This window comes from Opisthocomus hoazin, chromosome 36, assembly GCF_030867145.1.
Source record: "Opisthocomus hoazin isolate bOpiHoa1 chromosome 36, bOpiHoa1.hap1, whole genome shotgun sequence".
NCBI classification, from domain to species: domain Eukaryota; kingdom Metazoa; phylum Chordata; class Aves; order Opisthocomiformes; family Opisthocomidae; genus Opisthocomus; species Opisthocomus hoazin.
The window spans coordinates 2,744,068-2,811,593 of record NC_134449.1 but is presented as its reverse complement, the minus strand read 5'-3'; the positions used below and the strand labels follow the sequence as shown (position 1 = coordinate 2,811,593).

The window sequence follows — 67,526 nt, the reverse complement described above, 5'->3', positions numbered from 1 at the left end:
TGCAGAAGCAGCTCGGTAGAAAAGGACCTGGGGGTCCTTGGGGACAAGAGGCTGAACTGGATTCATCAGTAAGTGGAAGGGCAAGTGTCCTTGCAGCCGAGAAGGGCAGGAGCATCCCAGGTGGCACGAGTAGGACTGTGGGCAGCAGGGCCAGGGAAGGGACTCTTCAGCCTTCCTCAGACCACATCTGGCCGCTGTCCCCGGTGATGGTCTCTGGAGCAAGGGCAGCAAGGAGTCAGTGAAAGGACGAGGGAGCTGCCGTTGTTCTCCAGGGGCAGTCACAGCAGGAGATGTGCTCCTCAGGGAGGTTCCTGGGAACAAAAATGTCCCCAGCCCAGGCAGAGGGGACGTGGCGGCCTCTCCCTGCACGCCTCTGCCATGCTGGCCGTGCCACGAGCCCACCTCACCACCCCACCACAGCCCGCTCCCGGGAGGTTTCACGCAGCCTCCAAGGCTGTCGGAGCCGCGTCTGGCTCCGGGAGGATGCAGCATCCCCAGAGGCCCAGCAGCGCTGGGAGAAGGGGCAGGAGCCGGGGTATCGGGGTGGCACGGCAGGAGGAGCTGGGACAGCCCCAGCCCTCTGGCTCACGGCCACACTGGCCCGAGCAGAAGGTCAGATCCGAAGCTGCAAGGGTTGAACGGCAAATGTTCACCTGGCTGTGCCTAAGGGTGAGCCACACAGGAGCTATGGCCACGAAGAAGAATAAAGGGGCTTGATCAGCGTGGACTGGAGAGATGGAGAAGGCAGGCAGGCAAGAAAAGCCAGACCGAAGGTGGGGTTGTCCCTTTGCTCACCCCAGAAAGCCGCTCTCTGCCCTCAGCCGGTCACCCGCACTGGAAATCCCCGCAGGCTGTAACTGGGAATTGTTCCAGACACCAGGACAGCCCTTTCTGGGGGTGCTCCTGGGCTGACGGACCTGTTGGGTGGAACTGAGAGTCGCCAGGTCAGTAAAGTTTGCAAGTGGAAGAAAAGAAGGTTATCAGGAGTAGTCAGCATGGATTCACCAAGGGGAAATCATGCCTGACCAATCTGATAGCTTTCTACGATGACATGACTGGCTGGGTAGACGAAGGGAGAGCCGTGGATGTTGTCTACCTTGACTTCAGCAAGGCTTTCGACACAGTCTCCCATGATATCCTCCTAGGGAAGCTGAGGAAGTGTGGGCTGGATGAGTGGTCGGTGAAGTGGATAGAGAACTGGCTGAATGGCAGAACTCAGAGGGTTGTCATCAGCGGCGCTGAGTCTGGTTGGAGGCTGGTGACAAGTGGTGTCCCCCAGGGTTCAGTACTGGGCCCAGTCTTGTTTAGCTTCTTCATCAACGACCTGGATGAAGAGTTAGAGCGTACCCTCAGCAAGTTTGCTGATGACACCAAACTGGGAGGTGTGGTAGATACACCAGAAGGCTGTGCTGCCATTCAGCGTGACCTGGATAGGCTGGAAAGCTGGGCAGAGAGGAACCTGATGAGGTTCAACAAGGGCAAGTGCAGGGTCCTGCACCTGGGGAGGAACAACCTCATGCACCAGTACAGGCTTGGGGTGGACCTGCTGGAGAGCAGCTCTGCGGAGAGGGACCTGGGTGTCCTGGTGGACGACAGGTTAACCATGAGCCAGCAGTGTGCCCTGGCTGCCAAGAAGGCCAATGGGATCCTGGGGTGCATCACGAAGAGTGTGGCCAGCAGGACGAGGGAGGTTCTCCTCCCCCTCTACACTGCCCTGGTGAGGCCTCATCTGGAGTACTGTGTCCAGTTCTGGGCTCCCCAGTTCAAGAAAGATGAAGAGCTACTGGAGAGAGTCCAGCGGAGGGCTACGAGGATGAGGAGGGGACTGGAGCATCTCCCCTACGAGGAGAGGTTGAGGGAACTGGGCTTGTTCAGCCTGAAGAAGAGAAGGCTGAGAGGGGACTTTATAAATACTTACAAATATCTGCAGGGTGGGTGTCAGGAGGATGGGGCCAAGCTCTTTCCAGTGGTGCCCAGCGACAGGACAAGGGGCAACGGGCACAAACTGGAGCAGAGGAAGCTCCAGCTGAACCCGAGGAAGAACTTCTTCCCTGTGAGGGTGCCGGAGCCCTGGCCCAGGCTGCCCAGGGAGGCTGTGGAGTCTCCTTCTCTGGAGATATTCCAGCCCTGCCTGGACGCGGTGCTGTGCAGCCTGCTCTGGGTGACCCTGCCTGGGCAGGGGGTTGGGCTGGGGGACCCACAGAGGGCCCTGCCAACCCCGACCATTCTGTGATTCTGTGAAGGAACTGACTGAGGGCGCGATTCCTTGCCCGCGGGAGGAATCCTGGGTCGCCATTAAGTGTTTCTGAGGCACCCCACGATGAAACACCCGTGCTCGTACGTTCACGCTCCTGGATCTTATGGCTGTCAAACAGAGCTCTGAATTTATGAGCATTGTGACCTCCGTGCGCGTCTCATTGGGATCTTGGGCCCCAGCCTAGCCCAGGGGGTCGGGCTGGGTGACCCCAGAGGTCCCTTCCCACCCCACCATGCTGGGATTCTGTGACTCTGGGTCTGCATTTGTGCTGCAGGAAGGACACAGCGTGGGGAGAGGCGCCTGCGTGGCCTGGGCATCCTGGTGGACCCCCCCTCACGGGTGCCCTGGGCATCCTGGTGGACCCCCCCCCCCCAGCCCCTCCCCCCGTCCCCTCAGCCCTCGCACCCCCACAGCCAGGCCCTGTCCCCTCAGCCCCGCCCCCTCCCCATCCCGCCACCCGCCCACCAATGGGAGCGCGCCGAGGGCCTGATGGACGTCTTCCGCCCGCCCCCCCCGACGGGAGCGGCGGCGCATGCGCGCTGCCGGGGCACGGCGGGCAAAATGGCGGCGGCGGTTGCCTAGCAACGGGCCTGGGGGGCCTGGGGCCGGGGGGCCTGGGGCCTGGGGCCTGGGGCCTGGGGGCCTGGGGGCCTTGGGGCCGGGGCCGACCCTTCTGCCCTCCCCGCCCCCGCCGCGGCGAGCCCGGCCGCTCCCTGGGGCCGCGCCCGCTTCGCCCGGCCCTGCGGCCCGGCCCTGCTGGGGAAACCCCGGCCCTGGGCGGGGACGAACCCTGCACTGACGGGGGGCAAATGCAGCCCGGGGGGGGGTAAATCCAGCCGGGGGGGGGGGGGCAGATGGTGCCCTTGCGGAGCAGCTCCTGCCCCGGGGGGGGCCTCGGAGCCGGCGTAAATCCGAGCCCATGGGGCGGGCCCCGATGGGCTGGGCCCTGCCTGCCCGCGGGTCTGGGCCTGGGCAAAGGCTTTTCCGGGCTCTCCTGCCCCACGGCGAGGCGGTCTGCTGCCCCACGGTGAGGTCTCTGTTCTCCCCCCGCTTCCCCCAGCCCCGTGGCAAGCTCGGCCTGCCCCACGGCCAGCTTTGCCACCCCACGGCAGAGTCCCCGGGCGCCCCGCTCTGCGCTGAGCCCCTCTGCCCCACGGTGAGGTCATCTGCCCCTGTCCCGGGGACCCCCATCTGCCCCACGGCAAGGTTTCCCACCCTGTGGCAAGGTCTCCTGCCCCACCGTGAGCCCCATGGCGAGGTCTTGTGCTCGCCACCCCCCCCGCGATGAGCTCTTCTGCCCCACAGCAGTCTCTTCTGCCCCACAGCAGTCTCTTCTGCCCCACAGCAATCTCTTCTGCCCCACAGCAAGCTTTTCCACCCCGTGCCAAGGTCTCCCACTCCTCAGTGAGCCACAACAAGCTCCTCCGTCCCGCAGCAAGCTCGTCTACGCCCCAGGGAAGCCTCCTGCCCCACAGCGAAGTCTCCTGCCCCATGGAGGACCCCGTGATCCGCATACCCCCCTACCACTACGTCCACGTGCTGGACCTCAACAGCAACGTCACCCGCGTGGAGGTTGGGCCCCACACCTACATCCGGCAGGATCACGAGCGGTGGGTGCTGTGGGGCAGGGGGGCATCTGTGGGGTGGGGGGGGACGTGGGGGGGTCCGGTTCCTACGCCTGGCAGGACCGAAAAACGTGGGTGCTATAGGACAGGAGGGGATCTGCAGGGCGAGGGGTCCCACTCCTATGGCAGGACTACAAAATGTAGGTGCTGTGGTGCCAGAGGTGGCAATAGGGCAATCTAGATTTATAGATGTGGGGGGGGGGGGGTCTCTGTAGGGCTGTGGGGGGGGTCTCTAGGGCTGTGGGGGGGTCTCTGTAGGGCTGTGGGGGGGTCTCTGTAGGGCTGTGGGGGGTACTTGGGGGGCTCTGCAGGGCCACCAGGAGCTTGAGAGGATCTGTAGGACCATTGGTGCTCTTTAGGGCTGGGGGGGATGCTGGGGGGCTCCTTAGGACTATGGGGGCTCTATGGGCCCTGGGGGGGTTTGGGGTTGTATAGGGCCCTGGGGGGGGGGGGTCCTGCAGGGTCGTGGGGGTTCCAGACGGCTCTGGAGGGCTGGGGGGCTCTGTGGGACTGGGAGGCTCGACGGGCTCTAGAGGGCCTTGGGCGTCCCCCAGGGCCTTGTAGGGTCTGTGGGTTGGGGAAGGGCGGGGGGGGGGGCTCCGCAGGGCCGCGGGGAGCGATGGAGGGGCCGCCCGTAGGGTGGTGTTCCCCCCCAGGCGCATGGTGATGGTGCCCCCCCGGCACTACTGCGTGGTGCTCAACCCCGCGGCCCGGGACGCGGCGGGGGCCGTGCTGCTCGACGGAGCGGGGCAGGCCCGCCTGCGGCACGCCGACCTCGACATCCGCCTGGCCCAGGAGCCCTTCCCCCTCTACCCCGGCGAGGAGCTCCAGCAGGTGCCTGTAGCTCCCCGGAGCAGCCCCAGGGCTCCCTGTAGCTCCTCGAGCCCCCCCCCCCGAGACCCCCGGGGGCTCCATAGCCCCTCTGTAGCCCCACTGCTGTGGCCACCCGCAGCCCCCGGAGCCCCTCTGATCGTGCTGTCATCTCTTGGGGTTCCTGTAGCCCACAGAACGCGCTGTTCCCCCCCCCCAGCTCCCATGGCTGCCTCCCCACCCCTCCACTGCTCCCGTGGCCTCCCCCCAACCTCCTGGAGCCCCCAGGGCCTCCCCCAACCTCCTGGAGCCCCCAGGGCCTCCCCCCAACCTCCTGTAGTCCCCGTGGCCTCCCCCAACCTCTTGTAGCCCCCGTGGCCTCCCCCAACCTCCTGTAGCCCCCGTGGCCTCCCCCAACCTCCTGGAGCCCCCGTGGCCTCCCCCAACCTCCTGGAGCCCCCATGGCCTCCCCCCAACCTCCTGAATCCCCCGTGGCCTCCCCCCAACCTCCTGTAGCCCCCATGGCCTCCCCCAACCTCCTGTAGCCCCCATGGCCTCCCCCCACCTCCTGGAGCCCCCATGGCCTCCCCCAACCTCCTGTAGCCCCCGTGGCCTCCCCCAACCTCCTGTAGCCCCCATGGCCTCCCCCAACCTCCTGTAGCCCCCGTGGCCTCCCCCCACCTCCTGGAGCCCCCGTGGCCTCCCCCAACCTCCTGTAGCCCCCATGGCCTCCCCCCAACCTCCTGAAGCCCCCATGGCCTCCCCCAACCTCCTGTAGCCCCCATGGCCTCCCCCAACCTCCTGGAGCCCCCGTGGCCTCCCCCAACCTCCTGGAGCCCCCGTGGCCTCCCCCAACCTCCTGGAGCCCCGCAGCGGGGTGGGGGAGAAAAGTAAAACTCGGGGACCAAGGTAAAATCAGTTTAATAGGACAGAAAATGAATAGTAATAATAATAGTGATAAAACAATATACAAAACGAGCGGCCCCCGAGCTGCGGCGCTGAGCGTGACGTCCTGTGGCGTGGGACGTCCCTTTGGCCCCCGCTCGGGTCAGCTGTCCCGGCTGGGTCCCCTCCCAGCTTCTGCTGCTCCCCCCCAGTGCAGGAGGAGCTGAAAAGGCACAGAATCCCAGCATGGTGGGGGTTGGCAGGGCCCTCTGTGGGTCCCCCAGCCCAACCCCCTGCCCAAGCAGGGTCACCCAGAGCAGGGGGCACAGCACCGCGGCCAGGCGGGGCTGGAATATCTCCAGAGAAGGAGACTCCACAGCCTCCCTGGGCAGCCTGGGCCAGGGCTCCGTCACCCTCAGAGGGAAGAAGTTCTTCCTCGGGTTCAGCTGGAGCTTCCTCTGCTCCAGTTTGTGCCCGTTGCCCCTTGCCCTGTCGCTGGGCACCACTGGAAAGAGTCTGGCCCCGTCCTCCTGACCCCCACCCTGCAGATATTTAGAGGCATTTCTAAGGTCCCCTCTCAGCCTTCTCTTCTCCAGGCTGAACAAGCCCAGCTCCCTCAGCCTCTCCTCGCAGGAGAGATGCTCCAGTCCCCTCCTCATCCTCGTAGCCCTGCGCTGGACTCTCTCCAGCAGCTCCTCATCTTTCCTGAACTGGGGAGCCCAGCACTGGACCCAGCACTGCAGATGGGGCCTCCCCAGGGCAGAGCAGAGGGGGAGGAGAACCTCCCTCGCCCTGCTGCCCACACTCCTCCTGATGCACCCCAGGATCCCATTGGCCTTCTGGGCACCCAGGGCACGCTGCTGGCTCATGGTCACCCTGTCGTCCCCCAGCACTCCCAGTCCCTCTCCACAGAGCTGCTCTCCAGCAGGGCCGCCCCAGCCTGTGCTGGTGCCTGGGGTTGTTCCTCCCCAGGTGCAGGACCCTGCCCTTGCCCTGGTTGAACCTCATCAGGTTCCTCTCTGCCCAACTCTCCAGCCTGCCCAGGTCACGCTGGATGGCAGCACAGCCTGCCGGGGTGTCCACCACTCCTCCCAGTTTGGTGTCATCAGCAAACTGGCTGAGGGTACCCGACTGCTCAGCAACAACGAGAACGTCGTGGTGTTACCTGCGTTCCTCTCACCCAACACCCAGCACAGCGCTGTCCCAGCCGCTAGGAAGAACATCACCCCTGTCCCCGCTGAAAGCAGGACACCTCCCCACCCCCACGACGCTGCCACGACCCCCCCCCCCCCCGTGCTGACCCCCAGATGCATCCCCGCGTCTCCCCAAGTGCCCCCTGTGCCCTGCGTCCCCCGCGGTGACCCCGTCCCCCGCCGTGCCGCCCCGGGGGCTGTCCCTGAGCCCCGCACCCGTGTGTCCCCAGGGTGTCACCCCGCTGCAGGTGGTCCTGGCTGACACCGCCCTGCGCCTGCGGGCCCTGCTGGACTTCAAGGACGAGGACGGGAACCAGTTCGTAGCGGGGGACGAGTGGCTCTTCGAGGGTCCCGGTGAGCAGGGGGGGGGACACACACACAGCCCCTTTTGGGGACACTCCGGGGGACCCGTGGCGTGACGGTGCCGCCTGCCCGCAGGCACCTACATCCCTCGCAAGGAGGTGGAGGTGGCCGAGACGCTGCAGGCCACGGTCATCGGGCACAACCAGGCCATCCGCCTGCGAGCGCGCAAGGAGTGCCTGGACCGCGACGGCACCCGCCGCGTCACAGGTAGCGCCCGGGGACCCCCCCGGGGGGCTCAGCCCTCGCTCGGTGGTCCTGGTGCCCGCACCAGCCCTGCCGTTGCCTGAAGGCACCTCGGGACACCCTGTGCCACCCCACCCCGCACCCCTGGGGGTCCTTTGCTCACCCTCCAGCGCCTCTGGGACCCCTGTGTCACCCTCTGGCACCCATGGGAGCTCTGTGTCATCTGATAGCCCCCTCCCCAGGGCCCTCAGCACCCCCATCCCATCCCTTGGGATTCCTGGGACCCCCAGCACCCCATTCCCACCCCACAGCATTCCCGGGACCCCCGTCCCGTTCCTCAGTGCCCCTGGGATCCCCAGCACTCCCATCTCACCCTCCGTAGCTCCCCTCCCACCCCGCAGCACCCCCAAATCCCTGTCTGATCCCCTCCCCTCCCCTGGGTTCCCCAACACTCCCACTCCCCATAACCCCCCTCCCACCCCCCAGCACCCCCAAATCCCTGTCTGATTCCCCCCAGCACCCCTGAGATCCCCAACGCTCCCATCCCACTCCCCATAGCCACCCTTCCACCCCCCAGCACCCCCAAATCCCTGTCTGGTCCCCCCAGCACCCCTGGGATCCCCAACTCACCCGTTCCACTCCCCATAAACCCTGTCCTGCCCTGTAGCACCCCTGGGACCCCATCTTATCCCCCAGCACCCACAGGACTCAGAACCACCAGTACCTCCAGGACCCCCATCCCAGCAACCTTGGGGTCCTCCCATCCCACCCTTACAACCCCCCAGCACCCTCAGGGCTGCCATCCCACCCGTAGGACCCCTTACCCCCAGCACCCCTAGGATGCTTGAGATCCACAGGACCCTCAGCACCCCTAGGACCTCCGTGGCACACCTCCCCAGCACCCTCACCACTTCAGCACCCCTGCAAGTCCCAGTCCCCCTCCCTGCCCCAGCACCCCAGCGTCCTCAGCTCCCCCAGCACCCGTCACCCTGCTCCCAGGTGAGGAGTGGCTGGTGAAGCAGGTGGGCGCCTACCTGCCCGGCGTCTACGAGGAGGTGGTTGACGTTGTGGACGCCTACATCCTCACTGACAAGGTACTGGGTGTCCTAACCCTCGCCTGCTTGGTGCCCATGGGTGGTGAGGCCCCTCCGGCCTCTGCCTGTGGAGGTTCTGTGTCCCTGTGGGTGACTGGAACCCTCCAGGAGTGGGTGAAGGGCTCCGTCGCCCCCTGATCCGCTCCAACCTTACGGCCATGAGTGATGAGGACCCTCCAGGGAGACCTGGGGATCCCTCCAAGCCACCATGTTCCCGTGGCCCCTGTGCCCATGAGTGACCAGGACTCTCCAGGAAGTCCCATCCCCTTCACCCGTGGTGTTCTGGTGTCCTTGTCCCCCCTCAGCTCACCATGACCCCTTTCCCGCAGCACCCATGGGTGATGAACACCACCAGGGTAGGTTTGGGGGTTCCTGTTCTCTGTGCCCCCTGCGCTCACAGGTGATAAGGGTGCCCAGGATGGGTTTGAGGGTCCCATGTGTCACTTGTCTCACACTCATGCGTGACAGGAACCCTTGGGGGTTGGTTTGGGAGTCCCTTGTCACCATTCCCCTGCGCCCACGGGTGACAAGGATCCTCCAGTATGGGTGTGGGGTACCATCACCCCCCAACCCATCACACCCCTCTCCCACCTGCACCCATGGGTGCTGCGGTTCCTCAGGGGTCCCATCACCCTGTGTCACTGCACCCGTGGGTGATGAGGCCTGTTGGGGCCAGCGTTGCCTGTCCCATCACCCACCGTGTCCCCGCGTGTCCCCTCCCTGCAGAAAGCCCTGCACCTGCGGGCAACGCGGACCTTCGAGGATGAGCGGGGCCGGGTGCGGCGCACGGGCGAGGAGTGGCTGGTGACCCAGGCGCAGAGCGAGGCCTACATCCCGGAGGTGTTCGAAGAGGTGGTGGCCGAGGTGGCCGTGACGACGCTGGGCCCCCGGCAGTACTGCGTGGTGCTCGACCCGGTGGGCCCCAACGGGCAGCCCCAGCTGGGCCAGCAGCGTGTTGTCAAGGTGGGCACCCAAGGGTGGCCTCTGAGGACCTGCGTGTGGCCCCAGGGGAGGAGTGGTGGATACACCGGCAGGCTGTGCTGCCATCCAGCGTGACCTGGCCAGGCTGGAGAGTTGGGCAGAGAGGAACCTGATGAGGTTCAACCAGGGCAAGGGCAGGGTCCTGCACCTGGGGAGGAACAACCCCAGGCACCAGTACAGGCTTGGGCGGCCCTGCTGGAGAGCAGCTCTGTGGAGAGGGACTGGGAGTGCTGGGGGACGACAGGGTGACCATGAGCCAGCAGCGTGCCCTGGGTGCCCAGAAGGCCGATGGGATCCTGGGGTGCATGAGGAGGAGTGTGGGCAGCAGGTCAGGGAGGTTCTCCTCCCCCTCTGCTCTGCCCTGGGGAGGCCCCATCTGCAGTGCTGGGTCCAGTGCTGGGCTCCCCAGTTCAGGAAAGATGAGGAGCTGCTGGAGAGTCCAGCGCAGGGCTACGAGGATGAGGAGGGGACTGGAGCATCTCTCCTACGAGGAGAGGCTGAGGGAGCTGGGCTTGTTCAGCCTGGAGAAGAGAAGGCTGAGAGGGAACCTTAGAAATGCCTCTAAATATCTGCAGGGTGGGGGTCAGGAGGATGGGGCCAGACTCTTTCCAGTGGTGCCCAGCGACAGGACAAGGGGCAATGGGCACAAACTGGAGCAGAGGAAGCTCCAGCTGAACCCGAGGAAGAACTTCTTCCCTCTGAGGGTGACGGAGCCCTGGCCCAGGCTGCCCAGGGAGGCTGTGGAGTCTCCTTCTCTGGAGATATTCCAGCCCCGCCTGGACAAGGTCCTCTACAGCCTGCTGTGGGTGACCCTTCTTCAGCAGGAGGGTTGGGCTGGGTGACCCACAGAGGTCCCTTCCAACCCCGACCATTCTGTGATTCTGTGATGCTGTGATGTCGCCTTAGCTTGCCCATAGGTATCAAAGGTGGTCCCAAGGGACCCTGGGACACATGATGTACCACAGGTGTGTCATGGGAGGACCCTACGGTGCCCCGAAAGACCCAAGTGTGGCTCCCAGGACCTAAGGGTAGCCCCAAGGGACACCTGGGTGGCTCTGAGGGAGTCTCGTGTATGCATAGGTGTCCCCAGGTGTCTCCATGGTGGCCCCAAGGGACCCCGATGTACCCCTGAGGTGCCTCTGAAAGGCCCTAAGACATCCCTGAGGGATCCTGACATACCCTTGAGGTGTCCCCGAGGGTCCCTAAGGTGACCTGAGGGCCCCGGGGACCACCGGTGCCCCTGATGTACCCAAACACATCCCCAAAGGTTGCGAAGGGACCCCAAGACACCTACCTTAGCCCTGGCATCTTGCTGAGGGTCCCTAAGCTTCCACAGGAACCTGCTGGTGGCCAGCAGGAACCAGAAGTTGTCCTTGACATACCTGTAGACACCCAGGAAGGTCTTGAATATGGCCCACAGGGACCCTAGATCATCCCTGAGGGACCCTGGTGCATCCGTGTCCCTGCCCTGTGTCCCACCGTGTCCTGATGGCCTCCCCTCCGTCCAACCACGCGCCCACGCCCCTGCTCCGTGTCCCCACCGCTTTGCTACGTCGCTGTCCTGCTGGTGACACCTCCCCATGTCCCCAGGGAGAGAAGTCCTTCTTTCTGCAGCCGGGCGAGCGGCTCCAGGCTGGCATCCAGGATGTCTACGTGCTCTCTGAGGACGAGGGGCTGCTGCTCCAGGCGCTCCAGACAATCAAGGACACCAATGAGGTGGCCCAGGGGACAGCTGGGGTTTCGGGTTCCCCTGTGGGCACCTGGGAGAAACTGGGGGGCGAGGGGTCCAGGGAGGCTGGGACGAGGGGCAACCAGGAGCGGTTGGGGGCCAAAGGGGACAACTGGGGGTACCCAGGAGTGGTTGGGTGTCAGGAGGGACAGCTGGGGCACCTGGGGACAGTTGGGGTACGTGAGGGGCTCCTGGGGGGACTCCTGTCCTCTTCCCCATGTCCCCAGGCCAGGCGGGTGGCAGAGGGCCATGGGAGGAGTCCCACACTGTCCCCAAGCTGAGGGACCACGAGGAGGGCGTCCCTGTCTCCACGTCTTCAGGCTTCGGGGTGGCAGAGGGCCACGGGGGAACGTCCGTGTCCCCCACGTCCCCTCCCGGGGCGCGGGGCGGGAGGTCCCTGCGTCCCCAGGCCGCTTGCCGATGCCATCTCCACCTTCTCAGGAGGCCAAGGAGGTGACGCGGCGGGCAGGTGACCGCTGGCTGGCCCGGGGTCCCCTCGAGTACGTGCCACCAGCTGAGGTGACCGTGCTGGAGCGCCGCCGGGCCGTGGCCCTCGCTGACAACGAAGGCATCTACGTGCGCGACATCCGCTCCGGCAAGGTGCCCGCCGCGCGGCCGCGGCTCCTGGAGCTGCCCTGTAGCTTCCTGCCCGCCCTGAGGCCCCCTCGCTGGTCCCCGTAGGCTTCCAGAGCTCCTCTGGAGACCACCTGTAGCTCCTCAGAGCCCCCCCGTAATCCTCCATAACTATATACCCCATCCCAGTATCCCCCCACTGCCTCCCAGTGCTCCCAGTATTCCATGTATCTCATGCCAGTGCCCCCAAACAGGATCCCAGTCTCCCAGCCCCCCTCCCAGTGCCCCCAGATACCCTACCACCTCATCCCAGTGCTCCCAGTACCGCAGAGAGCTGCTCCCACTGCCTCCAAACCCCATCCTGCTTCCCCGGAACCCTCCCAGCGCCCCCAGTACCTCCCCACCACGTGCCAGTGTTCCCAGTATCCTGCACACCTCTCCCAGTGCTTCCACGCACCCCTTCCCAGCACTCCCAACCCCCACTCAAGTGCTCCCATTGCCCCCCAAGCCCCCTCGTGCCACGCCCAGACACCCCTTCCGGCACTGCCGAGTTCCCTCGGGGCCGGCCCGGCCCGGTGGCACCCTGAGGTGGCTCTGGGCGCAGGTCCGGGTGGTGACGGGCCAGACCTACATGCTGACGGAGGCCGAGGAGCTGTGGGAGAAGGAGCTGCCCCCCGGGGTGGAGGTGCTGCTGGCCGAAGCCCGTGGAGACACCCGCGGCGTGGACGTCCATTCCACCCCCAGCCCAGACACCGGGGTCCCTCAGCGTGACCGCACCCGCGCCGTCACCTACCAGGTGCCCCACAACGCCGCCGTGCAGGTCTACGACTACCGGGAGCGGCGCGCACGGTGAGCGGCCGCGGTTCTGGGCGTGGGGTGGGGGGGATGGAGGACGTGGTGGGTGTCGGTGGGGTGGGAGGGGACGTTATGGGGATGGAGGGGGCACAGAGCGCGGTGCTGGGCACCAGGGTGCAGGGGATGTTGCTGTGACCCCTGGTGTGTTCCTTGGCGTGTCCTTGGCGTGTGACCCGTGTCCTTGGCGTGTGACCCATGTCCTTGGCGTGTGACCCATGTCCTTGGCGTGTCTGTGGCCAGCTGATGCCGGGCCCCGTGCTGGCGGTGCTGGGACCTGGGTAGCAGGTGACACTGCGGGGACTGGTGTGTCCTTGGCGTGTGACCCATGTCCTTCACGTGTTTTTGACGTGTTGCAGAGTGGTGCTGGGCGTGGGATTGGTCGTGTAGGGTCCTGGGGAGGAGGTGACAGTGCAGGGACTCTTGTGTCACAGCAAATCAGAGAATCATGGAATCATTTAGGTTGGAAAAAACCTCTTAAGATCATGAAGTCCAACGATCAACCCAACCCCACCACGCCTGCTAAACCATGTCCTGAAGTGCCACATCTACACGTTTTTTGGACCCCTCCGAGGATGGGGACTCCACCACTGCCCTGGGCAGCCTGGTCCAATGCCTGGCCACCATTTCAGTAAAGAAATTTCTCCTAATACCCAATCTAAACCTCCCCTGTCGCAACTTGAGGCCATAAACGTTGGCTTCGGTCCATGTGACTCACGCTGGGGGATCCTGGGCTCCAGAGACCAGAGTGGAAGTCTGGAGCAAGGAAGACGCACCCTTGGTAGAAGAGGTTCACGTGAAAACACTGACACAAATGTGTAGGGCCCTGGTGGGAGGCAGCTGCGGTGCTGAGGGAGCTGGCAGATGTCATTGGGAGGCCGCTCTCGATGGCTTTTGATTGATCATGGCAACTGGGAGAAGTGTCCAAAGACTGGAAAGGTCTTCCAGAAAGGCAAGAAGGGGGAACCGGGAGGCCACTCCTTCCCCGCCTTGGTCCCTGGGAAAGCGATGGAGCAGCTCACCCTGGAAATGAGTTCCAGGTGTGTGAATGACAAGAAGATCATCAGGACTAGTCAGCATGGCTCCACCAAGGGGAAGTCCTGCTTGACGACCAAGGGGAAGTCATGCTTGACCAACCTGATAAACCTCTCTGATGAAGCGACTGGGTTTGGAGATGAGAGGAGAGCTGTAGCTGTTGTCTACCTGGACTTCAGGAAGGCCTTCAATGCTGTCTCCCACAAGATCCTCATAGAGAAGCTGGTGAAGCCTGGGCTGGATGAGCAGCGAGGTGGACTCAAAACTCACTGAATGGCTGGGCCCGGAGCGTGGTGATCAGTGGGACGAGGTCCAGCTGGAGGACAGTAGCTAGCAGTGTACCCCAGGGATCAGTACTGGCTCCAGCCCTCTTGAACATCTTCATTAATGATCTGTTTAACATCTTCATTAATGATCTGGGTGATGGGGCAGACCCTGAGCGAGTCTGCAGAGGACACCAAACTGGGAGGAGTGGCTGATGCGCCAGAAGGTCGTGCTGCCGTCCCGAGGGACCTCAACGGGCTGGAGAAATGGGCCGACGGGAACCTCGTGAAGATCAGCAACGGGAAGGGCAAAGTCCTGCGCCTGGGGAGGGACAACCGCGTGCACCAGTACAGGCTGGGGCGGACCTGCTGGAGAGCAGCTCTGCAGAAGAGGACCTGGGGGACCTGGTGGACATCAAGTTGACCGCGAGCCAGCAGTGTGCCCTTGCCAAAAAATGGCGAATGGTGTCCTGGGCTGCATTCGGAGTGGTGCCAGGAGGTGGGGGGAGGTGACCCCCTCTACTCAGCACCGGTGAGGCCCCACCTGGAGTGCTGGGTCCAGTGCTGGGTTCCCCAGTGCAAGAGAGCCATGGACATGCTGGAGAGTCCAGTGAAGGGCCGTGAAGATGATGAAGGGACTGGAGCACCTCTCCTGCGAGGAAAGGCTGCGGGAGCTGGGACTGGTCAGCCTGGAGAAGAGGTGGCTCTGGGGACCTTACCCATTTGTGAGCATCTAAAGGCAGGGTGTGGAGCGGAGGGAGCCAGGCTCTTCCCAGTGGTGCCCAGTGCCAGGACGAGAGGCCGTGGGCACACACTGGAGCTCAGGAGGTTCCCTCTGAACATCAGGAAACACTTCTTCTCTGTGAGGGTGACCGAGCACTGGCACAGGCTGCCCAGCGAAGCTGAGGAGTCATTGAATCATAGAACCATTCAGGTTGGAAAAGACCTCTAAGATCGCCAAGTCCACCCGTCACCCCAACCCCACCACGCCTGCTAAACCACGTCCTGAAGTGCCACATCTACAGGTTTTTTGAACCCCTCCAGGGATGGGGACTCCACCACTGCCCTGGGCAGCCTGGTCCACTGCTTTACAACTCTTTGGGTGAAGAAAATTTTCCCTGATATCTGGTGGTGGAGGCTCCATCCTCGGAGATGTTCAAAACCTGACTAGATGTGGTCATGGGCAACCACCTCTGAAGCGGCCCTGCTTGAACAAGGGGGCTTGGACAAGGTGATCTCCAGAGGTCCTTCCCCACCTCAGCCATGTGGTTCTGACACCCCCTTGGTGTGTCCTTCCCTTGCGACCGCCGTCCTTGGTGTTGGGCGGTGCTGGGTGGTGTGACGCGTGCCCTGGGCGCTCTCTCCCCGCTGCAGGGTGGTGCTGGGCCCCGAGCTGGTGGTGCTGGGCCCCGGCGAGCAGCTGACGGTCCTGTCCCTCTCGGCCGGGCGCCCCAAGCGTCCCCACGCCCGCCGCAGCCTCTGCCTCCGCCTGGGGCCTGACTTCTGCGCCGACATCGTCACCATCGAGACGGCCGACCACGCTCGCCTCCAGCTCCAGCTGGCCTACAACTGGTGGGCGGGGCTTGGGGCGGGGCGTGGGGCTGGGGGCGGGGCATGGGGCTGGGGGCGGGGCATGGGGCTGGGGGCGGGGTCAGCTCTGGGGTGGGGGCCCCAGGACAGGGCTTGGGGCCATGGTGGAGCTGGGGGTGTGGCCTGGGTCTTGTGGGTGGGGTCAGGCAGTATGGGCAGGGCTAGGGAAGGGGGCGTGGCCTGGCGATTGTGGGCGGGGTCAGGCAGTGTGGGCAGTAATTGGGAAGGAGGTGTGGCCTGGGTCTTGTGGGCGGGGTCAGGCAGTATGGGCAGGGCTAGGGAAGGGGGCGTGGCCTGGCGATTGTAGGTGGGGTCAGGCAGTATGGACAGTAGTTGGGAAGGAGGTGTGGCCTGAGTCTTGTGGGCGGGGTCAGGCAGTATGGGCAGGGCTAGGGAAGGGGGCGTGGCCTGGGTCTTCAGGTTGGGGCACTGTGGGGGCGGGGCCTCTAAAGAGAGGGCGTGGTCTGCAGCCAGGAGGTGGGGCTTGGCAGCCAGGCGGAGCCAGAAGCCAAACAGCCTTGGGGTGGGCGTGGCTTTGGGACAGGGCGGGGTTATGGCAGTGGGCGGGGCCGGGGGGGGCACAGCCTGGTGTGGGCGAGGCCTGAGGGCGGGGGGGGTGGGTGCGTGCCCCCATGCCCCTCCCCCTTCCCACAGGCACTTCGAGGTGCCCGAGGACCCCAAGGCCCTGGGGCGCCTCTTCAGCGTCCCCGACTTCGTGGGCGACGCCTGCAAGGCCCTGGCCTCCCGCGTGCGCGGCGCCGTGGCCGCCGTCACCTTCGACGACTTCCACAAGGTCACCTCGGCTGCTCCCCTCCCCCATCCCACGAGCGTTCCCACTTCCACCCGCCTCACCCCAGTCCCCCCCTTGGTGCCCTGGGTCACCCCCGTGCCCCCCCTCCGTGTCACCTCGGGTCTCCCCGCGTCCCTGATGTCCCCTGGAGGCCCTGGTGGCCCAAGGACTCAGAGGTTGATCTGCTGGGCCAGCTTTGGCTTGGATGAAGCTCCGTGTGTTCCCTGATGCCCCCCCCCGTGTCCCCAGTGCCCCAACATCCTTGATGTCCCCTGGAGTCCCCGATGTCCCCAAGCATCCTGCATAACCCTGAGGTCCCAAGGACTGTACTCAACTCATCGACCCAGCCACGTTTGGCTTTGATGAAGCCTCGTGTGCTCCCCCGCACCCTCCCATGTCCCCGGTGCCCCAACATCCTCCGTGTCCGCAGGTGACCCCGATGTCCCCAAGCGTCTCACAGCTCTCTGCTCCTGTCCCCAGAACTCCAATCGTCTCATCTGCTCGGCCGTGTTTGGCTTCGATGAGGCCGGGCGGCTGCGAGAGAAGCTCCGCTTTGCCCCCAACGGGCTGGTGGTGACGAGCGTCGACATCCAGAGCGTGGAGCCCGTGGACCAGCGCACCCGGGACGCCCTGCAGCGCAGCGTCCAGCTGGCCATCGAGATCGCCACCAACTCCCAGGAGGCCGCCGCCAGGTCCCCGTGACCCCCCCGTGTCACCTCCTGTCCCACTAGGTTCCTCCTGTGTCCCCCTGTGTCCCTCCAGCGCACCTTCCAGCTGGAGACCAAGACCAGCACTAACTCCCAGGAGGCCACTGCCACGTCTCTGTGACCCTTAGGTCCCCAAATGTCCCCCATGCCCCACCGTGTCCCCCATACTCGTGAAATCCCCCCATATCCTCCAGTGTTTTCTTATGTTTCCCCATATGCCCCATGCTGCCACGTCCCCTGTGTCCCTCCATGTCCTCCCCACATCCCTCGTGTCCCTAAATGACCCCTACATCCCCACGTCCCCCATGCCAACCATGTCCCTCCACGTCCCCCCCCATACCAACCATGTCCCTCCATGTCCCCCCCATGCCCCCTACATCCCCCCCTGGTCCCTGACGTGCCCCCCATCCCTGGTGTCGCCCCCCCCCCCCCCCCCCCCCCCCCGTCTCCCCACCCCGCCGTCCCTGTCCCCAGGCACGAGGCGGAGCGGCTGGCGCAGGAGGCCCGGGGTCGCCTGGAACGGCAGCGTCTCCTGGACCAGGCGGAGGCCGAGCGGGCGCGCAGGGAGCTGCTGGAGCTCGAGGCCCTCAGGTCGGCCATCTTCCCCGCAGCCACTCCCTGGGGGCACGCGGGTCCTCTGCCTGCCCACAGGCACTGGGCTCCTGCCCCTCGTGCACTGGGGGCTGCTGCTGGGGGGCTCCGGGGTCCTTCACCCTCCCAGGGGGCATTTGGGTCCTCCCAGCCTGCCCTGGGGTCCTCCACCCTCCCAGGGGGTGCTGGGGTCCTCCCACATGCCCTGGGGTCCTCCACCCTCCCAGGGGGCGCTGGGGGTCCTCCACTTTCCCAGGGGGCATTTGGGTCCTCCCAGCCTGCCCTGGGGTCCTCCACCTTCCCAGGGGGCACTGGGGGTCCTCCACCTTCCCGGGGGCCATTTGGGTCCTCCCAGCCTGCCCCAGGGACCTCCACCCTCCCATGGGGCGCTGTGGGTCCCACAGCCTTCCCTGGGGTCCTCCACCCTCCCAGGGGGTGCTGGGGTCCTCCCACATGCCCTGGGGTCCTCCACCCTCCCAGGGGGCGCTGTGGGTCCCCCAGCCTTCCCCAGGGTCCTCCCAGCCTGCCCTGGGGTCCTCCACCTTCCCAGGGGGCGCTGGGGGTCCTCCACCTTCCCAGGGGGCATTTGGGTTCCACAGCCTTCCCTGAGGTCCTCCACCCTCCCAGGGGGCGCTGGGGGTCCTCCACCTTCCCAGGGGGGCATTTGGGTCCTCCCAGCCTGCCCCAGAGTCCTCCACCCTCCCAGGGGGCGCTGGGGGTCCTCCACCTTCCCGGGGGGCATTTGGGTCCTCCCAGCCTGCCCTGGGGACCTCCACCTTCCCAGGGGGCGCTGGGGTCCTCCCACATGCCCTGGGGTCCTCCACCCTCCCAGGGGGTGCTGTGGGTCCCCCAGCCTTCCCCGGGGTCCTCCCAGCCTGCCCTGGGGTCCTCCACCCTCCCAGGGGGCGCTGTGCATTCCCCCTCCTGCCCTGGGGTCCCCCCGCTGTCCCGTGGGCAACGGGGCGGGGTGGGCGTGTCCCGCGGTGGGCGTGTCCCGCGGTGGGCGTGTCCCTCGGTGGGCGTGTCCATGACGCGGTCCCCGGCGCAGCGCGGCGGTGGAGAGCGCGGGCGCGGCGCGGGCGGAGGCGCAGGCCCGGGCGGAGGCCGCCCGCATCGAGGCCGAGGCCGCCATCCTGCAGGCCAAGCTGAAGGCCGAGGCCGCCGCCATCGAGACGGTGCGTCGGGGCGGGGCCGGGAGGGGGGGTGTGGCCCCGAGGGGGCGTGTCCCGACGCAGCGCCCGCCCGCAGGAGGCGGAGCTGTCGCGGCTGGAGCGGGCGCAGGCGCAGGAGGTGCGGGCGCAGCGGGCGCGCGGGGAGGCGGAGGCGGCGCGGGCGCAGGCGCTGGCGGACGTGGAGGCCTCGCGCGTGCGGGAGGTGGTGGCCGCCCTGGGGCCCGACACCATCCGCGACATCGCCCGGGCGGGGCCCGAGCTGCAGGTGAGGGGGCGGGGCTTGGCGGGGCGGGGCCAGGGCTTGGGGAGGTGGAGCTAGCCGGAGGGGGCGGGGCTACCTGGAGGGGAGGGAGTCTCTGCGGGATGGGTGGAGCTTTGCTGGGCTGCTGGGAAGGGGCGGGGTCTTCAGGGGGTGGAGCCTCTGCCGGTGGGGGTGTGGCTCGAGGGGGGCAGAGTTTTCCGAGGAGGCGTGGCCTCCCCAGTGCCCTGCCCCTCCCCCCCTCAGGTGAAGCTGCTGCAGGGCCTGGGGCTGCGCTCCACCCTCATCACCGATGGCTCCGCCCCCCTCAACCTCTTCGCCGCCGCCCACGGGCTGCTGGGGCTGGCCTCGCTCCCAGGGAGCTCCGCCCCCCCGCAGGGCCCCGCCCCCTGAGGGCCCCGCCCCCACCAGAGCAGCCCAATAAAGGGAGGACGTTTCAGCGGCGGTGTCTGTAATGTCACGGTGATGCCAGAGGGGGGCAGCGCTTGTGGCAGCGGGACTGCGAGCCCCCTCGCGGGGCGGGGCTGTGACGTCACTGGGAACTGTGACGTCATCAGTGGGCGGGAGCTGGGCCCGGTGACCTCACAGCGGCCGCCCCCCCTCGCTCGCCCCTGGCCCAGCGGGTGGGGGCGCTGCCAGGGGAGCATCCGATCTCCCCCCGTTGCTGCCCCCCAGCGGCCGGAGGACCCCCAGCCCGGGCAGAACGAGCGGTTGGGGTGGGGAGGGACCCATCGCGTCCCACCCCTCCCCCCCCCGGGCAGGGACCCTGCCCCAGCCCAGGGTGCTCCCAGCCCAGGGTGCTCCCAGCCCCGACCACCCTGGCCCTGACCCTACCGGGGAGGGGGCAGCCCCAGCTCCTCTGGGGTACCTGGGCCTCAGCACCCTCAGGGTGAAGAAGTCCTCCATGAGACCTCACCTAAATCCACCCTCCTCCACCTTGAAGCCATCACCCCGTGTCCCATGAAGCCATCACCCTGTGTCCCACCACCCCCTGCCCTGGTCCCAGCCCCCCTCCAGCTCTCGCAGCCCCTCCAGGCCCTGGCAGCTGCTCTGAGGTCTCCCCAGAACCTTCTCCTCCCCAGTCTGCCCAGTCCCAGCTCTCCCAGTTTCTCCTCCCAGAAGAGAGGTTCCACCACTCGCATCATCACTGGGGTCTCCTCCGGCCCCAATCCCGCAGCTCCAGCTCTGCCCCGTGCTGGGGGCTCGGGAGCCGGACGCAGGACTCCCGGGGAGGGGGGGTGGTCTCAGCAGAGCTGCCCCCACGTCAGACAAAGCCAGTTCCACCCAGCTGAGCTGACCAGCCATGGTGGGAACCCACGTCAGAAAGGGTCCAACGGCCGCCCAGTAACGGCAGTGGGAGAGAGGAGCGAGAACCCCCGAGACCAAACAGCCCCGCGGACCCCGGGTCGGGCGGAGGGAGGGCACGAGGGGCTCCGGGCGCCGGAGCGGAGGTTGCCCGTGGTGGGACAGGCCGTGGAGGTCCACGGCGGAGCAGATCCCCACCCACCGCCCGTGGAAGGGACCCCGCGCCGGAGCAGGGGGATGCCTGGAGGAGGCTGTGACCCCCATGGGGAGCCCACGCTGGAGCAGGCTCCTGCCAGGACCCGTGGGGAGAGGAGCCCGCGCTGGACCAGGCTCCTGCCAGGACCCGTGGGGAGAGGAGCCCAGGCCGGAGCAGCCTGTTCTGGGGGGCTGCACCCCGGGGGAGGGACCCACGCTGGAGCAGTGGGTGAAGAGCTGCAGCCCCAGGGAAGGACCCACACGGCAGAAGTTGGTGGAGGACTCTCCCGTGGCCGTGACCCCGCGCTGGAGCAGGGACGGAGGGCGAGGAAGAGGCCCACCACAGCGGGCTTCTACACGGGATTCCGAGCACCCGGCCTCAATGCGTGCTACGACACCGAGCACCAGCAGCACCGAAACTCTTTCAGTCAAGAAACAAAACAGAATCACAGACTGGTGGGGGTTGGCAGGGCCCTCTGGGGGTCCCCCAGCCCAACCCCCTGCCCAAGCAGGGTCACCCAGAGCAGGCTGCACAGCACCGCGGCCAGGGGGGCTGGAATATCTCCAGAGAAGGAGACTCCACAGCCTCCCTGGGCAGCCTGGGCCAGGGCTCCGGCACCCTCAGAGGGAAGAAGTTCTTCCTCGGGTTCAGCTGGAGCTTCCTCTGCTCCAGTTTGTGCCTGTTGCCCCTTGTCCTGTCGCTGGGCACCACTGGAAAGAGTCTGGCCCCGTCCTCCTGACCCCCACCCTGCAGATATTTAGAGGCATTTCTAAGGTCCCCTCTCAGCCTTCTCTTCTCCAGGCTGAACAAGCCCAGCTCCCTCAGCCTCTCCTCGCAGGAGAGATGCTCCAGGCCCCTCCTCATCCTCGTAGCCCTGCGCTGGGCTCCCTCCAGCAGCCCCTCAAAACATTTTAACTAGGCGAGGTTTTGTCTCTCGCTCTCGGCTCTGTGTTAAAAGCCACCCCAAGCCAGAGCCGTTGCTGGGAGCCAGCGGTCTGGGGACGTTGGACACCTCCTCAGCTTCACACCACCGGTCCCACGGGGACGGCGCCGGGTTGCAACTCCTCAGCTGACCCCTGAGTGTTTGGAGGAGGCCCGGGTCGCCGCCACGCCTTGTCCATCGGACATGGCTTCACGGCCTTCACGTGTCGGCAGCATCACAGCAGAGCGAAGGACAGAAGACGGCCAGAGCTGAGCCCCTGCCGCTGGCCCCAATTTCAAGCCCTGCCGGGACCCTTCCAGCTGTGGGCAGACTCCCGCCGCTGGTGGCAGAGCTTCTTCGCTTCTCAAACCGAAATCCAAACCTAGGGCAAGGAAAGCAGAACCAAAAAGGACATCCCTTCCCCCTCCTCCCTCCCTTCTTACGGTCGCAAACCGCAGCTCTGGCTGTCTCGACGCGACTGCGGAGCACCATCTTCGGGACGAAGCACCCACCCCCGGCCTGGAGCTGCTTCTTCGAAAACACGAGGGCTGATTTTCCTTTTAGCGAGCGTCTCCGCAGCCACACCGCTTTGCGTCCCTGAATTACCGACTGCTCTTCCGCCCGCTCTCACGCAAGGCGTACGGCGGGGAGCGGCGGCGGCAGCGCTGGAGGCCGGGGACCTTTTCCGCAGGATCTTTTCCACATCAGGTTTTGCATGGAGGGATGGAAAAAAGGTTCCAGAAGCGCGGATTTCTGAAAGCCTCCAATAAAGGAGCCGTGAGCGCAGACCGAGAACAGATGAACGACACCCGTGTTTCTAAACACGTGAGCTCAGAAGTGTCTTACTAAGAAACATCCAACGGAAGAGGCAGACGCTCGTGGAATCATAGAATGGTTTGGGTTGGAAGGGACCTTCAAGACCATCTGGTTCCAACCCCCCTGCCGTGCACAGGGACGGCTTCCACCCGAGAGGACGGCAACGTGCCCCACGCCACAGGGCTGGTAACACACGGAGCGGGCGGCTCATTTCCTTCACAGTACGCTACAAAAGTGATTGTGTTTGCTTAATAAACCATGATGACCTTTAACACACAGGATAATTCTCTAAAAATCTAATGTTAAAAGCATATGAATATTTTTTTCAGTCTGTACACAAACTCCCTCTCCTTTCGCTCGTAAATCCTACCCGGATGCCTCTCAAAATCATGGCTGACGTCAGGAATGAAGCTACTCCGGAGAAAATCTCAGGACCGCAGCCCGCGACGCTCCCCGCTGTCACGCCGTGTCGCCCGCATCGTCGCTTCCAGGGTGCCTGCGGCTGTGCTGGACCAGAGATTCTGAAGAGGACTTTGTTCACGTTTATGCAACGTGGAAAAAACACAGCCAATTCCTGCCTGTGGAGCGCGATTCCCTCGACACGAAGAAGCGGCACTTGCAAAGGTAACCTGGAACTAGAAATATCATTTTTTACAAGATTCTCTTGAGCTTTTCGGATAAAGAACGCCTGACCAGCGCTCTCCTGCCCGTGCACGCGAAGCCTACTCGGACTTTTTAAGCCTTGAAAGAGAAACCAATTCCAGGCTTTGAGCAGAGAAGTTGCCAGGTGGCTGGACGGCCGAGCCAGCATCTGAGCTCACCTAAAAGCCCTCAGAGAAACACAGGCTTCAAACCCCGGCCAGAGAGGCAGCTGCACCCTGCAACACGCTTTCTCTCTTCGAGCCTCCCGCCCGGCACAGGTCTCGCGGAGTTCACGGTGCCCAGGGTCGATCTTCGGCACCACAGACCGGAACGGGCTGGACCACGCTCACCCGGCTGCTTTTCAAACCGCCTCTGGAACAAGCTGGGACCTTCTGTAAGCACAGCTACAGCGATCGTTGATTGAAGACTGCGTCCCCTCACAGAATCACAGAATAGTAGGGGTTGGAAGGGCCCTCTGTGGGTCATCTAGTCCAACCCTCCTGCCGAAGCAGGGTCACCTACAGCAGGTTGTAGAGGACCTTGTCCAGGCGGGGCTGGAATATCTCCAGAGAAGGAGACTCCACAGCCTCCCCGGGCAGCCTGGGCCAGTGCTCCGTCACCCTCAGAGGGAAGAAGTTCTTCCTCACGTTCAGATGGAACTTCCTGTGCCTCAGTTTGTGCCCATCCTTGACTGCTGGAACTGGAATAGCTCCCAGTCCCACCCCGCGCATGTGGGATGGAAGCCAGAGGCAGTTTTAGGGCTCTGGTGAAGACAGAGAGGACTCCACCCTTCAGGAAACAAGCATCCAGCTTTATTGTTAATTGCCAACACCTTATTACATGTAATTATTGTCTTACAGCAGGACCGACAGCAGGGTTTCAACCCAGCAGATTCGGGATCGGCACTGGCACAGGTCGCCGTCCCGCAGACGCTGCCCGGAGCACCGCACGTCGGCAAGCCGCACTGCGCACGCTCGAGGCCCGCTTCACTCCAAACGCCGGTGACGTCTCGTCTAGGGGCCTTCAGGAGATGCAGGTATTTATATGTGCTTAATGAAACTGTAATTTTTTGTCTTCGCTGCCATCAAGCCCCCGCAGCAGCAGCAGCTCGTGTCTCTGCGTGGCACCAGACGCGACGAGCGCAGGAGCACGCGGCCTCAGTCGGGCTTTTTCCAGACTCTTCCGAAGCCCGCCGCGTGACCCACCACCCGATCACGTTTGTATGAAGACAGGCAACGGTTGATATGGTTGAACACCAACATCAAGCCACTCACACTCCTGCTTTGGACCTGAATATTCAGGAAGCAATCCAGAGGCCCACACTCGAGAGGTTTCCACAGCTCTCACCGCCAGCCGAAGAAGGTGTCGCGCTCAGGTCACCAGAACAAGCCTGCTTGGTACCATTTACCAGGGCACAAAGCCCACGGCAGAGCTGTTGCTTCACAAAGCCACGTGAGCACGTTTCGGAGAAGAACACGCCCGTGGTTTCAGCGATGACTTTCCAGCAGCAAACCCAAAGCTACGGGGCGTATGGACCTTTCCTCTCCGCGGGACAGCACGGGGCGGACGTGGATTCTGGAGGGAGATCGTCTGGCAGACAGGACTGACGGCCTTCACTTGTTCTTGCCCTGAGACAGGCGGCAGTTCCAAAGCAGGTGTGAAACGGAACCACCTGGGAAGAGAAGGGAAGTTTGTGTTCCTCACCAACAGCCACCCAGCTTTCATTTGTACAGGGCTGGAGAGCTGGGCAGAGAGGAACCTGATGAGGTTCAACCAGGGCAAGGGCAGGGTCCTGCACCTGGGGAGGAACAACCCCAGGCACCAGCACAGGCTGGGGCTGAGCTGCTGGAGAGCAGCTCTGTGGAGAGGGACTGGGAGTGCTGGGGGACGACAGGGTGACCATGAGCCAGCAGCGTGCCCTGGGTGCCCAGAAGGCCAATGGGATCCTGGGGTGCATGAGGAGGAGTGTGGGCAGCAGGGCGAGGGAGGTTCTCCTCCCCCTCTGCTCTGCCTTTGTGAGGCCCCATCTGGAGTCCTGTGTGCAGTGCTGGGCTCCCCAGTTCCAGAAAGATGAGGAGCTGCTGGAGAGAGTCCAGCGCAGGGCTGCGAGGATGAGGAGGGGACTGGAGCATCTCTCCTGCGAGGAGAGGCTGAGGGAGCTGGGCTTGTTCAGCCTGGAGAAGAGAAGGCTGAGAGGGGACCTTAGAAATGCCTCTAAATATCTGCAGGGTGGGGGTCAGGAGGACGGGGCCAGACTCTTTCCAGTGGTGCCCAGCGACAGGACAAGGGGCAACGGGCACAAACTGGAGCAGAGGAAGCTCCAGCTGAACCCGAGGAAGAACTTCTTCCCTCTGAGGGTGACGGAGCCCTGGCCCAGGCTGCCCAGAGAGGCTGTGGAGTCTCCTTCTCTGGAGATATTCCAGCCCCGCCTGGCCACGGTGCTGTGCAGCCTGCTCTGGGTGACCCTGCTTGGGCAGGGGGTTGGGCTGGGGGACCCACAGAGGGCCCTGCCAACCCCGACCGTTCTGTGAATCTGAGGAGGAACCTTTTGGTTGTTAGCAAGAGAGCTACCCCAACGAAGGACCCTCACATCCTCCAGTGTTTTCTTGTGTCTCCTCATATGCCCCATGCTGCCATGTCCTCATACCCCTCGTGTCCCCACATCCCCCACACCAACCACGTCCCTCCATGTCCCCCCGGTACCCCCCACGTCCCTGCATTCCCCATTTGCTCTTCAGCAACCGCACGCTGCTCTTTAACCATCTCCAAACACAGAGCTTTGCTGTAAAATCCTACGAGGGGGGCAGCAACCTGCTGTGATATAAAAAAAAGGAAAAAACTACAAGGAAAAAATAAAACCCCAAAGGACAGCAGCAGCTCCCTGGTATCCAAGTCTTCCTTCCCCGCAGGAACCCTCCCCAGCAGCATCTGTCATCACCCAACAGCAGGAGGTTATTTAAAGCCTCCTGCCCCGAGCACCCCGTCAGCGGGGTCCATCAGTCATCCCACAAAACCCTCTCCAAAGTCACCCACGGGGTCTGGTGCCGGGCACGTCACCTTCGTACCAGTGGAACTTCTGGATCTTAGCGCGGAGGCTGGGTATCACGGCGAGCTGGGGGGGGGAATTCTCGTGTCACCACGAGCCCCGGCCGCTGGTCACAGCCTGGAAGGCTCAAAGCAGCCCAGGAAGGCTCAAAGCAGCCCAGGAAGGCTCAAAGCAGAACAACCCCTGCTCCCCTGCGGGCTGGCGCACACGCGTGCCTTTGCTCCTTCTCAGAACTAACACGTGGCCACTGGAGAAGTGAAATAAGTAAGCAGATAAAATAATAACAGATAAAATAATAACAAAGAACACTTCAGGAACAGCAAGGCAGACTTAGAATCGTTATTCAGCTCTGTACCCCTTCGTACAGCTGCGGGCTCGGCTTGCTGGAACTCGCCCCACCTCAGCCACCGCGTTCAGCTTTGGGCCCCGCGCTACGAGACAGACGCTGGCGCGTGTCCAGAGAGCAGCGGAGCCGGTGAAGGGTCCGGAGGACAAGACTTACGGGAAGCTGCTAAGGGACCTGGGTTTTTTAGCCCGGAGGAGGCTGAGGGGAGACCTCATCGCTGGCTGCAGCGACCTGCCAGGAGGGTGTAGCGAGGTGGGTGTCTCTTCTCCCAAGTAACCAGCGACAGGACAAGAAGAAAGAGCCTCCAGTCGCAGGAGGGGAGGATTCCATTGGATATTTGTAAAAATGTCTTCACTGGAAGGGTTGTGAAGCAGCAGACCAGGCTGCCCAGGGGAGCGGTGGAGTCACCGTCCCTGGAGGGGTTTCAGAGACGCGTGGATGTGGTGCCCAGTGACAGGACAAGGGGCAACGGGCACAAACTGAGGCACAGGAAGTTCCGTCTGAACATGAGGAAGAACTTCTTCCCTCTGAGGGTGCCGGAGCCCTGGCCTAGGCTGCCCAGGGAGGCTGTGGAGTCTCCTTCTCTGGAGATATTCCAGCCCTGCCTGGCCGCGGTGCTGTGCAGCCTGCTCTGGGTGACCCTGCTTGGGCAGGGGGTTGGGTGGGTGACCCACAGAGGTACCTTCCAACCCCTACCATTCTGTGATTCTGTGAAAAGCAAACGCAGACGCCTGCCAAGACGCACAGCTGCTAAGCTAGGTCCCAAGCCACGAGTTCCTGACAGGTAAGAAAAAGCCGGAGAAGTCTCTATAGCCCAGTGGTGCAAAACCCAAAATACAACCACGATGTCAAATCACAAAGCTCGTTTAAAACCAAACAACCCAACCCAACAAGATGTGTTCGGGACGGAGTTTCTGCGGGAACGAAGCAGAGCCGTGTCAGCGCCCGCGTGCCGACGGCCGTGCCCCCTTCCGCGGCAGAGACGGCAGGCGGGACACGGGACGGCCCCCAGAGGTGCCCGCGTCCGGTGGAGGAGAACCCTGCCAACTCGTTCTGACAGTGAGACCAGAAACCGCTCACATTTAACCCCAAGAGCAGAAGAAGCGTTAAGATTTTAAACTTTTCTTGGGGCAGTCTGAAAAGGTCTTTCTGCGAGATCCTCAGGAATCATTTTAACACCCCCAAAACACTCCCCAAGCGACCGAGTGGAGCAAAGACCCCCCCCTGCCCTGCCAGCGCCGTGGACGGCTCGGTTCAAGGAGCCAGAAAGCTTCACCGGCTGCTAAGGGACGTGGGGACAGAGGGAAGGACAGGGACAGCTGTCACAAGAACAGCCGCAGCGTCCCCCGAAGCGTTCCGGAGGAGCTGCGCGGGGGCCTCGCAACGCTTCGAACTCCGTCCCGCCAGCGCCCTTGGAAGCCACGATGCGGATCTGCCGCTTGACGCGGGCGGTCACCGGCACTGCCACCGGCACCAGCCAGGAGAGAGCCGCTACACGCGCCCCGCCACGCTCCCGGCCACGGGGACAGCGCTGCCGCCAGCTCCCCGCGGCCTCGCCGCAGAGCCCCCCAGACGGGGGGCGTGGGGATTCTTCATGGCCATTCCCGGCTCACCGAGAGCAGGCGAGAGCACCGGGAGGTGAGAAAGTAACCCACGGGGGTCTGCAGAAGCTTGCAATTCGTTTTTTGTTTGTTTGCTTTAAAAGAAGTATTTTTTACAGAGATCTTCTAAGTGTTTCGGGCAGCAGAATGACGTGGGGAACGGCCACTGAGCACGGCGCAGGACGAAGCCCTGCGAGTGCGGTGGGAAATACCACGTGCTGCCCCACGCACGCCTTCTGCAGCAACCCTGCTCCTTCGCTCCAATTCAACTGCAGCTACGCAGAACGCTCACGTTGCGGTCACCAGTTACGCTCAGACGACAAAAAAACCCCGCATCCAGGCGAGGCTGGAATATCTCCAGAGAAGGAGACTCCACAGCCTCCCTGGGCAGCCCGGGCCAGGGCTCCGGCACCCTCAGAGGGAAGAAGTTCTTCCTCAGGTTCAGCTGGAGCTTCCTCTGCTCCAGTTTGTGCCCGTTGCCCCTTGTCCTGTCGCTGGGCACCACTGGAAAGAGTCTGGCCCCGTCCTCCTGACCCCCACCCTGCAGATATTTATGGGCATTTCTAAGGTCCCCTCACAGCCTTCTCTTCTCCAGGCTGAACAAGCCCAGCTCCCTCAGCCTCTCCTCGCAGCAGAGATGCTCCAGTCCCCTCCTCATCCTCGCAGCCCTGCGCTGGACTCTCTCCAGTAGCTCCCCATCTTTCTTGAGCCCAGCACTGGACCCAGCACTGCAGATGGGGCCTCCCCAGGGCAGAGCAGAGGGGGAGGAGAACCTCCCTCGCCCTGCTGCCCACACTCCTCCTCATGCACCCCAGGATCCCGTTGGCCTTCTGGGCACCCAGGGCACACTGCTGGCTCATGGTTGCTTTAGGAAGTGCCAGGCAGTGCCCAGCCATTGGCAAATCCCTCTGTTTTCCCTGGGAAATAAGGTTTGCAGTTCTTCTGGCCACAAATCAGGCAGTCTCTAAGAAAACTGCAGGAAACCACACTGTCAACTTGCTCGTAATCACCCTCCCGTGATAAGAAAACACCCACCCTGCCAAAAAAAAGAAGAAAAAAACTTACCAAAACACTCAAACAACAAAACCAACGCACGCCCCGAGAGGGATGTGCCTGTCCAGGAGTACTGCAGGGCACACGTCGTATTCCCAGGTGGTTTCCAAACCAACGTAGCTCGCATGTACAGCATTTTAAGGAGTGTGTAAATATTCACAATAAATCGAACCCTTCCAGGAAATGCCAGCTGCAAACACAAAAAGGAGCATCCAGCCTCATCAGAAAATCTATCACCGTGGCTTTCTCACCTGAAGAAGTAAATCTGAACAGCGACCGCTCCCTGCGATCGCGGGAACACGCGGCAGGACCCACCACTGTGCCCCAGGTGGCACTAAACCGTGTCTGGGAATCAAGAACACACCGGCTTGTTAGGACAGGCTCGTTAAGCAGCTCCTGGGAACAGCCAGCATCAAGCCAAGAACACCACCTCCCCAGCACAGAAAGGGAAGAAAACTCACAGCCGGTCCCCTGCTCCTCGCGCCGGGTGACAGTCTGGGACAGCCACTCCAGTCCACAGCTTGGAAAAGCCCCAAGGCCGCAGCCCAAGGGACCTGGGGCTGCCGGGCTCTCAGAGCAATCCTAGAGCTAAAGATGAAATCAGTGTTGTTTCTTTTTAATAACAACAAAACCACATTCAGATCACCCTGGAAAAGATGGAACAAAATGCCAAAGACCCGGGCTTTGGAGTGAACAAAAAGCAGCCTCCCTATGAAAGTGCCCCTGGCCCCTCTCCTTCCCCACCCCACGGATCATCTCCTCCACCCTCACACGCGCACAGCACCGCGCCCGAGAGCGCCGGGGTCGCTGCCCAGCACAGAACACAGCCCCTTCCCCGCTGCTCCCTGCGTCCCCCAGACCTGGGGCTGCCGGGCTCTCAGAGCGATCCTAGAGCTAAAGCAGGAGAGGCATCACGCCAGCTCAGATAATACATGCCAGCACTCATCACTGACCCGGCAAGGCCTCCTCCTCCTCGCCCCCCGCGCCTCAGCACCCAGCACACCTCCTCCCCCAAACCCAGCACGCTGCCTTCCTCACGGGTGACACCACTCACGCGTTGCTGCCCGGCCACGGGCCCAGGGCCGCACCGCGCGAGCCCTCGAGCCGCTGGCTGGAAGCGCCGCAGCCGCTGGGCGCTGCTTCTCACCAGGGTCGGCACGAGGAGGCGAACCAAAGGCAGAACCGGCGGGGAGAAATTCAGTGCCCGGCGGGGAGAGCGACGGTGACCAGGGGAGATGGGACCACCCCAAATAAACGGCGGCCGAAGAGACTGCCACGGTCTCCAAGTTACACAGCAAAAACGGCCGATGTGAGGAGCGCAGCACGAGAACTGACGACGTCTCCTACATCCATGTAATCCACGTGTGCTGCAGGAACACGGTTCACACACACCTCACTGCTTCATTGCCCATGGTAACGGACACCCAGGTCCATCCGTGGCTGAAGGACCTCCAGAAGCCAAACCGTCGCGCTCTCTGCGGCTGGGCCCGGCGCTCTGCAGCATCTTCCAGGCAGAGGTTGGATGGGGCTCTGGGCAAAGGCCACTGAAGTCCCTCACTGGGCACAAACACCGACGGCACTGATAGAGAGGATTGTAAGAAATGTGAAACTATAACAAAAAGCCTTAATATTTTCTAGTTTTTAGTAGTCTTTAGTACTGTAACTTGTATTTCTGCATGCCTAGTGATCTAACAATATAACTGTTACACTAATCCCTGTTTTCTCATTAGCAATGTAGTGGAAGGACATGGGCACAAGCTATCACTTAGTCGTTAGACAAAATAATTAAGTGAAACAAAAGTGGTCTTGATTCTCAGCAAATAATTGGGATAATTGTGGGATAAAAGAGACTCCTAAATAACTCTACTCCAGACAGCTCAGCCTTGGGAGGGCAAATGCGCCAAGCTACAGAGATAAGGAGGCACCAAGAGGGAAACAAGACTGGGGCAAAACCACCTGAAGGACGCGATGGACGTGACCCTGGAACTGAGTCTGCGCAGAAACAAATGTCAATCAGTGAACAGCGTGATGAAGAGGATGGGCCTTCATCTTGGGACCCCCGAAGACCACCCAAAGATACTAACAGACATGCGTGAAAGATATTTACATATGCTAATTAGTTCCTAGAAATATAATGAATAATGACCTGTGTGACTGTATTTAACCTGAAGCAACAGGGTGTCTGGCGCGCACGTTTGGAGGAGAAATCCCCCGTGTGCCCGGCGCCGCAATAAAGAATCCCTGCTGAGCAGTGTGCGTTGTGCTGTGGGGTTTTTCTTACCGGATCTTCGCATCAGTTTGGCCCCCCAGATGGGACCCACTCTGTTCGGCTGCGGGACCCGGTAAGAACAGGACCCCCTTGGGCCCTCGGGAGCCTTTTCCCGAAGGGGCTCCTCACCTTATCTGGATCACCGCGGGAACAGACAAGGACCATCCGTCAGTAAAGGTGTTCTTTTACTGCTTTTTACTAAGCACCGGGGTTCGAGTCCCCTAAGTCGTAATTTAATTACGCAGGGAGAGTATACCGGGCTGCTAGCACCTTAGAGGTATACAGGGGTTTGAGTCCCCACTGTGGGGGGTTTGAGTCCCCACTGCAGGGGTTTGAGTCCCCACTGTGGGGGTCTGAGTCCCCACTGGACACGGTCTTGACTGATACATGGATCGTTATTCTGGAAATTGCCTACGGTTCTGGCAAACGGTTCGGATTGCAGTAACTCCGGGTTAAAATTGTGTGACTGTGTGTGAGGCCTCTGTGTGAATGAGACACAGAAACAAGGGGGAGGGTGGAGTTTTGACCTGCGGTTCTGTTCTCCCGGGAGGGAAGCAGCCGGTAAAGAACAAAGCGGAAGAAAACAGTGAATGTTTATTTTAAAGTAATTATCCCATTGTTGTTATCGACGGAATACTACTAGTGATAATTATAATAGGTGTTTTGTTATAAGTGTGGTATAACGTTCTGGTGTAAAATCGCGGTTCAGTAATTATTTCTCTTAGCTTAAAGTATAGAATTTTGGTTAAGTGATTAGAGCTATCGGCGTTAGAAGGATTTGTTTAGGTTTGTTTGTTAGGGTTTGCTGTACATTGATTGGGGAACAAAGAGGTGGACGTGCTGCATAATGGGAACTTCACAGAGCAGAGAGATTCTGAAGAAGAGCCCCTTGGCTGTATTTTGCAACATTGGAAGGAGATAGGGGGACCCCCCCAGGAGGTAGTGTGAATAAAAGGACGTTAGTTAAGTATTGTAATCAATGGTGGCCGTTATACAAGTTAGATGAGGAGGCAAAGTGGCCTGAGAATGGGACCCTGGATTATAATACTTTGCTACAGCTAATGTTGTTCTTGAGAAGAGAAGGAAAATGGGATGAGGTCTCATATGCCGATATGTTTTTCACTTTGCAAAATCACCCCAAGTGGCAAAAAGAAAGTGGTATAAATCTAGCCCCGCAGGATCCCCTTGTGTTGGCATTGGAAAGGGATAGAAAGAAAGAGCTGGGAAGACTTAAGCGGTGTTGTTCTGCGTGCAGCATAGGGCAAAGGTGTCTAAAAACAAAAGGGAATCGGAAGAAATTAGAGGAGCGGATGGAGGATTTTGTGTCACCCCCCTCCCCGATGCTGGGTCGGCTGCGGGAACCCCCGCCCGCGCAGACGGGGACGAGGCCTCTGATGAGGGCGGAGCGCCACCTAGCGGCCAAGTCCCGTCACTGCTCGGACTCGCAGTGAGGTGGGACCCATCATCCAAGCCCCTTTAAGAAGGGCGATGGGGCCGGGGGGGCCAACCCTGATAAGAACACCCTTCCAAATAGAAGATACAGACAAATGGAGAGAAACTGTAAGGGAGTACAGGGAAGATCCTAGCGGGGTAGCCAAGAAATTTGAACGGATAGTTAAGAATTTGGATCCGGATTGGAAAGATGTGGATTTGATGTTCGAGGCAATGACAGAGACTGAGAAAGGAATTGTGTTAAAAACAGCAGGGGATCATGTGAGGGCACAAATTACTGCAGGTACTTTACAAGGGACCGAGGAACAACATGTTCCACTCAGAGACCCGGGGTGGGGCCCTAATGATCACACCCAGTATCGACTGCTACAGCAACACCGCATTTGGGTTCAGTATGGGCTGGAACGCGGGATCCCGAAAGCAGTAAACTGGTCAGCCTTGTATGAAGTAAAACAAGGTCCGACAGAAACTCCGACAGAATTCTTGGATAGATTACGAACAGCAGTGCGGAAATACACTACCATGGATCCGGCATCAGATGCAGCTAGACAGCAGCTAATATCTCTATTTACAGGACAGGCTGCTAATGATATCAGAAAGAAGCTGCAGAAGCTTAAAGAACCAGATGTAAGGAATTTAGAGAAACTAGTGGAAGAGGCGTGGCGAGTGTATCGTAACAGGGATGGTTTACCGTACTGGATTTAAAAGATGCCTTTTTCTGTTTACCTCTGGCCTCAAACAGTCAGAACCTATTCGCTTTTGAATGGGAAAATCCAGATTCTGGACGAAAAACCCAGTTAACCTGGACAGTGTTACCCCAAGGTTTCAAAAATAGCCCTACCATCTTTGGAAATCAGCTAGCTCGGGATCTCGAAAACTGGAATCCTCTGACACAAAAGGGGACTCGGTTACAATCTGTCGATGATCTCCTCATCGCTGCAGAAACAGAGGGGGATTGCAAAAAATGGACAGTGATTCTTCTTAATTTCCTGGGACTGAATGGTTATCGAGTTTCTCAACAGAAAGCTCAGATGATTCAACAAGTGACTCACCTCGGACTCAAAATCTCAAGAGGACAACGAGAACTGGGAAGAGAGAGGAAAGAAGCAATCTGCCGGACTCCAGAACCACAAACGGTAAAAGAATTAAGAGCCTTTTTAGGAATGACAGGATGGTGTAGACTATGGATATATAATTATGGGCTAATGGTAAAGCCCTTGTATGAACTGTTGAAAAATAATGCCAGATACCTGATTTGGACCGGAGATGCAAAAAGGGCTTTTGAACAGTTAAAAAAAGGAACTTATGAGAGCCCTGGCTCTTGGACTTCCAAATGTTCTAAAACCCTTTTGGCTACTTTCTCACGAGAGACAAGGCGTTGCCCTGGGAGTGCTGGCTCAACAGCTGGGGCCGCACAAGAGAGCAGTGCCATATTTCTCCAAGCAATTGGATGAGGTAAGCAAAGGATGGCCTGGGTGTCTGCGAGCTGTGGCAGCAGTTGTCCTTAACATTCCAGAAGCTCCTAAGTTCACTATGGGCCAGAAAATGACAGTCGTAGTCTCACACACAGTTTCTGCAGTATTGGAACAAAAGGGGGGCCATTGGCTCTCACCATCCCGATTCCTAAAGCACCAGGCTGTTTTGGTGGAACAAGATGATGTTAATATTGTGACAGCTAACATCGTAAATCCAGCATCTTTTCTTAGTAAAGATTCCGCCACTATGGAACCCCCAACGCACGACTGCTTGGAGACTATTGAAACAGTCTGTTCCAGCAGACCTGATTTAAAGGAGGAACCGCTGGAAAGCGCAGAGGACTCCTGGTTCACCGATGGCAGCAGCTTCATAAAAGACGGAGCTCGTAAAGCAGGGTATGCAGTAACCACCGCACACCAGGTAATCGGGGCAGAACCTTTACCTGCAGGTACGTCTGCTCAAAAGGCAGAGATAATCGCTTTAACCAGAGCTTAGAATTGGCGAAAGGAAAGAAAATAAATATTTGGACAGACTCCAAATACGCCTTCGGGGTCGTCCATGCTCATGGAGCATTGTGGAAAGAACGAGGACTGCTCACAGCTCAGGGTAAACAGATCAAACATGCAAAAGAAATCTTGCAGCTTTTGGACGCTATAAATCTACCAGAACAAGTGGCAATAATGCATTGCAGAGGGCATCAAAAAGGTAACACTGAACAGGAACTGGGAAATAAACTAGCAGGTCAAGAGGCTAAAAGGGCAGCAGAAAGAAGTTTTGTAAAAACCTTGGCACTGGTACCAGACGGTAAACTCGTAGATACAGAAATGGAATTTAAATACTCAAAAGAAGATATGAAATTAGTAAAAGATTTGGGAGCAAGTGAACAAGGTAAGATGTATTTAACACCAGATAATCGTACAGTTATACCTTCAAATCTATTATGGGAAATAGTCAGAAAAGAACACAACAAAACTCACTGGGGAGCAGATGCACTATATAAAGATCTGAACAAGAGAACAGTAGGCAGAAACCTGCACACTACTGTAAAACAAGCAACCCAAATGTGTGAAATTTGTCTGAGAAATAATCCAAATACAACATGCAAAGTACACTTGGGGAAAACTGGAAAGGGGAACATACCAGGACAACATTGGCAAATAGATTTTTCAGAACTTCCAAGAAAAGGGGGGTATAGACACTTATTGGTTATAACAGACACGTTTGCCGGATGGCCGGAAGCGTTTCCCTGTAGAACAAATAAGGCTCGGGAAGTGGTACGAATTCTGTTAAATGAAATCATACCCCGGTTTGGGGTACCAGCAATCATATCCTCAGATAGAGGGTCACATTTTTGTGCACAAATAGTACAACACATCAGTAAAATTTTGGGTATTGACTGGCAGCTACACACCCCCTACAGACCACAGGCAAGTGGCCAAGTAGAAAAAATGAATCATTTGATCAAACAACAACTGGCAAAAATCGGTCAGGAGGCAAATTTGTCTTGGGACAAAGCTCTACCCTTAGCTTTACTAAGAATCAGAGTAAAACCCAGGAGCAAAGAGGGCATTAATCCATTTGAAATTTTGTTTGGAAGGCCTTATCAATTGTCATATCAAGGGGAGGATATGGTGCAAATTGGGGAGGGATACTTACAAGAATATCTGATAGCTTTGGGAAAGCAGATAAATAATGTTCAGAAATTAGTTCTAGAAGCACGGGGTAGGGGCCCAGACCAACCAATACACTTGATTAAACCTGGAGATTGGGTTTTTGTTAAGACTCTTTCAGGTGATCCCCTTGGAGAGAAGTGGAACGGACCTTATCAAGTGCTGCTAACCACTTCTACTGCAATCAAAATCCGAGAACAACCAGCTTGGATTCATTATTCAAGGGTCAAGAAAGCCTCTGTTCCCTGGACTGTAGAACAACAGTCACCTCTCAAGATAAAAATAAGACGACCATGATGGATCTAACTCCAGGGGTAATGATGGTAGCCATGAGTCCAGCTATTTGGACAATACAATGGGACAGGAATTTGCATCTGATCCTAGTCCAGAACATCACTCAGATACTGCACAAAAATGATTGTTGGATTTGTACTCAAATGCCAACTTCAGGAGAGAGCAGGGGAACCCTCATAGGGATACCCATCCCCGGCAGCTTACATTTAAAGGCAGACCAAAAATGGGAATCGGGTAACATGAGCACTCAGCAAGAAATTCAAATAGAGGAACCCAAAACATGGTACAATTATACCTGCATACAACGATGCCACACACAGGGAGAGATCAACACCCCATTCTGCAAGAGTAATACTGCCATAGGTGTGGGGAAAACAACAGCGTGTAGCAGATATAAAGATTTGTTTGGGGAGGGAAGTTGGGACGAAGATTTACTAGCGGGCTTTAAGGCAACTGATACTAAACCTGACGTTGGGTGGCCGGTGCCTAAAAGTCCTGAGAAAACAGGATGGTACCGGCTGTGCGGAAATCGAGCTTGGAAGGTTCTGCCTTTTGGGTGGAAAGGGGTATGCACTCTGGGAGCTGTAATCCCCAATATTACAATTACTGACAAAATACATCAACAGGAGGGATGGATCAAGACTTTTAGGCGAATTAAAAGGACCCCAAATACTCCCAGTCCCATCGTAGAAAGGCCTGCTAGCTTTCACAGCTTTGTTAGATGGTTCCTTCCATGGCTTGGAGTAAGTGAATTAGAAAAAGCCATCGTAAACATATCAGCAGTGATGGAAAACATCGAAAATAGAACCAGAGATGCCATAAGTGCCCTGCAAACTGAAGTATCGAGCCTATCAAAGGTAGTGATCCAAAACAGAATGGCCCTTGATTTACTACTAGCCTCGCAGGGTGGTGTCTGCACAGTCACAAACACAAGCTGCCGTGTGTATATAGACCAAAGTGGTAGAGTCTCGACGGATCTAGAGGAAATTTGGAAACAAACCAGAATATTACACAAAGTAGTTAAAAATGATACTTCCTGCGGATTTGAGGAAATGTGGAATAAACTCACCTCATGGCTACCAAATTTATCCTGGTTCAAGAACCTATTTTTCCTAGCTCTTGTGATAAGTAGGTGTATGTGTTTTGGCCTGCATAATGGTTCAGTGCTGCAAGTGCTGTAATCGATTATGTTGGCAATGTAAGAATGGACTGATCTGATGATTACTAAGACTTTTTGATCTAAAAGAAGCAAAAGTCTTAAAAGAAAAGGGGGGAATGATAGAGAGGATTGTAAGAAATGTGAAACTATAACAAAAAGCCTTAATATTTTCTAGTTTTTAGTAGTCTTTAGTACTGTAACTTGTATTTCTGCATGCCTAGTGATCTAACAATATAACTGTTACACTAATCCCTGTTTTCTCATTAGCAATGTAGTGGAAGGACATGGGCACAAGCTATCACTTAGTCGTTAGACAAAATAATTAAGTGAAACAAAAGTGGTCTTGATTCTCAGCAAATAATTGGGATAATTGTGGGATAAAAGAGACTCCTAAATAACTCTACTCCAGACAGCTCAGCCTTGGGAGGACGAATGCGCCAAGCTACAGGGATAAGGAGGCACCAAGAGAGCAACAAGACTGGGGCAAAACAACCTGAAGGACACGATATACGTGATGCTAGAACTGAGTTTGCGCAGAGACAAATGTCAATCAGTGAACAGCGTGATGAAGAGGATGGGCCTTCATCTTGGGACCCCCGAAGACCACCCAAAGATACTAACAGACATGCGTGAAAGGTATTTACATATGCTAATTGGTTCCTAGAAATACAATGAATAATGACCTGTGTGACTGTATTTAACCTGAAGCAACAGGGTGTCTGGCGCGCACGTTTGGAGGAGAAATCCCCCGTGTGCCCGGCGCCGCAATAAAGAATCCCTGCTGAGCAGTGTGCGTTGTGCTGTGGGGTTTTTCTTACCGGATCTTCGCATCAGCACGCACACCACAGCTCCCCACCGACAGCAGGTTTTTTTGTTCCTGTGAGGACAGAGTCACAAGGACATAAATGAACTCACTCACATGAGGATACAGCAGGGGAATGACGTCACCGCTGGTCCCAAGGCGGCCATTTCAGTCAGAGGATGGATTTGTAACGCTCACACGACTGCCTTGCCCATCTCCCTGACCTCCAAGACAGCCGAGCACAAACCTCCACAGGGACACCAGAGCAGGAACGCCTCCAGCAACGACAAGTGGAGGGAAGCTCTGCACACAGCATCGGGAAGCAGAACCAGGGTGGAGATGGACGCGTTTCCATGGACTCGCTAAGGGCAAGGCCTTCTGCTGCCATCAAAACCGGACACCTGACCGCTGTCTCGGGGCTTCTGAAAAGCAAGGAGAACAACTCGAGAGATGGGGAAACGCTTTAGGTCCAGCACTGCCTCCTCCTCCCCTCTAACAGAGACGGCCTTCGCCAGCTTCCCAAGGGACAGGGACTTTGCAGACCCTTCCAGGCTGGGAAGAAGCAAGGCTGCCTCATTTCCACGACTGAACTCCTGGTTCCGTCAGTTTGGGGGTCTCTCTCCCCAAATTACAACCTCCGAGTTCCTACCCGGCTTCTCAGATCCATCCACCTGGGTGCTCATCTCCTTTAACTCAGGGACAGGCATTTGGCAAGCAGGGAAGGGACCTCAGTGGGCATCTCCCATGGATTTGTGACCAGTAAACCCCAGTGCCACACTGGGGACGCCGGCTCCATGACAGAGGAGGAAGGGCGAACACCCTCACTGTCAGCTGAGGAACTCTGACACCACCTCCCTGCTCTGCCTCCTCCCAGCACCGAGTCAGGGGCTCAGGCATTTTTTACATACTATGATTATTGCCAAGATTCATGCCCAGAAGGCCGATGGGATCCTGGGGTGCATCACGAGGAGTGTGCGCAGCAGGGCGAGGGAGGTTCTCCTCCCCCTCTGCTCTGCCCTGGGGAGGCCCCATCTGCAGTGCTGTGTCCAGTGCTGGGCTCCCCAGTTCAAGAAAGATGAGGAGCTACTGGAGAGAGTCCAGTGCAGGGCTGCGAGGATGAGGAGGGGACTGGAGCATCTCTCCTGCGAGGAGAGGCTGAGGGAGCTGGGCTTGTTCAGCCTGGAGAAGAGAAGGCTGCGAGGGGACCTTAGAAATGCCTCTAAATATCTGCAGGGTGGGGGTCAGGAGGACGGGGCCAGACTCTTTCCAGTGGTGCCCAGCGACAGGACAAGGGGCAACGGGCACAAACTGAAGCAGAGGAAGCTCCAGCTGAACCCGAGGAAGAACTTCTTCCCTCTGAGGGTGCCGGAGCCCTGGCCCAGGCTGCCCAGGGAGGCTGTGGAGTCTCCTTCTCTGGAGATATTCCAGCCCCGCCTGGACAAGGTCCTGTGCAGCTGCTCTGGGTGACCCTGCTTGGGCAGGGGGTTGGGCTGGGGGACCCCCAGAGGGCCCTTCCAACCCCGACCATTCTGTGATTCTGTGACGCTGGCTGATTTATAACAGCCCATATAAAGAGAAACTCACCCGCCAGACGCCATTCAGAAACCAGTTCCTCCAGCCGAGCTCGTGCAGCACCAGAGCCAGACCCTGCTGCTCTCCCCAGGCCAGGAGCGCCCCGTGTGCCCCGCGAGGCCGAAGAGGAACCGACGCGCTGTGCAGCCAGCCCAGCTCACTGCGGCACCAGCTTCCGCAGGGCTGAGGAGCAGGGGCTGTGCTGGTGCCCGCGACGACACAGGGCTTACCAGAAGGGCCAGGACTGCTGCCACCGCGCAGAGGGACAGCCTGGCAGCTATCGCTCCTACACCTGGGGGGGACAGAATGAAATCAGTGTTGTTTCTTTTTAATAAAACAAAACCACATTCAGATCACCCTGGAAAAGATGGAACACAATCCTAAAAACCCAGGGTTTAGAGTGAACAAGAAACAGCCTCCCTATGAAAGTGCCCCTGGCCCCTCTCCTTCCCCACCCCACGGATCATCTCCTCCACCCTCACACGCGCACAGCACCGCGCCCGAGAGCGCCGGGGTCGCTGCCCAGCACAGAACACAGCCCCTTCCCCGCTGCTCCCTGCGTCCCCCAGACCTGGGGCTGCCGGGCTCTCAGAGCGATCCTAGAGCTAAAGCAGGAGAGGCATCACGCCAGCTCAGATAATACATGCCAGCACTCATCACTGACCCGGCAAGGCCTCCTCCTCCTCGCCCCCCGCGCCTCAGCCCCCAGCACACCTCCTCCCCCAAACCCAGCACGCTGCCTTCCTCACGGGTGACACCACTCACGCGTTGCTGCCCGGCCACGGGCCCAGGGCCGCACCGCGCGAGCCCTCGAGCCGCTGGCTGGAAGCGCCGCAGCCGCTGGGCGCTGCTTCTCACCAGGGTCGGCACGAGGAGGCGAACCAAAGGCAGAACCGGCGGGGAGAAATTCAGTGCCCGGCGGGGAGAGCGACGGTGACCACGGGAGATGGGACCAAGTCCTTGTTCTCAGGGGAAACCACACACCAATCAAACATTGCTGAACACAGTGGTGTGATTTTCAAGTTCTCCAGGACAAAAGGCACACGTGTGGAACACAACAGAAGCCCTGAGCACTGCACCTCTCGGTTCCCAAGGCTGCGATCATCAGGGCCATTCCTTGCCCGTGGGTCTTCCCACAGAGCCCCTGTCACCGTCACCGGGACGTGCCGAGGGCTGGCAGCCGATGAGGGTCGGGACAGGAGAGCTGCAACCAGCCAAGACTCACGGAGCCACCTCGCCTGGTGCCAGACGCGGCCTCGGGGCAATCACGGGCCCTGCCCGGCCCCGTGCTCGGGCACCGCTCTGCTCCTCGCGGCCTCTCGCAGCGCAGAGGGAGAACCTGGCGCCTGCCTCTCCTGGAACACAGCGGGGCAGGGAATGAAATCAGTATTGATTAACAACAGCAGAAATTACACTTCCATCAGCACTGACAACACGGAACCAACACCTGAACCGCAGCCATTCACGGGAACGCTGCCCCGCGCTGTCTCCTGCCCCAGCCCAGGGACAGGTCCCGCAGGAGCTCACCAGTGCTCGCCCAGCTCCCCTGCTCGCTGCGCTGACCGCGCAGAAAAGCCAACCGCTCCTTCCCCTGCTGTGCAGCCGGAGCTGGAGCCAAACCCCCGACCAGTACGACCCCCCCCCAGCCACGCCAGTCTGACCCGCGCCGGCCGACCGCGCGGCCGGGGACTCTCGGCACCCCCGGGCACGGCGCCGGGCCTGCCCCAAAGCTCCCGGCTCTGCCACGCAGCGCGGCAGAAGCGCCGACCATCGCTGCCGTCGCAGCCAGGCTGGCCACGGCTCCCGGCTCTCCCTGGCATCCTCACGCTGGGAAGCTGAACATCTCCAGCGGGACCAGTTCTCCGTCAGGCGAGGAGAGGCCTGAAGCTCACAGCCTCGCACAGAGCCACGGGACACAACTCTGCCCTCCTCAGAACCTCCTGGTTCTTCACTCCCCAAATCAACCAGTGCCCACAGACCAGGCGGGAGCAGGGAGACCCCCGAGCACGCTTCAGTTCACGGACTGACCCACAGCAGCCTCCCCACCGGCTGCCACAGCTGTGAAAGCCACCCCAGCCGTCTCCAGCAAGCCCTCCAGCTGCGCTGGGCACGCTCCCCGGACGCTCAGCGCCTTCATTCACGCCAGCAACAGGGAGGCACCAGGTGAGAAGGTGGAAAAAAGCCACAGTAAAAACCACAGCTGGACAAGGCTTGAACATTTCTTTCTTTACAAGAGAAAAGGCAGCATCCTGGATCTGTACAGGACTTCCCTCACCGATTGTGAAGGCTCTTTGGCAGGTTCATCAAAGCTAAACTGGCTTCCCTGCAGCTCACCTCCTGCTCTTTCTGCGGTAGCCAGGTGTCACACCCACCGTAGCTCTGGTGACTCTTGGTACGCCGGGCTTGCTGTGAAACATTCTCCTGTGTGCTGGGGTGAGGAGGAGAACCAGACCAGGAGCACGGCCACAGAACCCTTCCTGCATGTGCAAGACTGCTTCACCACACTCAACAACTCTTAACAGTCGGGGAGACCAACCAAAAACTCCCCTCAAACTGGAGCTGGCAGACAGCATCCCTGGGCTGACAGGCGCCGAGGGAAGGGGCAAGCACCCAGCCGCTCTGGGGAGAGACAGACCACCTCCAGTCATGGCTGGAACTGGTGGGGCAGCCCCCTTCCCCCCACTCCCGGCAACCCCAGCACCACCCAGCCTTGTTTCTGGCCTTGGAACGAGAGCAGCCAGTGGGGACCAGCAGGCACCCCCTGACGGACCCGAAACCTCCGCCACCCGCTCGGCAAAGGGCAGAGCCACGCGCTCCGAGGGACGCCGAAAGCACCGCGTCGGCGGCAAGAACTGCTTCCCACGGCCAGGAAACCCTCTGAGCAAAGTCCATCACCCCCAGGCCCCACCAGCAGCGCTGCCAAGCGAGGCTCCCTGACAACCCTAGAGCCACAGGTTGGAGAAGACCTCCGAGATCACCAAGCCCAACCGCCCGCCCAACACCACCGTGCCTGCTGAACCACGGCCCCAAGCGCCACAGCTGCACCTTTTACCAACACCTCCAGGGACGGGGACTCCACCACCTCCCTGCGCAGCCTGGCCCAACGGCCGAGCTCTCCCCGGCCCCAGCAGCTCTCTCCGAGCGGGACGCCTCTGCGAGCTCTGCCGGCGCTGACCCCGAGCTCGCCTGGCCTGAGCCACGGGGATCCCTCCCTCCTCGAGGGTCGGCCTTCGCCCGCCGAGAAACCCCTCTGCAGCGAGAGCTGCGCTGCCCTCGAGGGGCAGCCGATCTGCGCTGTGAATCGCTCCCGAGCCCATACCCTGCTGCTCTCACTGCAGCAGGGGACGCTTTTTGGTCCCTCTGTAGCTGCCAAGCTAACCAGTCACTAACGGCTGCTCGGTGTCTGCCGTCTCCTCGCTGTCTAACCCCAAACGCACCCCGACCGGCTGCCAGAGCCACCCTTCAGACACGAACCCTGCCGGTCCGAGGCCAGGCCTGGACCCAGCCTGCCGCAGGCTCCTCCCTGAGCAGGAGCTCGGCCGGCGAGGGGCTCCGTGCCGAGCCGGGGGGCCCAACGGAGGGGCTCCTCAGCCCTGACGGCGTCCTGCGGTCTCTCTGTGAACCGCGTCACCCCAGTCCTGCTGCCGTTTGGGACTGCGTTCATTTGAGAAGTAACAGGGTCAGCCTTGCCAACAAACTCTGCAAAACCACGTATTTTACATTTTTAGTACAATCTTTCCTTGCAAATACATTTCCTGGTGATTCTTTAGGCGAACTCACCGCTCATTCGCGACACAGCAGCGCAGAGGGGGAGCCTGGGAGCTACTGCTCTGAGCACCTACAGGGAGGGAATGAAATCAGTGTTATTATTTGTTTTTAATAACAACAAAACCACACTGAAATCACAATAGCAAAGATGGAACACAATCCTAAAAACCCAGGGTTTAGAGTGAACAAGAAACAGCCTCCCTATGAAAGTGCCCCTGGCCCCTCTCCTTCCCCTCCCCACGGATCATCTCCTCCACCCTCACACGCGCACAGCACCGCGCCCGAGAGCGCCGGGGTCGCTGCCCAGCACAGAACACAGCCCCTTCCCCGCTGCTCCCTGCGTCCCCCAGACCTGGGGCTGCCGGGCTCTCAGAGCGATCCTAGAGCTAAAGCAGGAGAGGCATCACGCCAGCTCAGATAATACATGCCAGCACTCATCACTGACCCGGCAAGGCCTCCTCCTCCTCGCCCCCCGCGCCTCAGCACCCAGCACACCTCCTCCCCCAAACCCAGCACGCTGCCTTCCTCACGGGTGACACCACTCACGCGTTGCTGCCCGGCCACGGGCCCAGGGCCGCACCGCGCGAGCCCTCGAGCCGCTGGCTGGAAGCGCCGCAGCCGCTGGGCGCTGCTTCTCACCAGGGTCGGCACGAGGAGGCGAACCAAAGGCAGAACCGGCGGGGGGAAATTCAGTGCCCAGCGGGGAGAGCGACGGTGACCAGGGGAGATGGGACCAAGTCCTTGTTCTCAGGGGAAACCACACAGCAAAGTTATAATTGCCGAACTCACTTGTATAATTAAAGTTATCCAGGAAAAAAGCAAATGTGAGGAACATAATAGAAGCCCTGACCACTACACTTCTTAGCTCCCGAGGCTGCAATCATCAGGGTCATTATTTGCCCGTGGTTATTCCTACAGTGCTCCTGTCACGGTCACCTGGCCGTGCCGAGGGTCGGCAGAAGATGAGGCTCAGCACCAGTGACCCTCCCTGCTCCACACCCCTGCGGACACGACGGGACGAATGCCACCAGCCCTTCTGCCTGCTTTCGCGGCCACCGTCCCGCCAGCTCCAAGGGGTGCCCGTCCCCAACGCGCCCTGCTCACCTCCAGCACCCCCACACCTGCGCCCCAAGCCGGGCAGCTCCGGGGCAGAGCAGCGCAGCGTGAGACCGAGCCACGCAGGTGCCTCAGGCACCACGTGCACAGTGCGCAGGGCAGCCAGTGCTCTCTGGCCCTGGGAGGCACCGACCGTGTGCGTGACGCGTGCCTGGACATACGTGTTACCACTAAGGCCTTAGCACAACTGGAGAACCCTTTTTATCAGAAAGGCCTTCCTATGCTTGGAATACAGAATCACAGGATGGTCGGGGTTGGAAGGGACCTCTGGGGTCACCCAGCCCAACCCCCTGCCCAAGCAGGGTCACCCAGAGCAGGCTGCACAGCACCGCGGCCAGGTGGGTCTGGAATATCTCCAGAGAAGGAGACTCCACAGCCTCCCTGGGCAGCCTGGGCCAGGGCTCCGGCACCCTCAGATGGAAGAAGCTCTTCCTCGGGTTCAGCTGGAGCTTCCTCTGCTCCAGTTTGTGCCCGTTGCCCCTTGTCCTGTCGCTGGGCACCACTGAAAAGAGTCTGGCCCCATCCTCCTGACACCCACCCTGCAGATATTTGTAAGCATCTGTAAGGTCCCCTTGCAGCCTTCTCTTCTCCAGGCTGAACAAGCCCAGCTCCCTCAGCCTCTCCTCGCAGGAGAGATGCTCCAGTCCCCTCCTCATCCTCGCAGCCTTCTGCTAGACTCTCTCCAGTAGCTCCTCACCTTTCTTGAACTGGGGAGCCCAGCACTGGACACAGTACTCCAGATGGGGCCTCCCCAGGGCAGAGCAGAGGGGAAGGAGAACCTTCCTCGCCCTGCTGCCCACACTCCTCGTGATGCACCCCAGGATCCCACTGCCCTTCTGGGCACCCAGGGCACGCTGCTGGCTCATGGTCACCCTGTCATCCCCCAGCCCTCCCAGTCCCTCTCCGCAGAGCTGCTCTCCAGCAGGGCCGCCCCAGCCTGTGCTGGTGCCTGGGGTTGTTCCTCCCCAGGTGCAGGACCCTGCCCTTGCCCTGGTTGAACCTCATCAGGTTCCTCTCTGCCCAACATAATAACAGCAGTTTGTTCTTTGCCTAGGAGAAGTGTCAGCGCTACCTCTAAATCAGCCGGAGGAGACAGGAAAGCCCCGAGAAGAATTCTCGTGGGTGCCTGGCTGGTTTCGGCTGGGCCTGGCACAAAAGCAGCGTCCCAGAGTGACCGATCCCTCGTTATCACACCACAGTCACACCCCCGGGGGGCAGACCCTCAGCCCCTTCCCCGGCCCGGCCGACCCCTTCCCGGGGCGCGGAGGGCCCCCCCCCGAGGCCAGCGCGGCCTAGCCCGCCCCACGCGCTCCATACAGACAATCCCGACCGGCGGCACACCGAGACCCCGCCGGCCGCCCCCCCGGGGCCCACCCCACCGCCACGCCCGCCCGGCGGGGCTCAGCCACGCCGCCGGGCCCCGCCGCACCGCGGGTCGGAGCCCCGCACGGAGCCCTCCTCACGCTGCCACCGCCCGCGCCGGAAAGAGCTTCCCGCCCCGCCGCGCCCGGCAGGACCCCTCCCGGCAGGACCCCGCCGGGGCTGCCCGCGCCGCTCGCCTGACCCGCGCAGGCGCTCCGAGGCGGCGCCGCACGCAGGCGGTGGGAAGGGCACCCCGCGGCGCGGGAGGACCCCGTGGGGGGAGGCAGCGCCGCGAAGCGCCCGCCCTGGGGGGGCCCGCGCCGCCATTTTGAGGCGGGGCAGGAGAAGGCGCGGTGCTCGCCTCAGACGCAGCGTGAAGGACGCGGCGAGCAAAGCGAATCAAGGCGCCTCTCTGCTTAAAAATACTTTATTGAGACGCAGCAGCGGCCGCCAGAGATAACGTTTCGATCATCACAGTGCAAAAGCGCGGCCTTGAGGGGGGGGTTCTCCTCGCTTGCCCCTCACTGCTTTCGGGCTTTGGGGGGGAAGCCCAGCGCTGTCCCAACTGACAACGCGGGGTTCCCGCAGCTCCTTCCACGCACCGGCAGTTAGCATCAGAACAGGTTTAACCCAGACCGCTCGTGCTGCTTTTTCCACTGTGGTAACTCCTATCTGCATTTCTCAAGAGCTGTACTTCATGCTCTTCCACAAAGAAGAGGCCTTGCTGAAGGCACCAGGAGACCCCTGTTTCCATCTCAAACTTGTCAGCGACTCCTCTGAGGCGCGGAGGTGAAGGCACCGAGTGACAGCTCCTGCCCTGGCTGGATTCCAGCGAGACGGGTGAGTGAGCGAAAAGCAGTCCTATGAAAACAGAATTCATACTGACTCGTGAAGGCACCTAAAATACAGATAATCGGCAAGCAGTAATCTGGCCCCAGTTTGAGAAAAATAACGCCAATCTGTGTAGCAATTTATGAGCAACTCATGAGCCAGCAGCGTGCCCTGGGTGCCAAGAAGGCCAATGGGATCCTGGGGTGCATGAGGAGGAGTGTGGGCAGCAGGGCGAGGGAGGTTCTCCTCCTCCTCTACACTGCCCTGGGGAGGGCCCATCTGCAGTGCTGTGTCCAGTGCTGGGCTCCCCAGTTCAAGAAAGATGAGGAGCTACTGGAGAGAGTCCAGTGCAGGGCTGCGAGGATGAGGAGGGGACTGGAGCATCTCTCCTGCGAGGAGAGGCTGAGGGAGCTGGGCTTGTTCAGCCTGGAGAAGAGAAGGCTGCGAGGGGACCTTAGAAATGCCCATAAATATCTGCAGGGTCGGGGTCAGGAGGACGGGGCCAGACTCTTTCCAGTGGTGCCCAGCGACAGGACCAGGGGCAACGGGCACAAACTGAAGCAGAGGAAGCTCCAGCTGAACCCGAGGAAGAACTTCTTCCCTCTGAGGGTGCCGGAGCCCTGGCCCAGGCTGCCCAGAGAGGCTGTGGAGTCTCCTTCTCTGGAGATATTCCAGCCCCGCCTGGCCGCGGTGCTGTGCCCCCTGCTCTGGGTGACCCTGCTTGGGCAGGGGGTTGGGCTGGGTGACCCACAGATCCCTTCCAGCCCCGAACATTCTGTGATTCTGTGAATTTATGAGACCGGATGTTTTGTCCAGAAGTCAGTACGTGTTCACTTTCCCTTTCTTTGAAAGATGCAGGTTTCTAAAGGCCACAAAACCCCAGCGTCGTATTTATTTTCCAAGCGGTGGCCTAGAAACCACGTGCCGCAACGTGGTATTCCTGAGGACGCAAACAGGTTTTTTAAATGTCACTGTTATTAGTTTGATAGCCACCCAAACTCCAGTGCTAGAACAGTGGGAGGATCTTTGTATCATTATAAACCATACTGGAAAACCCAGAATCCCATTCCTTGTTACAGGCCGAATGCCTTCCCAGACAAAAGAAAAAATAAAAATCTGAATTTTGTTCACTTTTTTGATCATACAAATCTTACAGGGATGGTGTTTACCCCTTCTTCCACCAAAAGCCAAAGATTTGAGTGAGACTGAGTGGGGAAAGATGACAAATGATCACTTTGGAATTCATACTTCAGAAAACACGAAGTTTGTTAGCCAGAAGGAGCGAAGTGAGGGAATGGACGGGGGGTGCAGCAGGACTGCTTAATCATGTGCACAGCAAAGATTTTGAAGGAAAAGGTGTCTTTCCACGCCCTTCTGTCTTGAGAAACGCTCCCAGATCCTCTTCCATTAGAACACAGAACACTACAGCCACACCAGACGTGCCTGAAACGTTTCTTTAAGCCTTGTATTTGCCGATATGTTCCCGGGCTATGATCATCCTTTGAATCTGAGCAGTTCCTTCATAAATCTGAAAAGAAGAATTACAATAATGTTAGCTGATTTTTGTTTTGTGTTGTTTTTAATATTTTAACAGATCTTTCTACATGTGTAAACCTTCATAGCACTACCCCTGTGTGGGTTAGGGCATGCCAAAAGACAGAGAAAACTGAACAAAATTCCAGTGTGTCTGGAGTAACTACAGTGGGCTGAATGCCATAAATCCCACACGAGATCCCAAGTGACTGTCTTGTTCTCTCCGATGCGCTCAGCAAAACTCAGTAAGGTTCTCATGGAATTAACAGAGGTAGTGAGTAAAGAAGGATGGGGGAAATGTCTTCTCTGGGGAAGAAAATACGTAACTTAGGCTTCACAAAGCGGGTTTGGAAACGGTGGTTGGAGGGGAGGAGGTGACCTGCGCTGGAAGTGCAGCATTTCCTTTGACTAGCCTTTCAAGGCCATAGCAAACGGTCCCTTTCATCCATTTATTCCCACTACTCTTTTGGAACTAATACTGTCTTCAACACACTATTTCCTCCTTTTTTTCTTGAGCATGTATTTTTACATTTTCCTCCAGAAACAGAGCAGGGGCTGAAGTCTTTCAGCTCCCAGCTCTGCCAAAGTGAATCTTTGGCAGATTGCTCAGAGGTATGGAATTTCACTTTGTCTGTAGTCATAAAACGGGGATAATCCTCCCAAGAACCTTAGGCAGCTTCGCAGAAATAAAGACGCTGTAACCTGTGGTCACATTAGGGTGGAGCCTGACAGCAAAAAAGCCCAATCATGACAAATTCAGTTACTCATTCATTTCCCCAGTTGCAGGAGTGTGATTAATACGAAGAACCTTTAGATTCCAAACCAGCAGTTTTCTGTCCTTAGACAGAGAAAAATTCTCAGCTAGTGAGAATAGTTTTCAAGTCAGCAATAAACGAAATTTCAACTACCTAGAATCTTCAGAATGACACCTGTTACAGCGCTGCGGGTCACGGCCCACATGCATTTCTTGTTGTCCTCTATTTCGGTGTGTTTTTTTCTAGTCATTATTAATGTCAGGAAGATGTGAAAAGATAAAAGATTCCTGGTTTTCCTGAACATAATTCAATCATTCTTTCCAAATAAAGAACTGTAGCATAGTATATGCTACGAGAAGAATTATGATGGGGAATAATTTCTTGGTAATACCAACGCTGAAGAAAAAGATCTGGGGATTATGAGCGACTATGGGCTAAATATGAGTAAATATGGGAACATTTTGTTGGGGGTTTTGTTCTGGGCTTTTTTTTTTTTTTTTAAAGGCTAATCACTGCAGGCTGCGCCACACTTCTGTTAATGAACACACACAAGATAACTAACACGTGACACTCAGTGCTGGTGATATCTCAGGTGAAGTAAAGCCCAGCTTACGACACCAAAGTTTCAGGCGGAAGGTTCAGAGCACAGCAAGAAGTGATGCAGAGCCTGGGAAGCAGAAAGGAAAAAAAAACACCCCTAAACCAACCCCCACCGTGACTGATGAGGAATGAGGCAGAAGCTGTTGGAGTGTTCTCTTCTAGACTCAACGAGGAGGGAGGCAAGCGGCACACTCGGTGCAGCCACCGCGCGTCGCTTGTTCTGTGCGCCCGCTTTGGGTATGACAAGGCACAGGATGCGATTTCCAGCGACCGTTCTCTGCACCAGGTATGGGGCTGAGGGGAAGACTCAGCTGTTCCACTTGGGCAGGTTAAGCTGTTGATCTCATGCACACAGAGTTTTGTAGGCAAGAATTTGCCTGATTTGCATGCCCTTTTTTTAACTGGAAGGATTATTGCTCTCAGCCTCAAAACTTCTATGTGTGTGCACGTCACCATTTCAAATAAGTAGCCATTAGTGTATTTTATATAAAATGTATGCATGACTGTACAGATTGCATCCTCTCTTTTACTCACCTGGTAGATTTTAGCATCTCTCATGAGTTTTTCCACAGGATATTCAGTATTAAATCCATTTCCTCCAAAAATCTGCACTGCGTCCGTAGCTACTTGGTTCGCAACATCACCGGCGAAGGCCTTTGCGATGGAAGCGTAGTAGGTGTTCCTGCGGCCAGCGTCGACTTCCCACGCAGCCCTCTGGTAAGCCATCCTGGCCAGCTCCACTTTCATGGCCATTTCAGCAAGCATGAAAGACACTGCTTGGTGCTGCGGTTGAGGAAACAAACCACGTTAACGTTGCCTGCCTAAAACCCTCTGACATCCAAGCAGAATAAAGTCTTCTTAATATCTTAATTTGCAAGCTCAACGCGCTCAGGGAATCATACTTGAGTTCTCCAGAATTTGGATCAGGCTCTCGAAATCATGGAATCATGGAATAGAATCATGGAATAGTAAGGGTTGGAAGGGACCTTAAAGATCATCTGGGTCCAACCCCCTGCCATCAGCAGGGACCCCTCCCACCAGCCCAGGGTGCTCAGAGCTGCATCCAACCTGGCCCTGAGCCCTGCCAGGGAGGGGGCAGCCACAGCTTCTCTGGGCAGCCTGGGCCAGTGTTTCACCACCCTCAGAGGGAAGAATTTCTTTCCTGTATCTACTCTAAATCTGCCCTCTTTTAGTTTAGAGCCGTTCCCCCTTGTCCTATCACTGCACCCCCTTGTGAAAAGCCCCTCTCCATCCTTCCTGTCGGCCCCTCCAGGCACTGGCAGCTGCTCTAAGGTCACCCCGGAGCCTTCTCCTCTCCAGGCTGAGCAGCCCCAGCTCCCTCAGCCTGTCCTCGGAGGAGAGGTGCTCCAGCCCTCCAGTTATCACTTCACGTTTTGATTCCCCTTTCCATCCCTCGGTGTAGCACACCGGTTCACCTCAAGCCCCGTTCCTGAACCGTTTGGGCTGCCCAGACTTTTAAGTTTTTAATTCTAAAATCCACTTAGTCACAGGGATTAAGTATTGATTGATGAAGTTGTGCTTTCCTTTTTATGAGATCTGTATTTAGTCGGATGTTTATGGATATTTCTTTAAGTCAGGAAAGCAGTGTGATTGGCAATGTGTTCCGTTAGTATTCATACTGTGAGTCTTGTGTCCCTGCCTCAGGGAGATTTCCTCCTTCCCTGAAAATCCCTGCTCATGAGCATTGAAGAGCTTCAGTGTGTCCTGACAGTTTCAGGGTTTTGGGTGGAGTTTTCTTTGTGATTTTGCTATTATCATCAATAAATTACTGAAGAATCCCAGGAGTTACTGCATTTACTCAGATAACGCTGACCTATATACTTGAAAAGCCAAGCAGTGGCAGAGATACCATAAATCACACGTCCTGAATGTAAAGGAGCAACGCTGAAAATTCACTCGTAGTACATCAGATATGAAAACGTAGCTTTTGGATATACTTATTTTTATGTATTTAACTTACTTCAACAATTGGTTTCCCAAAGGTTTTTCTTTCCAAGGCATATTTGGTAGCTTCATCGAGCGCTCTTTTTGCTAACCCAACAGCACCAGCTGCTACCTGAATTAAACACAGCACAGCATGAAAATCGGAAAATATAAAGGGAATTTCTAAGTAACTTCTTTCTGATACTTACGGGTGGTCTGGTCTTATCAAAAGCTCCCATTGCGATTTTAAAGCCAGCTCCTTCACCTAGTAATACATTTTCTTTCGGAACTCTGACATCTTCAAAGACAATACCTCTTGTGTCGGAGCAGCGCTGGCCCATGTTCATTTCCTGTACAGGGAAGTTGACAGAGGTGCAACTCAATGGGATTCTGCCAAAGTGCAACACATTTTCATTCTTCAGTTTACTCAAAGCATCAGGTAATTTTTTTTTCCCCCCAAACACTTTGGCTTTGTCTAAAAATCATCACGTACACAACAAACACTAGCTTTGCATTTACAGACCGCCATGCCCGTAATTTGTCCAAGCGGTTTCCTGTCTCTGGTTGTGAAATCAGTTCTGCAGCCATAATCATTCATTTGTCTTTCTTTCCCCAAAGAGAACTAGCCCAGGGTCTCCAGTGTGAACGGCAGATTGTTGCGTTACCGCTTTAGAAGCGAATGAGAACTCATGGCTTGTCAAAGCAGAGGTACGCTCCTCACCTTCCTTCCGACTTGGATTCCAGGGCTATTCGCTTCCACAATGAATCCAGTAAAGGCTTTGCCTGCGGGAGCTTTTGGGTCTGGATCGGTACGCGCTAGCAGAAAATACCTGGTGTAAAACAGAGACGAGGGCAGTCCGTTTCTCCTCGCAATTAACGATCAGGTACTTTTTTAGCTAACACATGGGATGCTTTTATGTGTCTTTCTACCATCAGTTAACAACACTTTGGCCCTTCCAAAAATAAACGGAGAGGCAGCGAGAGAGAGGAAGTGTCAGTGCGTCTCTTACTGCCAAAGTCCAGATTTACTACAGTCACCTCAGGTCAGCACGCAAAGGTCCTTCACCTTTTCCATGTATTTTAAGTCTTAACATTCCCATCGGCTTCACGCACAGTACAACAGAAACCACTTCACAGCACGTACGTAAAAATCAGGAATCACAGTACTGCGTGCAGAACATTCAAGTTATCAGCTGATTTCGAAGATCTCAGTTTTGTTCTGCTAAGTATAAGCTATAAAGGAGTTTTTTTCCGTTAGAAATCAAACAGTGCTAAATCACACTGATGGTGCTCAGTAACATCAAAGAGAGCTGGTTGGTTGGCAAGCTCTTTCCAGTGGTGCCCAGCGACAGGACAAGGGGCAACGGGCACAAACTGAGGCACAGGAAGTTCCGTCTGAACACGAGGAAGAACTTCTTCCCTCTGAGGGTGCCGGAGCCCTGGCCCAGGCTGCCCAGGGAGGCTGTGGAGTCTCCTTCTCTGGAGATATTCCAGACCCGCCTGGACAAGGTCCTCTACAACCTGCTGTTGGTGACCCTGCTTCGGCAGGAGGGTTGGACTAGATGACCCACAGAGGTCCCTTCCAACCCCTACCATTCTGTGATTCTGTGATTCTGTGGTAGATTCTCCTTGAGGGGTCTGCCTTGAACAGAGAAATAAATAACAAGAAAATCCAGCTTTAGACATAAATGTGTCAAGTTTTTCCTCTTGAATTCAAAAGAATCTGTGTGGTGGGGATGAGCATGCTCTTGTGTGAGACGTGATGAAGGAGGTCTGTGTTGTAAAGCACCTCCACAGACGCCACAGCAAAACCTGGATCCGTTGGCACTGGGAAAATGTCTTCCCTTAGCAAAATAAAAGGTCACACCACAATGCTGGCATTTTTCTGTCTTCACTGGAAGTGAGAGACGTTTCCAGCAGAATCAGAAGCAACTGATCTGGGCCACCACAGCCACAGAGCAAGGTCCCTTGTAACAGGAGCCTCTTGAGCACTGGGCCAGTTAACTCTGACTGGTGCTGCCCTTCCCGGAAGAGACAGCGGAACTGGTTTTGTTTGACAGCAGCAAAAATTGAGAGGCCTTCTTGAGCGGAGTTGTCCCGTCATTGCTCAGTGTCCATGTGAGACGCTGCACGGCCCTGCCTCACACCTTGCCCTGACGAACTGGTCACAGGTCCAAGGGCAGCGAGATGCACCATGACGAAGGCTCAGCTTTGTGCCAGACCTTCAGAGAACCGCTGGTGTCTAACTGGGGGGCATGGGGGGCACCTCAGGTCGGAACAGAGTAACAGAATGGGACGCCAGTCAAAAGCCAACACACCAGTTTGCTTTCCCACCGTTTGTGATCCACATCTTCTGACCATTGATGACATATTCGTCTCCTTTCTTCTCAGCCTTGGTTTTTATACCGGCCACGTCAGAGCCTGCGCCAGGCTCGGTTACACAGTAAGCCTAGAAGAAAATAAAATGCCAAATATTGAGGAATAAAACTCTGGTTTTAAGCAACCAGAAATTATTGCAGAATCACGTGCACCAAACTGATCTGTGAAAGTCTTAAGTGGACTGTGTGGAAAACCCCAAAATACTACATCGAAAAACCCCAATAGCTGTCTGAGCAAGAGTCCAAGCACATAGGGTTAGTTCTCCTTATAAATCCATAATAATAATTGGAGTTATCTTCTAATGATAACCAGAACCATTCTGTAACTTTTAATAAGTCACCCCCCCCCTTATGCTTCACAAACTCTGATACGAAAGCTGACGATCTTTGAAATCTGAAAGTAAGAGCACAGAGTAAAATTTTATGGGAACCGTGCTCTTCATTTCATGAGGCTTAGTTTCTCCCATTTTAACGCACTGCACATAAATCTTTACATCTTTCTATGTGACAAGTTCTGCTCAAATACCACCTGACACCCGTAGGTGCAGTTTAATGCCCATCTGATTGCGTTTGTGCTCCTACAAACCTTGCATTTTCCTTACACCCCTGCAGCTTCCCTTGAGAGTGAATTCAAAGGCGTTGATTTCCTGGAAGCGACTTCGGATGCTTTTCCAGGCAGTATCTTCTGTTTGCTTCCTGCTTACATCTAATTCAGTACTCCCTGGCTTTCAGTAAACGCCCACGGTTTGTTTAAAAACCAACACAGGCTAAGTTGTGAGTAGATATCAGTGTTTTCAACAGCCCAAAAAACCCGATGAATGTAATTTCGGAACATTCTACAGTGTTCCCAAGTCCTACTTACACACATAAGTGGTTCCTCTATCATTCTTCCCAAGTATTTTTTCTGCTGCTGCTCATTTCCCGCAATGATTACTGGCATTTCCTGAAAGAAAATTAAATATTTAGAGCGTTAAGCCACCTTTCTAAAGGGCACGGACTCCAGCTGAAAGGAGGCAGGAAGGGACAGCGCTTACCCCTAGGGAGTTCCCCTCAATGGCAGTCTGAACCCCCGTGCATCCGTACGCTAACTCTTCCGTTATAAGGCAGGACTCAAAAGTGCCGAGGCCCAGACCACCTACAGTTCAAATATTTCACTGACTAAAACGAGGCTGAAGTGGAACACATCAGTGAGCGACAAAAATTAATTATCGGAAACACATTCCCCCTCATGCATTTGATTGTGCCCTGTGTTCGATCAGACATTCCCACGCAAGCCTTCCAAAGAAAAGTTTTCGCAGATTAGTAACAGATGACTTAAAAATCACATTTCTCCGTTCCAGGGTGACGGGCTTGACGTGGGACAACTGCGAGAATGCACTGCCAAAGCCTTTCAACTACCTCGCATCTGAGAATCTTCTTCAGAGTTCTTAGGAAGCAGAGGAAGGGCGACACGGGCTCCTGAGCTACCACAGCACTCAGGAATACAAAAACCAAGCATCGGTCAGAAAACCGACCCGGTAATCTGCTCCCGACAGCAGCCAGCACTTTGGCAAGTGGATAAAAACGCAGTAACGATACAGCTATACGTCCTCAGAATATTTTCCTCAGCCTTCAGGTGACTTCCTCAGCCACAAGTTTCCTTGGTCTCTCTGTCAGCCAGCCCCTGACAAGAGATTTCTTCTGGGGATTTGCCCACTCTCTTTTTGCCCCCACGTACAATTTGAGCACCGGTATCATCCAGGGGTAACGAGCCACACAAATTAACTCTGCACTTAGTGTGGAGCCACCTCCTTTCACTTGCTGTGGCCCTGCTGCCTTCGGGTCGCACCGAAGGGACGGTGAGCTAGCGGTCCCTTCTCAGACGCCCCACCACGCTGACGGCTGCGGTGTTTCTCACTCAGCAGCTGTTCTGTACCTTTTACCATCTTTGTCACCTTTTTAGGAATCTCCTCCCTTCCCATGACACCCTTTCCAGGTGGCAGGATCAGGCTGCTTAAAGAACTGCAGAGGCAAGCGCAGTTTGGATTCAGGCAGCAGCAGAATTATGCCTTCTGCTTTTTTCATCATTCTCTTCTTAATTTCTGACCTGAAGTTTATGGCTTTGACCACTTGTGGGCATTTTGCTGACATCTTCACAACACTTTATATTCTAACCCCCCAAATCTTGTTTTTTTTCCAGAGGCAGTAACTTGCTTAGACGACACCATTTGCTCTGGGAAGCCTGGATTGCTTCTTTCCTTTCCTGGGTGCATCGTTTTTCCTGTTCTGATTTTTGTCTGCCATTTTAACAGTCGCCCAGTTTCACAGCCTTCCCCTGCAGCTCTTCACACCTTTTCGACACGGAGTAACTCGGTATTCCCAGCTAACTCTGTGACCTCCCTGGGGACACCCTCTCCCCGGTTCTTCAGCCCAAGCGCCAGCCAGTCTGTGCTGCTGATTTTTCCGCTATGAAACCAGCTGATTTTTCACATTAATTTCCAAAGTTTGAGCATTTTATACCACCCAGGTGTTCACACGCTTACCAGCTCCTGCAGCAAACTCCATTTATTTTTTGTGCCCTGACTTCCTTTTAGGAAAACCCCACGGCGTACCGGAGGCGTGTCTGCTCCACTGTACTTCATCGTGTTCTTAATTTACGCGGTGCATCAGGCTGACTGGGGTGCATTTTCCCCGCTCTCCCTTGCAGACCTTGTAAAGGAATGGCGTCCAGTTTGTCCCTTCTAAGTTTTAATTTAATGCTCTTTCAGCCTCGTGTTTCCCTAGAATTTGTGGCTGCTCCTCACAATTACTCCTTTTGTCTCTTTCTTCCTTATTAATTAAATTTTTGATAACAGGTCCACCCTCCGCTGACTCTTCAAAAATACAGGCTCTGCTACGGACAATTCCCCAGCTTCGTTTTCAGGTATTATAAATGCAAAAGGAAAATCTGAAACGTAACGTTTCTTTCCAAGGTCAGTCACACACCGAAGCGCTGCCGTACCGCACGGCACCTAAACTGGAACACCGTCCTTCCGGACTAAACTCGGAAATTGCTCCGGCCTGCGTCAGAAACGAGATCAAAACGCGATCTTCTGACCCCTCCGCCCCACCAGCGGCCGCGCCAGGGGACCGTCGGGCAGCTGTCGCCACGGTAGAAAACCTGGTCACAAATTAGGAAATCGTGATCTGCCCAGTTTGTGGCCAGACGACGTCCGCCCCCGGCACCAGCTGCAGGCGCCAGCCTGCCTGCTGAGGAAGTTTAGAGCGTCGAGTGGGCGACTGTTCGTTTTATACGGAACATATAAATCTCCTCAAAGGCCTTTTCTGTGTTTTATTTTACAGATGAAAAAGAACGGTTACTTACCGCAGCTCTCCGGTATGTGCGAATTCATAAGACCAAGCTCCCAAGCTCGTTTTATGAGCGGCAGAGGATACTGGAACAGACAGGCAGAATCACTTCTGGATTCGTCACCGTTAACATTTTAAATTTGACACGGATTAAGATAAAAATCGACTTTTTCCCCCCTACTCTATGGTAATTTACCTCTCCAGTTTTGTCGTACTGTGCAGCAACAGGAATAACTTCTTCCACAGCAAATTTCCGAGCAGTGGCTTGAAACTCTTTCTGTTCATCAGTCAGTTCTAGCAAAAAAACAACGTAAAAAAACCCACCTCGCAAATTCCGTACTCTTTTTCATTCTGCCAGTTGTCAGGTGACGAGAAAAGAAGAACCAAGCATGAGTTCCTCCCAGGACAACCCAGACCGCGCGGACCCGCCTCCCCGCGCCTCTCCAGCAACCAAGCGGCTCGACCTCCTCCTTCGCTCCAGAGAAAACCCGTGCTGATCTCTGACCGACTCATCCGCACGCCAGCGGCGACGCAGCGGGGAGCGCTGCGTAACGGAGGAGGAGACGGAGGCAGAGCAGCGTTCCTCATCTGGTGGTTCTGGCTGCTCGCTCCAAACGTCTGGCTGCTAAATCTGCTCTTACCTACGTACCAGGCCTAAACGGGGGTGAATTTCTTTACAACCGCGTTCCGCTAAGACTACAGACAGTTATTTTAACATTGTAAAAGCCAACTTGAGATCATTCTTCAAAGCTGAGGGAACTCTGGCAATGAAAAAGCTGAAGACAGACATCAGTTCGAAAAAGAATAAAACCCCATAAACATCACAAACGTGCCCGGCTTTCCTCAGCCGGAGAGGAAAGTGATTTTGGTTTTCAAATGATTTTTTTAAAGAGGACAGAAATCTACTCAGAAGAAACCCCTTGTAAATTCCCACCGAACCGCAGCGCGGCTGGCTTTCCTCCTAACTCTGATTTGTCCGTAACGCCGTATTCCTCCCCAAACCTGCCGTACTTACCAAAGCTGAAGCCAGCCCCGGGCCTGCTGGCGTGCGCGCTGGGAGCGGGTTTGCTGGAGCGCGGCCTCCACCCGCGCCCTGCCACGGCTCGCAGCATCTGCTGAGGAAGCAAGCAGACGGGTGTGAGATATCCGCCGCTCCCGCGCGCCGCAGCGGGGAGAGCACAAGGCAGGACCAGGGGGAGACGAGGCGTTTCCAGAGAAAACAGAAAACGTCTGCGAAGGTAAAGGGTGACGAAGCGCAGGCCGGCCGCTGCTGGGCACGGGACCGCCGATGAGGGCATCGTGGTTCGGGACCGTGCTTGCCAGCAGGCACTGCGTTGCGCCTGGACCGCTCGCCACCGCCAGCCGCTGCGGCACGGTGCGTCACAGGATGGTCGGGGTTGGAAGGGCCCTCTGGGGGTCACCCACCCAACCCTCCTGCCGAAGCAGGGTCACCCACAGCAGGCTGCACAGCACCACGTCCAGGCGGGGCTGGAATACCTCCAGAGAAGGAGACTCCACAGCCTCCCTGGGCAGCCTGGACCAGGGCTCCGGCACCCTCAGAGGGAAGAAGTTCTTCCTCGGGTTCAGCTGGAGCTTCCTCTGCTCCAGTTTGTGCCCGTTGCCCCTTGTCCAGCCTGGCCAGGTCGCTGCCTTCCCCCAGCCCCACCTGCCCGGCTGAGCGTTCTCCCCTCACTGCGGCCGCTGTCGCGCGGTAAAACCAACGGGATCAAACAGCTCCGACAAACCGCTGCAAAGAGCTGGATCCCCCCAAAACATTTCACACCTTATTTTATCCAGAAGCGGGCAAGAAGCAGATGGGGCTGAGAAAAAGCCAGGTAATTGTCATAATTTTTGCCACCAGAAAGCTGGGCCTGAAGCAGCCAAAGTCCAGAGCTCGGCGGCGATGCCCGATGCGGAGGCAGCTGCCGAGGTCGTGCCAGAGAACTCGCGCGGCGTCCGCGCCCGAGCAGCGCGCGAAGTCGTTCCTGCGGGTGACGGCCGGGAACCCGCCGCTCCCGACACCTGGGGGTCCGGCCGACCCCCGCCCACTCAGCTGGCCGCCCCGCTGGCCAGCTCGGTGGGCTGGGCGCCGAGGCACCCGCAGCCATGCTCACGCCCAGTGCCTGCCGCGTCCCAACGCCACCAGAGCCACCGAGGCCACCCGAAGCCACCACAGCCAGCAGAACCACCAGGGCCAGCAGAGCCACCAGGGCCAGCAGGACCACCAGGGCCAGCAGAACCACCAGGGCCAGCAGAGCCACCAGGGCCAGCAGAGCCACCAGGGCCAGCAGGACCACCAGGGCCAGCAGAGCCACCAGGGCCACCAGAACCACCAGGGCCAGCAGAACCACCAGGGCCAGCAGAGCCAGCAGGGCCAGCAGGACCACGAGGGCCAGCAGAGCCACCAGGGCCAAGAGAACCACCAGGGCCACCAGAACCACCAGGGCCAGCCGAACCACCAGGGCCAGCCGAGCCCCCAGGGCCAGCAGAGCCACCAGGGCCACCAGAACCACCAGGGCCACCAGAACCACCAGGGCCAAGAGAACCACCAGGGCCACCAGAACCGCCAAGGGCAGCGCGACGCTGGCCAGGCCCTAGGGCCGTGGCCGCCCGCCCCGCCGCCCTTCACCCTTCACCCAGTTGGGAGCGCAGGGCTGAGGGGGTGGGGGGGAGGGGGGGCCGCCCCGCGTCCCGCTCCCCAGTGGGGGGACCCCGGCGCCTCGGCCCGCGCCTGCTCCCGCCGCCCCCCGCCCCGCGGCCTCCCGCCCGGCCCGGCCCGGCCCCCCCCCCCGCTCACCCGGCCGAATCCGAAGGCCGACATCTTGCCCAGGCGACCCGCGGCGGCTGCCGGCGCTGTCCGCTGGGGCGGGGGCGGGGCCTGGCCTCGCTCTGGGCTCTGACCGGGGCTGAGGGCGGAGCGGGGCCGGGCGCTATGTCACAAACACACGGGCAGGGGGGGGGAAGGGCCCTCTGTGGGTCCCCCAGCCCAACCCCCTGCCCAAGCAGGGTCACCCAGAGCAGGGGGCACAGCACCGCGGCCAGGCGGGGCTGGAATATCTCCAGAGAAGGAGACTCCACAGCCTCCCTGGGCAGCCTGGGCCAGGGCTCCGGCACCCTCAGAGGGAAGAAGTTCTTCCTCGGGTTCAGCTGGAGCTTCCTCTGCTCCAGTTTGTGCCCGTTGCCCCTTGCCCTGTTGCTGGGCACCACTGGAAAGAGTCTGGCCCCGTCCTCCTGACCCCCACCCTGCAGATATTTAGAGGCATTTCGAAGGTCCCCTCTCAGCCTTCTCTTCTCCAGGCTGAACAAGCCCAGCTCCCTCAGCCTCTCCTCGCAGGAGAGATGCTCCAGTCCCCTCCTCATCCTCGTAGCCCTGCGCTGGACTCTCCCCAGTAGCTCCTCATCTTTCTTGAACTGGGGAGCCCAGCACTGGACACAGCACTGCAGATGGGGCCTCCCCAGGGCAGAGCAGAGGGGGAGGAGAACCTCCCTCGCCCTGCTGCCCACACTCCTCGTGATGCACCCCAGGATCCCATTGGCCTTCTGGGCACCCAGGGCACGCTGCTGGCTCATGGTCACCCTGTCATCTCCCAGCACTCCCAGTCCCTCTCCACAGAGCTGCTCCCAGCAGGTCCGCCCCAGCCTGTGCTGGTGCCTGGGGTTGTTCCTCCCCAGGTGCAGGACCCTGCCCTTGCCCTGGTTGAACCACATCAGGTTCCTCTCTGCCCAACTCTCCAGCCTGGCCAGGTCACGCTGAATGGCAGCACAGCCTGCCGGGGTGTCCACCACTCCTCCCAGTTTGGTGTCATCAGCAAACTTGCTGAGGGTACATTCTAACTCTTCATCCAGGTGGTTGATGAAGAAGTTAAACAAGGCTGGGCCCAGTACTGACCCCTGGGGCACACCACTCGTTACCAGCCTCCAACCACACTCCGCACCGCTGATGAACACCCTCTGAGCTCTGCCACTCAGCCGGTTCTCAACCCACCCCACCAACCACTTGAGCGATGTTCTGCTGTGATAGCTGTAAGCCTTGAAATGCACGTTGACAAATCACCAAACCAAACCTCAGAATATCGACATCCTGCTGAGCAAACGAGCACGAATCCTTCCTGCTTTGTGCTGGACCAGCATGACCAAATGAGAAAAGAAACTGATCCACAACGCGGAGGAAAACTACGACCTTCATTCTCACGACCCCCAGAGGGACCAGGATGACCCCCTCGCAACAGTACGTGCAGCCGCAAAAAAAATATACCAGGATGTGCCACATAGAGCCCGGAACCACTAAACTATAAAGAGAGACTCTGCTGGGGGGTGGGGTGCGGACCGTTGGCGGAGCAGGAGGCTCCCCGGCCGCCCAGCGCTGTTTTGCCTGCTTCATCGCTTGCTTAAATAAATTCTATTGCTAATAAGTTCACAACTGATTAATTAACAATTGGCTGCTCAATTTGACTTCGTCACGGGAGGCGAGCTTCTATAACAGGTATAAATGTTTTGCAATTTATTTTTTTGAATATTACAAACTGTGTTCTAGCGTTTGCTGCTGAGCCGGCGTTTCAGCGAGGGCAAGGGCCGGAACGTCACGCAGGGGCTGATGCAGCGCAGGTCACTGAAGCTGCTGCCGCGAAAGAACATCGCAAAATTCCATAAAAATATTGCCAGGTATGTTTTCAGCTTGTTTCATTCCTGACTATCGCAATCGTTACTTCATTTCAAATTTTCAATCTTTTTTTCTTTTTCTTTTAATTCTAAAGCCGTATCTGCTCAAAGGCTCAGGGCTTTTAATTTGGCTGCTGTATGTAAACACATCAAATACTTTTTTTTGTGGAACTGGGTTACATCTCTACAGCTGCCGAACGGGAGCTGTGAAGAAACAGGCGGGGCAGACGCTGTACACGCTGTATCGTCTCATCGCATCTTTTTTAACCTGTCTCTTAAAACCTCGTCTGAGCTCTGCGTAACCTCCCGCTCGGGGCCGTGCGTGTGCCGCAGGGACGAGTGCCAGCTCTGGCGACACCTCCCTGCCCCTCGCTGGAATCCGGTGCCAGCAACGGGAGCCAGACCCAGGGCGTGGGTGCCCCGGGCTGGGAGGGGGAGTGGGAGTGGGGTCCCAGTGCCGCTGCTGGGGCCAGTGGGCTCCCCGTGCAGCTGTGGGAGCAACTGGGGGTCTTTAGCTTCCAGCCACTGCAGCAGGGACGGTCTGGGTCCCCAAAACCAGCTGCTGGGGGGGACTGGCGTGAGTGAGGGGCTCTGTGCCTGGGGCCGGGGGGCGAGGGTCCGCGTCCCCCCGAGGCAGCGGGGCGGGGGGTGCGGGGGGACTCACCGGGGAATCGGTACCCGGGCTGGGGTACCGGTCGGGCAGGGTCTGTGCCGGCAGCAGCCGCGTCCCCCGCCCTGGGCAGAGACCGCGGCTCCCGGGGGTCCCGGGCCGGCTCTGCTGGAGGCAGTGGCAGCTCCCGACAGCCCGCAGCGTCCCGCTCTGCAGAGCTATAAATTATCTGTCTGCATTGCTGTCATGGCTGCCACAAAGACACGATTTCATTGCCTGTGGCAGGATACAGGGCAGCAGCACCTTCTGTTCGCTGCCCTGCTGTGCGCTGAGCGGGCGTAACGGGGGAGCACACAGCTGAGATCAGGCCGTGCCAACATCTGCCTTTCTTTGCAGAGCATTCGGAAACCTCGAGGTGCCCTAAAAGTTCGTATAAATAACAAAACAACTCTAAATATCCTATTATTTATGGAAAGTTTTTGATTTTTGCCTGACAGCTCCTTCCAACACTGACATGTCAACAAGAATCTGTATGGCTTTGTTGCCCCCCACCCTCTGTTCCCTCTCTGAGAGCAGAAACGGGTGCAGGGACAGAGTGTTTGCACAACCCCCCAGCTCTGCCCGGGTGCCCGGGCCCCAGCGCAGCTCCTGCCGGGCAGGGCCGTCTCCTCCGCAGCACCGGCCCCGCTCTCTCACCGGCCGCCATGCTGGATGAGACCCCTACGGGATCGTCCCTGGGCATCAGCGGGGAGTGGGACGGCGCGGGCAGAGCTGCAGCACACAGCCCTCGGCACCAGCTCCGTCCCGCTGGCAGGGCCAGGTGCCATCGAGGTGGCGGGGACGGCTGCGGGCTGTGACACCGGGGCTGAGAGCAGCCCCGGCTCAGGGAGGGCCGCCATTCCTGCTCTCCAGACGCTCCTTCCTTCGTCCTGCCTGCACATCAACCCCAGGTCACTGGTCTGAGTCGCACAGACTGGTCCCAGCCCCCCGCAGACCGGCTCTCCCATAGCTGACCCCCCGGGGAGGCACTGCTGGAGGAGTTTGGCTTTCGCTGCCACCGAGCGCAAGCGCGAGGAGGGGGCTGAGGACAGGCACGTCCGCCCAAGCGTGGTCACTGGCTCGCCGGCTCTGAGAATGGGCTCGAGGTCGCTTCTCCGCAGGCACAGCGAACGCAGGATGGCAGCTGCTACGTTGGAAGTTTGAGGGGTCAGGACAAGCAAGCAGCCCGAGTCTCTGTGCCTCTGTGCGAGCAGTGCCATGGGCAGATGAGGCTGAGCAACAGCTTTCCAGGCTAGCTCTTTCTGCCTGCGAGCTATCTGCAGACGTTCGCATTTTGAGAGCAGCGCTGCCGGAGGTCCCCTGCACGGACCACCTAAGCTACGTTTGAAGTTTGAGGGGGCAAGACAAGCAAGCAGCCCCAGTCTCTGTGCCTCTGTGCGAGCAGTGCCATGGGCAGATGAGGCTGAGCAACAGCTTTCCAGGCTAGCTCTTTCTGCCTGCGAGCTATCTGCAGACGTTCGCATTTTCAGAGCAGGGCTGCCGGAGGCACACGGCACGGACCACCTAAGCTACGTTTGAAGTTTGAGGGGTCAGGACAAGCAAGCAGCCCCAGTCTCTGTGCCTCTGTGCGAGCAGTGCCATGGTCAGATGAGGCATGCAACAGCTTTCCAGGCTAGCTCTTTCTGCCTGCGAGCTATCTGCAGACGTTCGCATTTTCAGAGCAGGGCTGCCGGAGCCCCCCTAGACGGACCCCCAAAGTTACGTTTGAAGTTTGAGGGGGCAAGACAAGCAAGCAGCCCCAGTCTCTGTGCCTCTGTGCGAGCAGTGCCATGGGCAGATGAGGCTGAGCAACAGCTTTCCATGCTAGCTCTTTCTGGCTGCGAGCTATCTGCAGACGTTCGCATTTTGAGAGCAGGGCTGCCGGAGGCACACGGCATGGACCCCGAAAGCTATGTTTGAAGTTTGAGGCGGCAGGACAAGCAAGCAGCCCCAGTCTCTGTGCCTCTGTGCGAGCAGTGCCATGGGCAGATGAGGCTGAGCAACAGCTTTCCAGGCTAGCTCTTTCTGCCTGCGAGCTATCTGCAGACGTTCGCATTTTCAGAGCAGGGCTGCCGGAGGCACACGGCACGGACCACCTAAGCTACGTTTGAAGTTGGAGGGGGCAAGACAAGCAAGCAGCCCCAGTCTCTGTGCCTCTGTGCGAGCAGTGCCATGGGCAGATGAGGCTGAGCAACAGCTTTCCAGGCTAGCTCTTTCTGGCTGCGAGCTATCTGCAGACGTTCGCATTTTCGCAGCAGCGCTGCCGGAGGCCCCCTGCACGGACCCCCTAAGCTACGTTTGAAGTTTGAGGGGTCAGGAAAAGCAAGCAGCCCCAGTCTCTGTGCCTCTGTGCGAGCAGTGCCATGGGCAGATGAGGCTGAGCAACAGCTTTCCATGCTAGCTCTTTCTGGCTGTGAGTATCTGCAGACGTTCGCATTTTCAGAGCAGGGCTGCCGGAGGCGCCCAGCACGGACCACCTAATCTACGTTTGAAGTTTGAGGGGGCAAGACAAGCAAGCAGCCCCAGTCTCTGTGCCTCTGTGCGAGCAGTGCCATGGGCAGATGAGGCTGAGCAACAGCTTTCCAGGCTAGCTCTTTCTGCCTGCAAGCTATCTGCAGACGTTCGCATTTTCAAAGCAGGGCTCCCGGAGGCACCCTGCACGGACCCCCAAAGCTACATTTGAAGTTTGAGGGGGCAAGACAAGCAAGCAGCCCCAGTCTCTGTGCCTCTGTGCGAGCAGTGCCATGGGCAGATGAGGCTGAGCAACAGCTTTCCAGGCTAGCTCTTTCTGGCTGCGAGCTATCTGCAGACGTTCGCATTTTCAGAGCAGGGCTGCCGGAGCCCCCCTAGACGGACCCCCAAAGTTACGTTTGAAGTTTGAGGGGGCAAGACAAGCAAGCAGCCCCAGTCTCTGTGCCTCTGTGCGAGCAGTGCCATGGTCAGATGAGGCTGAGCAACAGCTTTCCAGGCTAGCTCTTTCTGGCTGCGAGCTATCTGCAGACGTTCGCAGTTTCAGAGCAGGACTGCCGGAGGCCCCCTGCACGGACCCCTTAAGATACGTTTGAAGTTGGAGGGGACAGGACAAGCAAGCAGCCCCAGTCTCTGTGCCTCTGTGCGAGCAGTGCCATGGGCAGATGAGGCTGAGCAACAGCTTTCCAGGCTAGCTCTTTCTGGCTGCCAGCTATCTGCAGACGTTCGCATTTTCAGAGCAGGGCTGCCGGAGGCCCCCTGCACGGACCACCTAAGCTACGTTTGAAGTATGAGGGGGCAAGACAAGCAAGCAGCCCCAGTCTCTGTGCCTCTGTGCGAGCAGTGCCATGGGCAGATGAGGCTGAGCAACAGCTTTCCAGGCTAGCTCTTTCTGGCTGCGAGCTATCTGCAGACGTTAGCCATTTTGGAGCAGGGCTGCCGGAGGCGCCTGGCACGGACCCCCAAAGCCATGTTTGAAGTTTGAAGGGGCAAGACAAGCAAGCAGCCCCAGTCTCTGTGCCTCTGTGCGAGCAGTGCCATGGGCAGATGAGGCTGAGCAACAGCTTTCCAGGCTAGCTCTTTCTGGCTGTGAGCTATCTGCAGATGTTCGCATGTTCATAGCAGGGCTGCCTGAGGCCCCCTGCACGAACCACCTAAGCTACGTTTGAAGTTTGAGGGGGCAAGACAAGCAAGCAGCCCCAGTCTCTGTGCCTCTGTGCGAGCAGTGCCATGGGCAGATGAGGCTGAGCAACAGCTTTCCAGGCTAGCTCTTTCTGGCTGCCAGCTATCTGCAGACGTTCGCATTTTGAGAGCAGGGCTGCCGGAGGCACACGGCATGGACCCCGAAAGCTACGTTTGAAGTTTGAGGGGGCAAGACAAGCAAGCAGCCCCAGTCTCTGTGCCTCTGTGCGAGCAGTGCCATGGGCAGATGAGGCTGAGCAACAGCTTTCCAGGCTAGCTCTTTTTGCCTACGAGCTATCTGCAGACGTTCGCATTTTCAGAGCAGGGCTGCCGGAGCCCCCCTAGACGGACCCCCAAATTTACGTTTGAAGTTTGAGGGGGCAAGACAAGCAAGCAGCCCCAGGCTCTGTGCCTCTGTGCGAGCAGTGCCATGGGCAGATGAGGCTGAGCAACAGCTTTCCAGGCTAGCTCTTTCTGGCTGCGAGCTATCTGCAGACGTTCGCATTTTCAGAGCAGGGCTGCCGGAGGCGCCCAGCACGGACCACCTAAGCTACGTTTGTAGTTTGAGGGGGCAAGACAAGCAAGCAGCCCCAGTCTCTGTGCAGCTGTGCGAGCAGTGCCATGGGCAGATGAGGCTGAGCAACAGCTTTCCAGGCTAGCTCTTTCTGGCTGCCAGCTATCTGCAGATGTTCGCATTTTTAGAGCAGGGCTGCTGGAGGCCCCCTGCACGAACCACCTAAGCTACGTTTGAAGTTTGAGGGGGCAAGACAAGCAAGCAGCCCCAGTCTCTGTGCCTCTGTGCGAGCAGTGCCATGGGCAGATGAGGCTGAGCAACAGCTTTCCAGGCTAGCTCTTTCTGGCTGCCAGCTATCTGCAGACGTTCGCACTTTGGAGCAGGGCTGCTGGAGGCGCCCGGCACGGACCCCCAAAGACACGTTTGAAGTATGAGGGGGCAAGACAAGCAAGCAGCCCCAGTCTCTGTGCCTCTGTGCGAGCAGTGCCATGGGCAGATGAGGCTGAGCAACAGCTTTTCAGGCTAGCTCTTTCTGGCTGCCAGCTATCTGCAGACGTTCGCATTTTCAGAGCAGGGCTGCCGGAGGCGCCCGGCACGGACCACCTAAGCTACGTTTGTAGTTTGAGGGGGCAAGACAAGCAAGCAGCCCCAGTCTCTGTGCAGCTGTGCGAGCAGTGCCATGGGCAGATGAGGCTGAGCAACAGCTTTCCAGGCTAGCTCTTTCTGGCTGCCAGCTATCTGCAGACGTTAGCCATTTTGGAGCAGGGCTGCCGGAGGCGCCCGGCACGGACCCCCAAAGCCATGTCTGAAGTATGAGGGGGCAAGACAAGCAAGCAGCCCCAGTCTCTGTGCCTCTGTGCGAGCAG

At 58.4% G+C, this 67,526-nt stretch overlaps 4 protein-coding genes across 12 annotated transcripts; 1 reads left to right on the top strand and 3 right to left on the bottom strand.

Moving 5' to 3' along the window:
- Positions 1-3,108: 3,108 nt before the first annotated feature.
- MVP (major vault protein) lies at positions 3,109-19,391 on the top strand. Of its 6 annotated transcripts, none has more exons than XM_075446070.1 (17): positions 3,109-3,284; positions 3,623-3,867; positions 4,521-4,716; positions 7,001-7,124; positions 7,209-7,340; positions 8,316-8,410; positions 9,137-9,373; positions 10,982-11,107; positions 11,562-11,720; positions 12,298-12,542; positions 15,218-15,415; positions 16,088-16,226; positions 16,704-16,915; positions 17,405-17,521; positions 18,570-18,696; positions 18,770-18,958; positions 19,199-19,391. In XM_075446070.1, exons 1-17 carry the CDS (start codon positions 3,177-3,179, stop codon positions 19,343-19,345), a joined length of 2,796 nt encoding a protein of 931 aa, XP_075302185.1. In that variant the 5' UTR covers positions 3,109-3,176; the 3' UTR covers positions 19,346-19,391. The 6 variants fall into 6 exon arrangements, with proteins under 6 accessions (XP_075302185.1, XP_075302190.1, XP_075302187.1 ...); XM_075446075.1 differs by having other exon boundaries at positions 3,187-3,289; XM_075446072.1 differs by having other exon boundaries at positions 3,202-3,498.
- Positions 19,392-23,623: 4,232 nt separating this feature from the next.
- LOC142365331 (uncharacterized) lies at positions 23,624-38,168 on the bottom strand. Its single transcript, XM_075446062.1, has 8 exons — positions 38,119-38,168; positions 38,018-38,076; positions 30,344-30,436; positions 29,934-30,271; positions 29,341-29,526; positions 29,195-29,224; positions 28,892-29,069; positions 23,624-24,505 (listed from the first exon to the last, which is right to left on the bottom strand). Exons 1-8 carry the CDS (start codon positions 38,166-38,168, stop codon positions 24,447-24,449), a joined length of 993 nt encoding a protein of 330 aa, XP_075302177.1. The 3' UTR covers positions 23,624-24,446.
- Positions 30,373-45,522, bottom strand: LOC142365355 (uncharacterized). Of its 4 annotated transcripts, none has more exons than XR_012766442.1 (6): positions 43,888-45,522; positions 43,354-43,411; positions 39,586-39,865; positions 38,249-38,423; positions 38,018-38,076; positions 30,373-30,458 (listed from the first exon to the last, which is right to left on the bottom strand). XR_012766442.1 is itself a non-coding variant. In XM_075446090.1 (4 exons), exons 1-4 carry the CDS (start codon positions 44,174-44,176, stop codon positions 38,364-38,366), a joined length of 687 nt encoding a protein of 228 aa, XP_075302205.1. In that variant the 5' UTR covers positions 44,177-45,522; the 3' UTR covers positions 38,248-38,363. The 4 variants fall into 4 exon arrangements, 1 of the variants encoding a protein (XP_075302205.1); XR_012766443.1 differs by having other exon boundaries at positions 38,249-38,420; XR_012766444.1 differs by having other exon boundaries at positions 43,981-45,522.
- A 2,245-nt stretch (positions 45,523-47,767) lies between these two features.
- On the bottom strand, positions 47,768-60,101 carry LOC142365356 (medium-chain specific acyl-CoA dehydrogenase, mitochondrial-like). Its single transcript, XM_075446091.1, has 12 exons — positions 59,985-60,101; positions 58,203-58,302; positions 57,384-57,481; positions 57,204-57,273; positions 54,895-54,995; positions 54,723-54,803; positions 53,801-53,931; positions 52,204-52,312; positions 51,692-51,832; positions 51,520-51,615; positions 50,073-50,321; positions 47,768-48,178 (listed from the first exon to the last, which is right to left on the bottom strand). Exons 1-12 carry the CDS (start codon positions 60,006-60,008, stop codon positions 48,107-48,109), a joined length of 1,272 nt encoding a protein of 423 aa, XP_075302206.1. The 5' UTR covers positions 60,009-60,101; the 3' UTR covers positions 47,768-48,106.
- Between the last annotated feature and the right edge of the window lie 7,425 nt (positions 60,102-67,526).

Excerpts from the sequence above, each read along its gene's own strand:
- LOC142365331 (XM_075446062.1), bottom strand. The coding sequence starts at position 38,168 with ATGGCCGCCTTGGGACCAGCGGTGACGTCATTCCCCTGCTGTATCCTC. Across the intron at positions 29,527-29,933 it reads CCGTGGCCGGGCAGCAACGC|GGTGATCTGAATGTGGTTTT; the intron begins GTGAGTGGTGTC and ends CATCTTTTCCAG. Across the intron at positions 29,070-29,194 it reads GTGCCACCTGGGGCACAGTG|CTGGCATTTCCTGGAAGGGT; the intron begins GTGGGTCCTGCC and ends TTGTGTTTGCAG.
- MVP (XM_075446070.1), top strand. The coding sequence starts at position 3,177 with ATGGGGCGGGCCCCGATGGGCTGGGCCCTGCCTGCCCGCGGGTCTGGG. Across the intron at positions 3,868-4,520 it reads ATCCGGCAGGATCACGAGCG|GGTGGTGTTCCCCCCCAGGC; the intron begins GTGGGTGCTGTG and ends GGCCGCCCGTAG. Across the intron at positions 11,721-12,297 it reads GCGACATCCGCTCCGGCAAG|GTCCGGGTGGTGACGGGCCA; the intron begins GTGCCCGCCGCG and ends CTCTGGGCGCAG.
- LOC142365356 (XM_075446091.1), bottom strand. The coding sequence starts at position 60,008 with ATGTCGGCCTTCGGATTCGGCCGG. Across the intron at positions 50,322-51,519 it reads TTGGGAAACCAATTGTTGAA|CACCAAGCAGTGTCTTTCAT; the intron begins GTAAGTTAAATA and ends CCTCAACCGCAG. Across the intron at positions 48,179-50,072 it reads GAGATGCTAAAATCTACCAG|ATTTATGAAGGAACTGCTCA; the intron begins GTGAGTAAAAGA and ends TCTTCTTTTCAG.
- LOC142365355 (XM_075446090.1), bottom strand. The coding sequence starts at position 44,176 with ATGTTCCTCACATTTGCTTTTTTCCTGGATAACTTTAATTATACAAGT. Across the intron at positions 43,412-43,887 it reads CCGTGGCCGGGCAGCAACGC|GTGCTCAGAGCAGTAGCTCC; the intron begins GTGAGTGGTGTC and ends CCCTCCCTGTAG. Across the intron at positions 38,424-39,585 it reads TTCTGAATGGCGTCTGGCGG|AAGCCCCGAGACAGCGGTCA; the intron begins GTGAGTTTCTCT and ends CTTGCTTTTCAG.